This window comes from Pteropus vampyrus, unplaced genomic scaffold, assembly GCF_000151845.1.
Source record: "Pteropus vampyrus isolate Shadow unplaced genomic scaffold, Pvam_2.0 Scaffold215, whole genome shotgun sequence".
In the NCBI taxonomy this organism is placed as follows: Eukaryota; Metazoa; Chordata; class Mammalia; order Chiroptera; family Pteropodidae; genus Pteropus; species Pteropus vampyrus.
In genome coordinates, this window is record NW_011888996.1 from 93148 (window position 1) to 165236 (window position 72089).

General features: G+C 38.6%; 2 protein-coding genes and 1 pseudogene across 2 annotated transcripts; 1 reads left to right on the plus strand and 2 right to left on the minus strand.

Moving 5' to 3' along the window:
* Window positions 1-24822: 24822 nt before the first annotated feature.
* Window positions 24823-28076, minus strand: LOC105300617 (heterogeneous nuclear ribonucleoprotein A1-like). Its single transcript, XM_023538217.1, is given in 3 exon segments — window positions 24823-25087; window positions 25089-25584; window positions 27830-28076. Coding segments are annotated over 3 exon segments (810 nt in total). The 3' UTR covers window positions 24823-25020.
* Window positions 27588-49000, plus strand: PLEKHF2 (pleckstrin homology and FYVE domain containing 2). Its single transcript, XM_011372886.2, has 2 exons — window positions 27588-27930; window positions 45535-49000. The coding sequence occupies exon 2, from the start codon at window positions 45549-45551 to the stop codon at window positions 46296-46298; it is 750 nt and encodes a 249-aa protein (XP_011371188.1). The 5' UTR covers window positions 27588-27930; window positions 45535-45548; the 3' UTR covers window positions 46299-49000.
* An 18056-nt stretch (window positions 49001-67056) lies between these two features.
* LOC111747229 lies at window positions 67057-67175 on the minus strand (annotated as a pseudogene).
* Window positions 67176-72089: the final 4914 nt, after the last annotated feature.

The window sequence follows — 72089 nt, forward strand, 5'->3', positions numbered from 1 at the left end:
CACCCTTTGCTTCTCACTGGGTAGCTTTCCTTATCCCTGATACAGACAACTGGGAAGTGTGGGGTTGGGGCACAGACAGGTGTCACTTAGGTTAGTGGCCTTAGTGGGTTTGCATTCTGGCCCTGCCACTAGCTGCAGGACCTTGAACAATTGACTTCATCTATACTTCCGTTTCCTCATCAGCAAAATCAGGATGATAAAATGTCTATCTTTTGGTGTTGTTGGGACATGGAAATGAGATATTATATGCAATTGTCTTTAAAACAATTCTTAACACACAATAAGTGTTCATTAGTTGTTAGCTAGTGCTATTCTTGCCACACATCTTCTAATCAGAGTCCATGCATTGATCTTCCCTTACTTAATTAGCCTAAGTTGTTTTCTATTGTTTTTCATCTCTCAAGTCCTTTAGACCTTACAGAAATACCTCTTTTTCCTCTTCCTCCTCTACTTCGTCTAGTTACCCTGCCCTTACTTTTCCTCATCTTCCTGTGAATCCTTTCCTGTTTGTGCCTGACAGGTGGCAACAGACAGTCTAGGGAGAAGAAAAAAAACATCCAATCAGACAGTCTAGGGAGAAGAAAAAAAACATGTGGACACCAAATGTCTGAGGATGACTCACTATTGTAGAGGCCTCCCTCCCTCCTGCATGCAAGCATCTATGTTTAATTTGCACAATATGCCTCAGGGGGGTGAATGAGGAGAAAGTCAGGTGCTTTGACAAACACAGAGACTTAGGGTAGAGCAAGATCAGAAGATTGTCATCAGAGAAAGAAGGACATCAGGGTTGAGTGGGACATGGGCCATCCTAATGGGAAAAGGGATGAAGGTCAGTACCCACTCATCCCTGTGCCCAGTGGCCTCATTCTCTTAACTAAATGACAATTTCAAGGTGAGTAACCCTTGAGCCTGGGAGCGGAGTGCTAGGGCAGGCACAGGCCATAGAGAGATCAGTCCAACAAGACTATCCCGGCCTCTGGCCCCAGGCAGGAAAATCCCCAGGGGCTGACTGCTCTTCAGTCTCTCCTACTTTCCTTCCAAATTCTGTGTGATTTGGAAGGACCATCTCTACCTTACAGTTAATATGAGGGTTTCTTGCTTGTCTACAAAAAGCCCATTTAGTCTTTTAAATTTAGAATGGATATTCTATTTATTATAATAACTCCTAAAATCTAGCTCCTCAAGTTAAGTTTAGCTTACAAATATAAATCATTTGTGTAAGTGTAGCAGATTTTAGCTATCACCTTTAAGGGGTCTTTGATACTTGGCCCCAATTTACAAATATTTTAATTCTAATATTCTAATAATGAGTTAAATAAGGATGTAAGTGCTCATATTCAGAAGAGTGTGAAAATTTGGGAGCTATGGGCAGTGGGTACAGGAACTTGGGATGGGAGAGAGTCGGAGAGTGGAGAATACTGGGGAGGGACACTGCAGCCAGGACTTAGAAGAAATGACTGGACCTTGCCGGATGTCAGGAAGAGAAACTCTGTTTTTCAGCCATCAGCATTACCACTTCTCAATGCCTGGGGCTAGTCACTGACTAGTGACTCCACATGCGCAGATCTGAGTTACCTGTGAATTTATGAACAATCCAAGTGACCAAAATGAATAGGGATGAAAAGGAGTCCTTAGTTAACAGACCAAGAAACAATAGCTGATAAAAGAGAGAATTAATATTTCTGAGCATACTTTGCTCATTAGGCCTCCTAATGCTGTGAGGTCATCATTATTCTTCTCATTTTATGGATTTGGAAACTGTACCTCAAAACCATGTTTCTAGTAAGTAGTGGAGACTGGATTCATTTTGTATCTTAAATACTTATATCTGTCTTGTTAAAAACTATTTATAAACATCTTGCAAAAGTGTTGCAACTATCTAATCCAAATTGGATCATATTGTGACAAATTGGATCTTGTGACCTTTTGCCTTTATCATCTCTCAGCCCCTAGTCCACAATGACTTTTTCCAAAACTGCCAAATCAGACTCATTATCTGAGTCTCCATGGAGCAAAAACAGGCAAGTCTAATACTGAGAATTTCTTAGGAGGAAAACTACAGGAAGCAGCTGGTTCTGCTATAACTATAGTTATTACAGTCGCTGAAACAAGCAGAGATTTGCAAACTTGGAGATGGAGGAGGCCTCCAGTGGCTCAGCTGGGACCCTGGCAACTCATATTAGCAATGCTGTTGGAATCCCACTTAATGAGGCCTAACAGGGAGGGAAGGACATGTAAGCTCTGCAGGTCCCAGAGCCGTTGGGTCCATGAACAAACTCATTTGTCAATTTTTGTCTCCAGCTGGGTATGTTGCCCCTTTTAAAAGCACATTACGAACTTGGAGAGAATGTCTCTTCTTTTCAAGCATCCATGGGGAATTGCCAAAATATATGATGCACTAGGCCTCAAATTTCAAATGGAGACTTGTGCAAGCCACATTTCTTGACTACAGATGAAACAAAATTAAGAATGAATAACAAAAGATTAAAATAAGACATCTCAATTTGAAAAATTGAAAGTATTTTTCTTATTGGTAAGGACATAATTGGTAAAAAAAAAAAAAAAAAAAAAAAAAAAAAAGAAAGAAAGAAAAAAAAAAAAATGGAAGTAACCTGTAAAACAATATCGTAGAATCCATTTTCTGCTTATATTGTTGACTCCTGATTGAAAATTAAGCTTTTAGAAGTTGGCATGCTCCTGAAAAAACTAACTTCTAAAATTCGAGTACCAAGTACCAACTGGAGATCTTATGATCTAATAGTGTTAAAGTACTTTGGAAATTCCTCCTAAGTGGTGACTCATGCGCTACTAGTTAGGGAATCTCTGGGCCAATTCTCAGGTGTTTGAGGGAGAGTTCTATAATGGGTTCTGAATCCCTTTGTCTGTGATTGCTATGCAACATTAAAAAGGTGAGAGGAGGCTCCTTGTTTGTAAAGGGTTTCCAGTGAGAGCAGCTCACCCTTAATGGTGATATTCTGATTTGCAGTCTCTTCTTCATCGCAAAAGTAAATTTTCTTATCAAATTAAAAAGATTAATGTCTATTGCTACATCTTGAGTGCTCAGAATTGAGGAGAAATGTATAGAGTGCTGGACAGTGCGACAGTGAACTGACTGCCACCATGGCGGCAGGTGGGAAACCTCATTTACTCTCTACCACAACTTCTTAGCCCACTGAGGTAGGAGATGGCAGAAAATGCAGAGAAAATTAGCTGGGCAATGGCCTATGGGGAAGCTAAAAAACCTTATAGGTACGGTTACCACAACTTCTGTATTAAATATTGATGTTACAACTATGAGCGTGAAGCTGGACTCTCTTGGAATATTTGGAGTATATGGTTCCCTCATTCCACGAAGTCTTAATAAGAAATTAAACTGTGTCCCAGGGAGAAGAAAGTCTGGTAGCTGTGCTTGGGGAATCTTGAGGAAGTTGAAAAGTAGACTAATGATTTTAGAAATCTAAGAAAACGAATTTGAAGAGAGGTGTTTAAAATTATTTTTTATTAAAAATGTTTATTGTACAAAATTTGGAATATATAAAATAATATAAAGAAAATAAATCATCTGTAATCTCACCACTCTGAAGTAATATCCTGGTATTTTGTTGTGTTTCCTTCTAATCTTTTAAAATTGAATATATAATTTTTAAAAATTATAGTAAAATACACATAACATAATTTTTTCTTTTTAATCATTTTTAAGTGTACTGTTCAGTGGCATTAAACACATTCACATTGCTGTGCAGACATCATCACCATCCATCTCTAGAATTCTTTACATCTTTCAAAACTTGTACTCTGTACCCATTAAACATTAATTCCTCATTTTCCCCTCTCAGCCCCTGGCAATCATCATTCTACTTACTGTCATACAATTTTAATTGAATATATCATTTTTATTTAAAATTAAAATTATACTGTATATAGAGATTTGTGCCCTGCTTTTTAAAATTAATATTATATCCCTCACATCATTATTCTCACCAGTGTCATTTTGCAATGTAGTCTACCATATGGATATTCTTTTTTTTCTCTTTTTCTTTTAAAATTGTCCATATGTAGACTAGTACAAAAAGTTTTTGTAAGAGAAATTCTGTAGAGTGTTTTAAGTGACTCCATAAAATTAACAGCTGTTGAAACATGTTTGACAAAACAAAATAAATTCTGTCACTTAGTCACATGGCTTCTTAGTTTTCTATTTTGATAGAGAAGCTACACTTGTTAGAATAAAAACAAAAGAAAAATGCTTAACTACTCTATAACTTAGTCAATTTTCTGTGACCATCTTAATATGATAAATCTGTGTGCCATCACTGTATATTTTCTCTAGTATGATTGTTTAAATAGTAAAATAGTGGGTTGTAAAACACAAAGGGATTTATAGGTATGAATAACACTATATTTCCTAGGAGAGTTATAAGATTTTTAGCTTTACTTCCACTATTTCTTGTTTGGAACAACTTTAGACTAAATGCAGAAATACCTGGGTGGTTGCTCTTAACCCAAAACACCAAGAGGAAAACTTTCCACTTGCGACGTGAGAACAGGAACACAGGAAAGTCTTCCTTTGGAGGCTAAAACGACAAGGCAGAGGCCTGGTTTGAGCTCCGCCCACTCCCTCACCCCCTGGCTCAGCTGTTAAGGTGTTAACATTCGTTCTACAGTGGTATCGGGATCTCTCTTTGGCGGGCACCCAGCTGCTTGGTCCTCAGGACCTGGTCCGCCCTTTCCAGGAACTGGAGCACCTCTCCAGAGGGAAAGAGCCAAGCTTACAGCTGTGAAGAAGGTGGAATAGAATCCCTAAATCCTAAACATCTAGTTCCTGCTAGGGCCTCATTCCTTAGCAAGCCCTTTCCTAGGACCCTGCACTATGAAAAGAACAAAGCGTCTTTGTCCTTTAGACCTTAGAAAAAATACATGCAGGCTTAGTCTGCTAGGTTCCAAGCATGTTAAAGCAGGCCAGTGCTAATAATGTCTTGCCTTCCCAGAAATGGTAGGTTTCAGCCAGCACTGTCCTCTAACATAGAGACCTCAAAGTAATGTAGTAGGATTGAGGCTTCTCTTCATGTGTCAATGCCACAACATTGCCAGTGTTGTGGGGGCATTACCCCAATCCAAGGAGATCTTTTTTCTTTGAAAGTTGGCTTCCCTCTCAGGGTCTGTTCTTATGGGCTACCACCAGCCACCATCAGTTTTCCTGGGCTTCTGGCTAGCGGACAAAAATGGTTGTGCCCATTATGCCAGCCTGCACCTGTTCTCCACTCTCTTGCTTCCCCTGCCTGGCCCAAACTTTTACAATTCATGCAAGGGGCTGGCTGTGACAACTTCCTAGTCATTTCCCAATCCCAAATAGAGAGGAGAGTTCTTCTAACAATGGTTTCTGGACACCAGCCTCTTGAATGTTCCACTTTTTCCATCTCTTCACTCCAGGTTACAGAGCACAAGCTTTCTCACTGGGGCTTGCTGGAGGCACAAACCCTCTCTTGCTGTTCAGTTCTACTCATTCCTAACAACCCCACTTCTGTCACATCTCCAAAACATTTCATATAATAGAGCATCTCCAAGTGCCTATAAAATAATCTACGAGCAGAACTGTGGCCTCTAATGCTTTTTCTGATGCCTTGAGGAGAGCATCTACAAATGTGCTTTCCCAAGCCCTTTTCCTTGAGCTGAAGTGTGCTGAGCCTCTTCTGTGTTGGTCTAGGCTGCAAATAACTGTTCCTAACTCATATGTGAGGCTTTGGAGTGAATTTGGAGTCTCTCTGGTCTAGAAACTGATTTCAATAACCAAGGAAGCCAAACTCTAAAGGCTCAATCCCAGGACAGTCCCTACCTTTCTTGGCTCCTAATCAGTTCCTGCCTTCTCTCGCTCTGTGTAAAGGATAAATAAGCAATTACAAAACATCCCAAGATGAGGATATCCGTAAGAATTAGGTTTAGAAATGATTTCCTCCTCAGGATGCCGTCTGCATACAAAAAATAAACAGAACAATAGCAAATAGAAGGACAAAGCAAATGATTGAACTTGAAAGCAAGTTTTGCTCCACAAAAACTGTGATGGAACTGTGGTTGGATTTTTTCCACTTAAAGAAGAGGAAAAAAAAAATTAATAGTGAAAAGGAAATGATCTGATTTGATAAAATGTTTGGTCTAGAGGACTACCCCATGTAAACTGATGCAAAGTTGCCTCTGACTTCCTGAATGAATATATTATGCCTTTGAATATACTGTTTCTGATTTTCTATAGGTTTTAGTTTCACTTGCTACGTTTTTTTGGTATATGTTAAAGCAATTTATCCTGTAGGTTAGAACTAGCCAGTTTTCGATTGAATATCTTTAGAGGTTACATTAATTCAGAGGTGTTGTGAAATAATTAGCTAAATAATGCAGCTTTCAATGGAATATATGCCCGGAAACCTTTGAATTAAAAGATTCTGGCTCAAAATATCTATTATTTCCATAGATGAATACATTGTTTTCTATTTTTGTAGGCATTTCCTGTTTAACTTTCACAAACTCTATGATATTGGTGTGACTATTGTTTTGTTGATTCTTGTACTGGGACAAGCCAAAGCTCAGAAAATCAAGTTCTTTTTCTACTTCTCCTCCACCCTACCCCCTCCCCTTGCCCCAAGGTCACTATGAAAAGCAGGAATAAAATCAATGTTGGCTGCCTCCCAGCTTAATGTTCCATACCTTGGGTGAAGCCGGATCTTGGAGCACTTTTTATTTACCTACTCATTTAAGCAATCTAATTCTGAGTCAGGTAAATATGCTTGAGCCAAATTAAAACCAAATGTTTAATATGCTTATTTTCAGAATGATTTTATTTACAGTAACTGTTTTCCAGTTTTGCATGCAATACATTATGTTCTTAGCAGGGCAAAGAAGTCTATTTAAACACCCCTATCTGGTGACTTAGTCTATTTTCTTTGCATCTGATGATAACATCTGGCAGTACCCAAAGTTCCAATCCCGAGTGATTCACATGATGCACAATGTCACCCTTGTCTGATTTTCTTTTAACTAGGATTGTCTAATAGGAACTGTCTAACAGGATTTGGGCTGAGGAATTTCAACAAACCTAATAGTAGAATCTTAGATTTGGGAGGAAATTTAATAGGTCATTTAGTTGAACTTCCTACCCAATGCAGTAATCTCTTCCATAGTTTACTTAACAGTGACCAATACCCTTTGCTCCCCAACACCACTAGGGACAGGACCCTCACAATAAACAAGGCAGCTCGGTTCACTTTGAACACTGAATTGCTGGGAAGTTCTTCTTCATGCTGTCGTGATGAACTGAGATTTTGTCTCTCTATAATTTTCATCCGTTAGTACTAATTTGGTCATCAGATGATAAATTATATTATCATCATACAATTCGAATTGACCATAACATTCAAATTCTTTCACATGATGAAAATGTAAATACTTCTCATACTGCCTCCTAAGAAGATGACTTTTTTATGGGTAAACATTTCTTGTTCCTTTAATTGTTTCTTCTCCTTTTGAGGTTTATGTAATCGAGATTCTGCCAGAGGCAAAAATCTAACTCAAAATGGCTTAAGTAAAGAAAAAAATAGTATTGGCTTATGTAACTGAAAAGTCCAGAGGAAGAGGTGGCTTTTGGACCAGCCAGTGCCATCAGGGCCTGGTCTCACTTGCCATCTGTGTCATTCAGAGTCTCATCGGAAGAGAGCGGTTACATATCATTTGAATAGGGAAGGTTTAATCTAAAGAATTATTAACTATAACGAGATTAGAGTAAATGAGGGATTTGCTAGCAAGAAATAGAGTTCTAAAAAATTCAGGAATAGCAGATACGAGGAACAATACTACCCCTAGGGCTGAGATAGAGCACCTAAGAAAGAGCCAGGTACTCCCATACCCCCACCCCAAGTTGAGATCCAGACCTTGTTGGAGAGGGCACAGCTGTGTCTCACTGATTGACAGACAAGTCACTGTCAAGGCATTTCAGTGAAACTTGCTCGAAACCTACCCCCTGGAACTTCCTGGAAATTCATCCTCTAGGATGCTGGAGAAAGCTGTAAACGAGAAAGTGTACCTGAAGGAGGTGCCAGGATAAGCTGCTGGCCACTAGATGCTGCTAGCACTGAAGGAACCAGATATTAGAGAAGCCTTTGATGCTGCAAAAGACAGACACTGGAGCAGGGACCTGCATTCCCAGTGAACACACTGGAACCAGAAAACAAAACCCTTTTTTGTGCCATGTTTCTCCAGTGCCCCCTACTGACAAAGTGTAGCATCATGACAGTTAGTAAAGAAAAAATATTTAAGGGCTCGCTGCATTTTTGTGGAGCAGACAATAAAGGGTAAGTTTGGAGCTAAGAGGTAATCAGTTTGATAACTGACACACCACCTTTACATTCTGTTTCTCTCTTTAGGCTCCATATACATTCTCCTTAGGGTGACAAAATGACTGTCAGTAGATCCAGGTTTTTATCCCTTCCTTTTGATGACTTCACTGGGAAGAGAATACTTCTCTCCCCCAATATTGTACCAGATTAAGTCTAATTGACTCTAGTTTGTCAAGCCTGTGTCACGTGTTTATTTCTGAACCAATCACAGGAGCCAGGTGGCTCTGTTGCTCTGGTTGGAAAGCCCTGAGGTTTCCTACCCTTGGAGTAAAGGCAACTCAAAAGTAACTCTTATAAGAAGGCAAAAATAACACTGGTGGTAGTTAGGAGCAGAGAATGTGGGACCAGAGAAATCTAATTCAATTGCCTCTTTTCGTTCACTTGTAAAGTGAAAACAATAACACCTATGTCTACAGCATAGACATAGAGGAGTGGAACAAATCTTGTGTTCTTTAGTAGGTAGATGAATCTTAAAGAGAAGGAGAGGAGTGAGGTGATCCAGACATGCACGATCCCTTTTTCTAAACTCCCCCCAAAATAAGCTATTCTTTCCCTGGGCAAGAATAAGTGAGGGTGGGGCAAGAGGACATAAATGTGATTCTAACAGATTCACATTTCATAGCTTTTTTGTTCTCTTAACCAATTGGGTTTACCCATTAAGACCTTAGTCAACCAAATGTTAACTTCCCCCTTGGAGGAGGAGGCCAGGTGTCCATCAGAGCTGACTCTTGCCTTCATAAGGCTCCCTCAGTTCCAACCACAGCTCCTTTGGGTTATTTCCTGGGCACTTGTACTATTTTAAGTTTGAATTATTGCCAACATTTAAAGAATAGGTGATATCACACACATATATATAACAATCCCATTTTCAAGTTCTTTGGGGAAAAAAAAAAATCAAGCAACTTGCCACCCTCATTCTCACATGGAAGTGATCAGTTGGAGTTGAGTAGTGGCTGCCAGCTTCAGATAGAGTGTGGTTTCTCCTATTTGCTGTGGTCCCCACTACACCCAGTTATTACAACTGGCCACCTCATTTACTTATCTGCCTGGCCAATGAAGGCATTTACATTTGTACCCTCCTGTACTAGATCCACTGTGATTACTGCCTTCCCAGTTATTCTGGGTGGCCTAGTTCAACCAGGTGGACACCTATCTGTACTCTTTTAGGTGGGGCTGGTCAACACTTACCAAATAGAGCCTAGAAAGGGCCAGGGAAAGGCTGGTCTATTCCTATGACTCTTAAAACAATAAAATGACAATAGGCATCTTACTTTTGCATTTAAGCATTGCTGCAGTGGTCCATCATAATCACCATGCCAAAAATAATTTAGAATGTCCACATTCACATTCATGAACATCAGATCACAATAAAATACACACAATACAATGCTCATAGTATTTATGCAAAAAGGTGAGAAAGGGGAATTTGCTGGTAACTACTGTTGGAAGATAATTCTTTATGGATCTTTTGTGTTTCCACATGGCTTGCCAGCAAAGATACTGACTTCCCTTTATTCTGGGCTATCTTTCTTAGCCTCATCTAAGGAAGTTTATATAGTGAACAACCTTGAAAGATAGAGATAGTGTCTTCTTGCAGAGCAAAAGCCAGGTATGCTTACAGTCCACTATAATAAAGATAATGTCTGCCCTGGAGCAAAAAGGCATTATTACTGCCTGTTATAGATGATCATTTCCTAAGCTTAGGCTGCTCATCCTGTACCTCACCCCATTGTGTGCACAACTGCCATTGGACTGTCTTCACATCACCCTGTCAAATGTTTCTTTATTTTGTGACCTTGGTCCCCTCATGGCAAAGTAAGATGGGCAGCACTTATCATGTGGCCTGGCTGGAAAGAGGGCTTGTTGGCAAGCCCTCCCACCCAAACGATCTTAAAAACATCTGCTGATTTCACATTTATTAGGATGGCTATTATTTAAAAAAAAAAAAAAGTTAGTGTGGGTATGAAGAAATTGGAACCCTATGCATTGCTGGTGAGAATGTAAAATGGTGCAGCCACTGTAGAGGAAACACACTATATTGTTTTCTATAGAGAAGAAAATCCAGCATCACTAAGGCAATTCTCCTGAGAGGTGGAGTGGGGTTGGGGTGGGGGGATGGGAAATGTCTGAGAGAGGATGCAGTGAGATGAACCCAGAAAGGGCATTAAATGATACCAGAGACTGTCCCCCAGATTGTATCAAAATAAAGAACCCAGAAGAATTGAATGAGCTTCAGACCAACATGGAACATTTAGCAGCTCTCCTCTGTCTGTCTCTAAGCTTATGCATAAATATTCATATTTGTATATGTGTTTGGAGTCTGTAAATTGGAAGAGCATAAAAGTGCATGACATAGAGAAGGGCTGAGCGAAGTTGGTGCTGTGAGAAAGGGAGAAAACCTTGGGGAGAGCCAGGTGAGCAGCTGCTGATGCCCTGGGGGCACAGTAAACGAGACATTCCTCATTTCAGATCCTCTAGGATAGTGTTTCTAATAATGTGTCATGTGAGATTCTGGGTGCTCCATGTAAGAAAGGATTTGCTCTTCCAGTAAAGCTGATTTAGGTCACTATCCGCTCCCTCGTGCTTTTGCTGATAAAAAAATGAGCCTCCAATTGATGAAGTGAAAGTGATTTAGCTAAGGTTATCTCTGCCTCTTTTGATGGAATATTTTGCTACACTTCCGAACAATTTGAAGTTGTGTATCAGTGTGTCCATATAGGGATTCTTCTCCTTCTCTGTCTTCTTTAAATTACCTTTATTCGATTCTGTGGAAATACATTCTTATTACTTCAGGTTGAGAGTCCTAATGACCCATCATATGTCGCCCATGGATCTGTGGCAGTTATTCCAATAATAGTGCCCTTGGTCCAAAAATAGCCAATAATGGTGACCAGGTGACCTTCGGGCGAGCGGTATATGCCTCAGAGATGGTTAAAGAAGCAAAAACTTCAGTTTGGGGTCATAGAACAAAATGGAAGAATGTATTTAATTCTATACCTGTGGTCTCATTAGCATCTTGCATCGCCAACAAACCATGCGCCAGATAGCACATGTTGTCTGCCTCCTACCCAGCAACCACCAAGATACCTTTGCAAAGCTCTACACCAACAGACACAGTTTCATTGTGCTGTGAGGGTTGGTTCACGAGTGCCACTTGCTTAAGAAGCCAGATGGGCTATCTAAGATGTACAGTGTTGGACACATTCGGTAAAAATGATAGTAGTTTACACATACTAAGTGTTCGCTGCATCCCAGGCACTATTCAAAGTGCTTCTTATATATTTACTCATTTAATCTTCAACCCAATAAGGTAGGTATTATTATTATCCTAACTAAGCAGATATATAAACAAAGATAGAAAGGTTATGTCATTTATCAAAAGCAGCAGTCAATAAATGGCAGAGATGGAGTTTGAGTCCAGGAAATCAGAGGCAAGCATCTGTGTTTTTATTTATTTATTTTATTATTTTTTTTTTACACCTACAGCACCCAGTCTTCCTAGGTGGTCTCCCATCCAAGTACTAACTAGGCCCAACCCTGCTTAGCTTCAGAGATCAGATGTCTAAGAAATCTAAGAATGTGGACTACATGGATTCCTGGAAAGCCTCTAGTCACAACACTAAGTAGAAAGAGTGCACAGAATTGTTCATATTGATTATGTGTTATTTTAAGGGATAATAAATTAATAAAGATTTGAAGAGTTTTAAGTTTTTTATGAAGTTTATGAAATTTATTCAAACATGCCTGTGCTTCCGGCAACAGCTTCCTGTCTTTGATCTTGCAAAGAGTTGCTCAGAACTGCCTAGAATGCCCTCCAATGACTCCTTTTGGTTTGCCTCTTCCTGCTCCTGTCTTTACTTGGTCTCTGATCCCATTCCTCTGGGCCTCTGCTCTCTTTATCTACCCCACCGCTACCTTGTTTAGATGACCTGTTAGAATAAAATTCCCAAGTTCGCTGGCAGCCTTGGCCAGTCTGAGACTCTTGCCCTCTCCCTTCAGAACTAGGAGGGAGAAACTCTGACTTCCTGCCCAGGTCACTCAGGGTCACACAAACCAGGCCAGCCCAGCAGGCTTCAGCTCCCAGTAGGGGATCAGAGAGATGGTATGATAATTCCTTTCCAGAAACACTTGGCTGAAAAAGTTACAAGTTATTTACTAATCAGTATAAGAATAACTGCATTCAGTCAGAAATTTTTCACAGCAACACAAATCTTAGAGCTGACACTGAATGTTGGGACCCAGAAAGGGTATTGTCCAATGACACTTTGATGTGGAGAAACAAACAAACAAACATGTTCTACAGGAGACTGAAGATAACATGGTTCTGATGTATAATTTTCCATTATATCAAACTATACAGTACAGGGTGGTGGGGGAGGGCAGAATAGTATAAGGATTTATTGAGAAAGACCAAACCAGACTATGGGAAAAAAAATATTATATAACAGTTATCCTACACATGGTCAGAGAGTCCATAAGTTTAAAAATATTACATGGGGGCCTCTATGTTAACTTTTAAATCCTCTGCCCATGGCTAACCCTTTTGTTCCTACTATCCAGTATACTTCTTCCTCTGCTTTGTAATACTGATTCCACTGGTTTCACTCCCTGGCTCTCCACAGAGTCCCACTGCTCTTAGAACAAAACCCAAGTTTCTAACTATGGTCAACAGAATAATGACCCCCCAAAGATGTCCACATCTTAATCTCTGGAATCTGATTACATTCTCTTACTCAGCAAGAGACTTTGCAGATATGCTTAAATTAAGGATCTTGAGATGAGAAGATTATCCTGGGTTATCTGGGTGGGCCCAACGTAATCATAAGGATCCTTATGAAAGGAAGGCAAGAAGGCCAGAGTCAAAGAAGGAGACGTGATGACTTAAGCAGAGATGGGAGTGAGATGGTGGCCTCTAGAAGTTGAAAAAGAGATTCTCCTCTTGAGCCAGAGCAGAAGCCCAGGGACTTCATGGAGTCAGGGATTCCAGCCAGGACCCAAAAGGTGAAAACCTGGGAAGATTTCTTGAGTCCTGAGGCTTCCACATACTTGCCATTCTTTCCTTGCCCACTTCACTGAGCTGATCTGCAGTGAAGCCTTGGCATGGAAAGGATATATGTGCTTATGTAAGGAGGAGCAGAGACCAGGTAAGGCAAACAAATTTGTATCTCCAGTCCTGGTGAGGAGAAGTGAAGCCACAGAGAAAACTGGTAGTTTTGTCTTGAAAGAGAAGGGCCCTCAGCAGCTTGAGGCCTGCAGAAGAGAGGAAAGGGGAACCAGGGAGATCTACCTCAGCCTCAGCCAGATGCGCGGCCCCTGGGGCTTAACCGCCGAACACCCGTGCTCCCCAGACAGGCAGGGGCAGGACAAAGTAAGGGGCGGCCTCAATTAAAGAAAGGGCAGCTGGTGCCCGGAATGTACCAGCGGTGACCTCTTCACCTTTTCCTCCCATGATAGCCATGTTTGCTGAAATTCAATGGCATTTCTGGTGCTACATGAAGCTAGCAGGTGTACTTTACAGGAACTTTTACATAAATCTGGTCCCAAGTGAATCATTATTCTATTACATTAGTCGTTGGCAGATGTCACATATATACAAAGCTGAGCTATTTCAGGGCTTGTACTTACGAGTCATTTACCAACTTTCTGTATATATTTTCTACCACTACTCTATAATCACATTCCTTCATCCAGTGTATGCAGGTGACAGTTATGTTCTTACTTTCCTTAACATTCTTTTTTTTTATTGTGAGATCAAAATAGCATTATCAACAAAAAAAGCAGATGTGGTTTTCATTAACATTTTATAGAGATTTATAAAACTAATTTTGACTCTAGTGCTTCAACTTTAATCTGAAATTACAAATTAGCTAATATAAATGCTCTTCTGAGATTTGCAAGAAGCAAAGGCATATATCAAGATAGACTTGCATTTGAAGGGCTTATCAAATTACGTGCCCATCTTGCCAAATTGCCAACTCTTCAAAAAAATTTTATTTTTAATAGATCTACTTCATCCATCATTGCTACTGAAGTCTAAAAAGTTTGTCCTGAACATCTCAGTTTTTGTCAACATCAAGAGGGCTGACAGAGAGAAGAAAAAATGTATAATGACCCAAGAAAAAATGGATTGGTGTGACTAAGAAGACCAAGTCTTTCATTTACTACACTATTTCTGGAAGGGCTCACTTGGCAACTTTTAAATGTTGTTATGTCACTTTTCTTGGAGGCTTCTCTAGCTGTTTAAATGTGGTGAGAGGATGAGAGATTTATAATACAAAGGGAGAGGGAAGAGTCTGGTTCCCCTGATTGAAAATTTTTCTGTTTCCCCCTTTCAAGTTACCTTGAAACCTTTTCCAGTTGACTAAGCCACAGTGGTTGGAGCTGTGTTGCACATATTCAGAGGCACATACACTTCCCCATTTATATGACCACAGCAGGAAGTTAGAAGCATAACTTTGACTCAACAAGAGTTTTTCTATTCACATGGTTTCCATACAAGAGCTCTCAGGCCTCTGATGAGGGTCTTCATACTTCTCAGTGGTACCCAACCTGATTGCTCAGCAGATAGTTTTGAGAGAAGCTTGGAACACAGAGAGCTGCTCACAGTTATTTATCCAGGCAGATGCCCTAAAATTACAGATATCTATGAGTTAACAGTTAAGGAACAGCACTTCTCAACAGCTGCAATGTGCTCAATTTTTAAGAGGTTTCCTATATGCTATAGATGGTGATTTTGTTCTTCAGCCCTGACAACCCTGGCCCAGATCATGCCTTTTGTGGTGATTATTCTCAATATATTTTGGGCCCAGTTTAAGCATATTTTGAATGAAAACACATGTATTTTGGAGAATCAAAAGTGGCTGTATCAGAATTTTGGTATTATGAATTAGGAGTCTTTTGGTTGAAATCAACAGAAAACCTAACTTACACTGACTTAAACAATAAAGAGAATTCATCATCTCACCTAAAAAGGCCAGAGATTATTCAGGCTATAGATAAGGCTTGATGGAGTCAAGGTCTCATTTTTCATTTCCTCTCTCTGTTCTGGCTTCTACTGTCTGAGATGAATCTGAAAGCAGACTTCCTCCATGGTCCCGAAACAGGGGCCAGCAGTCCTGGGGTTTTATGATTCCAATATTTCACAATGAAAAAGTGAAAGTAACATAAGGCTATAGTACACATCATCAGTGCTCATCAGCATATCATTTTTTTCTCCTTCCTCAATACACACATAAAACTACACTTCCTAGCTCATCTCTTCTGGGCCGATGTAGTGAAAAGTCCTATGTGAACTTTCAGCTCTCCCTTCCCCTTCAGGGTGATAGTGGGAGCCAGATATTGAGATGGTGGAGCCACAAGAGTAAAGCAGCCTAGATCCCTGAGTCACTGCATGAATGTTGGCTGCCTTGGAGATGTTCTGGTTATTGATTTCTGTGTATAGAATCACTCCAAAACTTGTGGCTTACTATTATCTCTAAGTTCTGTGTGGGCTGACTGGGTTCAGTGGAACAGTTCTCACTAGGGTATCTCATATTGTTGCAGTTGTTTGTCAGCTGGAGCTGCAGTCATCCAACAACACACCTGAGCTAGATGTCCAAAATGTCTCATGCTTCTGGCTAGAATTGATACTGATTTTTGACTGAGTGCTCTGGAGCTGTCAACCAGAGCAGCTAGGCTGCTTGGGCTTCTCACTACATGGGCTCTGAGAGGAAGTGTTGTAAGAGTATGTGTTTCAAGAGGCCCAGAAGGAATTGAAAGACTTTTTATGGCCTCGGTGTCCTGAACCATCTTTGCTGCCAAATTCTATTGCTCAAGGCAACTCACCAAGACCTGTCCAGTTTCAAAGGGAGGGGAATTAGACTCCCACTCTTGATGCAGGGAGTAGCATATGGTACAGGGAAGGAAAGTATTGATAGTAGCTATCTTTTATCATCTACTATACTTGACCTACAGTGGACTTCGGGTAAACAAAAACAAATTTTATGTTTTAAGCTATTGGAATTTTGGAGGGAGGTTGTTCCTTTAGCATAAGCCTAGACTAAGCTGATTAATAGAATGGAAATTATAGAAAATATGGAAAAGACCGAAAAGAAAATAACTATGATTAACCTTTTATATATTCCCTTCTTGTCTTTTGTACATGTTTTTATATAGTTATCATGCCATGCAGACAAGTTTATGTTTTTCCCCACTTAGCATTATAACATGAACATATTTCTTTCTTATCAAGAAGTCATAGTAAAAATTTTAAATTATCGAATACTATTTCATTGTGACAAAATACTCAATTGCTCTCATATATCTGTGCATAAAGCACTGTTTCTTTATTGGATTATATTCACTCATCTTTAGTACCTTGCTTGGAAAGGTTTTATTCTAGTAAATCTCTTGAGAGCATCCCTAACTGTACTCTCATTCCCCACCTCTCTGTAGACAATGCCCAAATTTAGCTTTTTGGTGCTGATCTCTCCCCTTACTCTGGATTTGACTTCAGTACTTGGTATCCCTAACAGGTATTTCAAACTAAATATGTCAAATGATTCTCAATTCTCTTCCCATTTTCTCAAACCAGCTCCTTTCTCAGGTATCTTTATCTTATTAAATGGGGCTGCAACCATCCCAACTGGTCAAGCCTGAATCGAGGAGTCTCTCTCCATTCACCTTCTTGCAGTCAGCTTAGCAAGTCCTACTGTTACCCGCGCTTAGGTGCCTGTGTTGTGAGAGTCTGAGGCTAGGTCCTTGGGTCCCCCACAAAAAATTGGCTTGCAGGTCCACACTCAGAGAAGACAGAGCAAACGAAAAGTAGCAAACAGTAGCGATTTTATTAAGTAAAGCAAGCAAAGTATACTTGGGAGAAAGTCCAAGGGGGCAGCCAGATAAAAATCCAGTGTGCTGAAAAATTGAGGGTCCGGGTTATTATGGGCCATAGGATTTCTTTGTTCTCCTTGGGTTCCCTACCTCGAATGGTACGAATTCACTGCTCCTCCATCTGACCCGCCTACGCCAAGCTGGGGCCTGGGCAATGTGTGCCAGCAGATGGGCAGTCCTAAGCCTAACGGTGGGGATTTTGAGGGAAGGCACATGCTCAGTTAACTAATTTTATTAACTAACTTACCGGTCGAGTGCGCCCAGAGTAATGATCATATGATGGTCATCTGTAGTTAGCGCAGGAAGTTGGGGTAGGGACCGTATAAGCAAGAACAGTCAGTGCCAGGCGCTGCTGGTTATCGTACCTGCCTATCTAGTTTGGCTATGAGTTCAACTTCGATATCCTGTTGTGTACATTCTTCTGCTGAGCTGGTCTCTGGGTTTCCTTAACCCTTCATGGTCCCTCTCTCTCTGGCTTATATCTACCTATTTACCGTATCACTACCTGTTCTATCACCAAAATATACCTCACTTGTCTATTTCGCTTCCCAAAGCTGCCACCCTAGACCCATTTATGGTCATCTTCCCCTGAGCTTCTGTAATGGCCTGCTGAGAGTTCTTCCTGCTTCCATCTTTACTTTCCATTCTGAGTTAAATCTGTTAAAACTAAATCAAATATTATCACTCTCCTGCTTATAATCCTTCAGTTCAGGCACTTCTGGTTCAGGCCAAAACACTTCTGGCCTCTGCCTACCTCACATGGCTCTTTATAGCTGCTCCTCCCTCAGCCACATTGATCTCTATAGTCTGACTTCACTATAAACTCTTTCTACCTCGGAGCTTTCACACGTGTTTCTTCCTTGGCCTAGAATGCTTTTCTCCAGCTCTACCAAGAGTCACCTCTCTCATTTTTCAATTCAGTTGTCATCTCCTTAGAGAAGCAGTATGAATCATCCTATCTAAAATACCCAGTCATTTTCCATTCATTACTCTTCAATGGCTCCAGGACTTTTACAGGAGTGTAGTTTAGTGGCAATAATCTGGTTGAGAGTGTGCGATGGTATGAGGGGCTGGTGGTGACTTTAGGCTAGGACACTTGTCTTGAAGATGCATTTGCATAGCAATTTACATGAGATGGAGAGACTGCCAATTGTTCTTCTCCAAGAGTAGTAGTGGTGGTGGGATTGATGAATATTATTGGGCTAAAGTACCTCCCATTCTAACAGTCCTAAGTGATGTCGTGGTACTTACCATGCCTGTTTCCTTTATTGCACTCATCACTGTCTGCAATTGTCTCATTTATTATCTGTCTTTTCTCCTCTTGCTAGAATGTAGGCTCCATGAAGACATGATCCTTGTCTGTCTTCCTACATATCCCATGCTGTCCCCAACTCTAAGAACAATACCTAGCTCATAGCACTCAGTAGATATTTTCTAAACAAATGAGTAAATTGATATATAAATAAATAAGACTAATTCATACTATCTTTTCTTTCCTCCTTAACCTTATCCCCAAGTGAAAGATTTCCATGGATTATTTTAGTCTTCAAATCCATGATGTATATATTCATATTTCTATACATATACATCATACTCCATTTCTGGGAAAGTAGAATATGTATCAAGAGTCTTCTTGAAAGGAAAGCAGTGGCTAAGAGAAAATTAGATAAAGATATGCTGAGATGATATGGAAAAAATAACAGGAAAACAGTTCAGTACTTGGAGAAAGCAGGAAGATAGTGCTGCATGGCAGGAAGAGGCCATTCACAACTTTGTATCACCATCAAAAAGCTATTTAGTGTTTTCCAGATCAACATTTCTTTCCAACCCTTAGGAGTTTTGACCCCAACTTTAGAAGCAGTCCTCTGCTTTAAGTTCTATGGTCTCTGGCTGTGAGCCCATGTCTTTTGCTTCTGTTCAACATTTCTAGGCTGCTTTGGCTGCTTTGCCACTCAGTTTCATTTCCAAATTTGGGTTTCCTAATATCTGAGTCATAATGCAATAAATAGTGATTGTATGTGCTGAGGCCCCGTTGAGGAAGAGCAGGGTAACTTCCTTGTCAGTTTGGACCTCTTCTCCAAGTTACTCTCGGCTCACCCACCTTGCTCCTCTTCTAGAACCAGGCACCTTGTTCTATCTGTCCGGGTGCCCACCAGGCATAGTGGCTGAGCTAAAGCTAAGAAGTGAAGAAACACTGGGTAGGTTTGGATAGAATCTGGGCGAGAGATGGGTATCAGGGGCAGCTCCATACAGAGTCAGAGGGAAACCAGGTGAGTAGTGCGATTGGCTGGTTGCAGCTGAATGACAGCTTGTTTACTTAGGGTTCTTCCTGCCTGTGAACATTCTCTAATGAGCAGAGTCAGTAGAGAGGCACAAATATGGAGGAACGACCTTTGTAGGAATAGGCCAGGGAACTGTGAATCAGACCTGGCAAGGTTCAATTTACTATTTCCTGCTTTTGTACGTAAGTGACAAAAATTTGTATTTTATTAATAATTTCAGTAGAAACATTTACTATTATCACCATATCTACTGTTTTTTGAGCACCTACAATTTGCCAGGCACCTACTACTTGCACTATGCTTTACTTATATTATCCCTAATCTTTATAGTCCTAGGGAATAGGAATTATTTTTCCAATTTTGCAAATTTTACTAGTAAGAAAATTGAAGCACAGAATAGTTAAGTCGCTTATGCAAGATTATATAGCTAATAAATTGCAGAATCAGAATTTGAACCCAGGTCTATCTGGTTTTAAACTATAAAAACATTCTTTTTTTAATTTGAAAATAACTTTTAAATTAAATCATGCTTAAATTTCTTCTTATAAAAGTATAAATGACCTATTTTTAAGAGCATTTTAGAAAAATATATTGCTTTTTAAAATACATTCTGTTGATAATATTTGGATTTAAAGTTTCTGTTAAATTTTATTTAATTTAGCATCAACTTTTAAAAATTTAATTCAATGTTCTAACTTTGCAGGTCGTTTTTACTTATTTCGAGCTAGTTTTGTAGAGGTTAACTACTTGTCGAGGTTAATGTTTTGTCATTTACAGGAGTTAATGTTGTGGAATAAGGCATTTGTTGTATAATTTTCCTCTACTGGCAGGGGAGGTTCTGTGTAAATAATTTAGGAATTTTCTACAAAATAAAGCAGCCATTGTGTCCTTTTGTGTATTAGTATTTGAATATGATTTCTACTTCAATGAAAAACTTACCCATGATTGTGCCTTAAAACAATAAGGAAAAAATAAAACAATATATTCTTATTTAGAAGATTGGTAAAACACAGAGAAGAAAAAGAAAAAAGAATCATAGATAACCCAAAGATAAAAAAAAATTAATACAGTGTATTTTATATATCTTTTTTATACAAAAGTTTACATATTTTACATGTAATTCACTAATCTACCTGGAATTTATTTTAATATAGGGTGTTAGACTTTATGTTTCTGATATGACAGAGATGAGCATGAAACTAGTTTCTTAGTTTTCAATATGACAAATAAATTATTTTCCTGTTGGAAATACATAAACTTAGTTTGGAGTGAGGTAAATCTTCATCAATTTATATCTATTGTTGGGAAAATTGACAGGATTTCTTGTGTATACTAGGTTTATATGTTAAAACTCCCAAGATCAAGATCAAATTTCTGCCAAGAAAATTTAATTTTTTAAAATACAGATAAGCTTCTCTGTTCAAATTTAAGTGTCATTTTCTGATTCTTACGTAAGATAACTTGACAGATGGTTAAAAGAGCAGTAGTCCGAGAAATATGATTTACAATATATCTTTCAAGAAATTAATTAAAATGCCTGCCAAAAAGCTTTTAAATAACTCCTCAAGCTTAAATTTCAACCTCTCCAAGATACATATGCAATAATTTTTTCATTTTGTTATTTTAAATAGACTTTATTTTTTAGAGCAGTTTTAGGTTCACAGCAAAATTGAGTGGAAAGTACAGAGAGCTCCCATATACTCCTGCCCTCACATATGCACAGCCTCCCCCCACCCCAATCAACACCCTGCACCAGAGTGGTACATTTGCTACAACTGATGAACTTACATTGACTTGTCAATATTATTTAAAGTCCATTGCTTACGTTAGGGTTAACTCATGGTGTTGTATAGTCTATGAGTTTTAACAAATGTAAAATGACATGTATCCACCATTATATAGTATCATACAGAATAATTCCATTGTCCTAAATATCCTCTGTGTTCTGCCTGTTCATTCCCCACTCCCCTCCAATGCTTGGCAACTACTGATCATTTTACCATTTTGCAATATTTTTAAGAAAATCTTCTACATCATTTAATGGAGAAACTTTTCTAAATGATCTTCTAAGAGCTGACTATAAGGCCCTCTGATAAAACAGCATTGAACTGTATTTCCATGGGTCCTGGGCCTTCCTGCTTCAAAGTAAGAAGTGTTACGATGTGATTTGGGGATGTGGTTATAACTTTGATTATTATGTTTACATAATGAATTTTTATAAGGTATATAGTATCTGTTCCCACTTCCTGCAGCCCAGGATTTGCATCAAATGTGATTGTGCCAGACTGGTTTATGGGACACAGTGGCCAGCGAAGCCACAAATGTCTGTATTTAAATGTTTAGAAAGACATCTTGTGTATGATAGCTTGTTTTCTCATAGCCAGGGAGCATCTTGTCTTTTGTAAGAAGAGTAAAATCATTTTTTTGTTTAGAAAAAAAAAAGCATAAAATGTATTGGTTTTTAATCATGTAGCTGTCAGTCCGGACCTATTTTGAGGCTAGATATCTAAGACACCTAACCTAGTTTGTCTTGTATTATTCAGTATAGTTTATTTAGTGATATGTATATATATATACATAAACTTTTTGGGGGAAAGTAATTTCAAACTTACAGTTTTCAAGAATAGAAATAGTACCAAAAACACCCATATACTCTTTACCCAGATTCATCTACTAACATTTTACATCATTTGCTTTATCATTTATGTAGGTAGTTTCCCTCCTTTATATATAATATTTAATTATATGTTATACGTGAAATTTTTTCTGAATCATTTGAGTGTAAATTATATACATGCATGGTTCTTTACCCTAAATACTTTAGATTTATTTATTATCTATACCTGGAATTTATTTTAGTGTAGGGTGTTAATTCCAAGAATAGGGATATTCTTTTATATAACCAGAACAGTAAATTTAATTTCGGCACATCGTTTTTTATCTAATTTTCTGTTCATATTCCAATTTTGTCAATTCACTCGATAATGTTCTTTGTAGCATTGTCCCCTTCCAGTACAAGATCCAGTCTAGGGTCAGGTATTGCATTTAGTTGTCATGTCTCTTTCGCCTCTTTTAACCCAAAACATTTCCACTACCCTTTTAAAGAATATACTCCTCATTCCCCTTTTAGAAATAGAATTTTTTTTTTTCAGGGTTGTCTGACACCCAGAAGTCTAGGGAAAACAGCCCCCTGTGATCTGAGTAGCCTGTTTGAAGTTATACTGGAGAATAATGATTTCTCCTTTTCTTCTGCCTTTTGAATCTCACATATGTGTCTCCACTGGAAGAATTTGACCTGGAATTATTCAGGAAAAAGTCCTTTGGAAAACAGAGTTCTAGGCTTTCTCCCCATAGTACAGAGGAAAATGTAGAAAGGGGTGGCAATAATGCTGAGTGCACCACTGACAAGCTGGCACACACTTTTGTCCTGTTCAGACCTTGGGATAGAAAGGAGAACAAGACAGTAAGCTGCCTGCCCTCATGGAGTAAGTTTTCGGAGAGATCTGTAAGTACCATGGGGGAAATACATAGGGCTGTGACATAGAATAACAAGACCACTCTCTAGGACACAGACACCTAAAAGATGACAAGGAGCCACAGCTCTGTGAAGGGCAGGGAGGAGTGACTTTGTGGCCAGGGCAGTAGGACCCGTGGCAAAAAAAAGAGCTTGGTATACTTTAAAAATGACTGATGGTCCACATGACTGGAATTTGGTGGAACTTGGCATCATTTCAAGGTGGAGAGGATGACAGAAGCTGGACTATGATGAGCCTTGTAAGACCTGATGATTAGCTGGTATTTTGTTTCTAAGTGAAATTGAAATGTTCCTACACTATATGGCAAGTTAAGAAAAGGCATCTACTCCTCAAAGCATTTCACTAAAATCTACCAGAGGATATTTGTAATAAACACAAAATTTCCAGTGCTCCAATGTGAAAAGCACGCTTCCACAGTGTTGTCCTACTGCAACCTGTATAATTGTGTGTGGTAGTGTCTGTGGAGAGCCACAGAAGGGTTTCTGTAGAGGAGTGATATGATCCTATGTGGTCCTGTGTAGAAGGACAGAGTTTTGGAGGTAGACCCTACAATACTTTGGAGGCAAAGGGATTGGATGAAGGAGATGGGAAAGAGAATGAGATGGCAATGACTCATCAGGTTTGTGGTTGGCAGTGCTATTTCACTGCAATGGACATGATTGGGGAAAGACTAGGGTCTATGGGTGGAGGTGGGGGTGGGGCAAAGAAATTAAGGAATAATTAAAATCCAGGTATTTGCCATCTTTCCTTGAATACTCTGTTTTCGACTAAAAGTTAACCAAATTCTTGTCTTTTCCAAAATCAGTATCCTTGACAAACTTATTATTAGAGCCAAGGACAATAGCAAGATCTTTGCTTTTAAGGCTTTTAGAATGGGTGAATTTAAAATCAGATTGTATTAACATTTTCAAGTTCCCCTATGATTTAGGCACTCTGCCAAAGACTTTACACATCTTATTTCCTCTGCTCAGTCGTCCATGAGGTAGTTCCTATTTTTATCTTCACTTTACAGAGGAGATGTGAGGCTCAGAGAGAGATCTCATCACTCGATTTGAACGTGTTATACAGCTGCAGGTCTGCACCAGAAGTTACTCTTACTGCCTGAATCTCCCCTGCCAACTTCTTTTCCAGCTTTGTCAGTGCTGTTCAATATAATTTTCTGCAATGATGGAAATATTTTATATCTGTATTGTCCAGTAGTCAGGTGGCAATTACACACTTGAAATGTGGTCAGCGTGACCGAGGAACCAAATTTTTTTTAAAGACATTTATTCGGCATCATGATCAGACTATTGCATTTAGCAATCAATTGCATGGTGCAAAAAACAATCTACATTAAAACCCTCTGCTTTATACTTTCCACAGAACAGAAACTAAATAACCTGTTCTACACTTAGTCACAAATACAGTCCTCAAGTTTTTTGCCCATACACATGAGTATTGTCTAAAACATGTCTTCTTTGTAGCAGCTAGGCTCTGCCACCTCTGTGCTTGACTGAGTTCGCAAATGTGTTACAACCCATAGCTTCTCTGTCACTTCTCTGTTTCTCCTCTCGTGCTAAAGTTTGTTTCCTGGCAGTAAATAAAACCTTCTGCCACTGCCATAGCTACTGCTGCTGCTGCTGGAACTGCCACAGTCACCTTGAGTTCGTGGTTTGGCCAGGTGTTGGCCTCCACCACCACAGGGCAGAGCTTCTGCTTCCAGTTTCCTCCTTTCGTGGGTCCACAATTTGAAGATGGGTTGTTGTTCTTGCCAAAATCGTTGTAGTTTCCGCTACCTCCAAAATTGCTTCCTTCATTACCAAATCCATTATAGCCATCCCCACTGCCACCACATCCTCCACCACCACAGCTGCCACTAAAGTCACCTTGACCACTGAAGTTTCCTCTACAACCAAATTTGTCATTCCCACTAAAACCACCTCCGCAACCACCACCGAAGTTTCTAGAGACACTTCAACCTCTTTGGCTGGGCGAAGCACTAGCCATCTTTTGCTTAGATAGTGCTTTCCTTCCTTCAGACGTGGCTGTTCACAGTGTGGTATTTCTGAATGACAGCCTTGTTTTCAGAGTCATTATCAAAGGTTACAAAAGCAAAGCCTCTCTTCTTGCCACTGCTGCCTTGGTCAGTCATGATTTCAATCACTTCAGTTTTGCCATACTGTTCCAAATAATCTCTTAGGCGATGTTGTTCAGTGTCTTCTTTAATACCACCAACAAAAATCTTTGTCACAGTTAAGTGAGCACCAGGTCTTTGGAAATCTCTTGAGACCGACCTCTGTGGTTCCACAACTCTTCCATCCACCTTGTGTGCCCTTGCCTTCATGGCTGCATCCTCCTCTTCCACAGTGGTATATGTGACAAACCCAAAGCTTCTGGAGCACTTTGGATCTCTCACCACCACACAGTCTATGAGTGTTCCCCACTGCTCAAAATGGCTCCTTAGATTCTCATCGGTTGTTTCAAAGCTCAAACCTGTGATGCAAGACTTCTGCAGCTGTTCTGGATCTTTGGGAGACTCTCACGTGACCACTGGGGGAGTAGGGACTTTAACAATGCTTTACTCAGAGGTGGAAAGATCTAATGAACATATCTAGGAACTGAATTTTTAATTTAAGTGGCTACTATATTTGTCAGTAAAGCTCTGAATTCATGGTCTCCAAATAGGGGTCCATACAGCCCAGGGAGGGTACGAACATGCAGAGCGCGGAAAGAGCACATACACACACATACACACACACAAACGTTTTAAATCATTATTTCTGATTTTAAGTATGTTTTGTAATGTACCTAATATATTAGATATATTATAATAGATATGTGTCTATATATGCCCACTATATATATATAATAGTGCACATATAAATTATATTATATATAATTAACATAGATTATATATAATAATTTTTATTTAACATCTATAGCACTTACAATGTGCCAGGCACTTTGCTTTACAAATATTAATTCACCTAATCTTCATAATGACATCATTGGGTAGATTCTACTATTATCTTAATTTTACAAATGTAGAAACTAAGGCAATATTTGGATGTGGCTAAGGACACAGGTAGTTGTCCTTAGTAGTGGGAAAGCCAAGATTTGAGTACATTTCAGCTTTTAAGTCCAGGTACTTTAGGGTAAACTAGGTAAATATATTGGAATCAGAGAGAGGGCAAACATTTTTACTAATGGGTGTGATCAAGTGTTTGGTGACTAATGGTCTACACTAGACCTTAACCAATGAGACATAGCAATTCCTAATCTCAAAATTTAAAGGGATTTTGGAGATTATCAAGTCCATCCTTTTTTCTAGTAATAGATGTTGCTCTGCATGTAGACAAGTATAAGGATGAATGAAGGTGAGGTAGGGTGAAGATTGAGTCAAGAGTCCTGGAGGCATGTTTTTATCTAAAGAGACAACTATAGCTAACACATGTAAAGGTTTGTGTGATGGTGATCCTTTGTTTTTCCATTTAAAAAAAGTTCATCCTTTTCAATTTTGTTCTAATTACTTAAAAAAATTTTTTTTTGCTTGTTTCTGAGACATTGAAGTAGGGGAGGCTGGGAGGCCAAAGACCTGGAAAGAGTAGAATCCCAGACCAAGAACAGGTGGAAAGAAAGCAGGCGAGAACCCAGATGGGCTCTTTTGTTCTCTCGGTGGGTGCAGCTTGGTTGTTGGCGACTCTAATTCAAGAGTACTCAAAGGTAAACTGTCTCTGAAATAATAGATCAATGAGGAAGATAAATTTACCCAAATCTAATTTCCACCTACACACTTTTTTGTTTGAAGTGAGTAGTTCGTTCCCCTACCCCCAATTCCTGTCTATCCTAGAAATGTCCAGTATCTCTCCACGTACCCACCAGCGCGCTTAGCAAACAGTTGCTACGGTATAAATGAAAAAAAAAAAAAAAAAAGGCAGGTTTAACCTTACATAGTATCATTACAATTTCCAGGTATGTGAAGTACATATATGAGGTATTGCATCGTCAGAGAAGTTTTGGAAATAGCAAAGTTCTAAGGGAAGAAATAAAGCCACGCACTTAAGAGAAAGGGCAGAGTACGCGGGCAGAGTACGCGTTGTAGCCACCGCTCTCCTGGTTTCAATACCTAGGAGTTTTAGGGAAAGCAAATGGAATACATGCCGTGTAGGATCGCCTTCTAAGTGGGTATAGCAAACGAATGTCCGCCCAGACGACTTTGGGCATCTTAAATCCGAAGCTTTTCTTTCCTAGATGAAGAAAGTTCTTGAGCCCCCTGGCAAGGGCCATTCGGTGGTGGGAGAGAGGGAACCTCGCCTCCTTCTATTCACTCAGTCTCCTTCAGAACTTCGTACTGGGAACAAACCTTTTTAAAGGCTTGTGTGAGCCACCCGGCCAGGTAAGACGCCCCACAGTCACCCTAACCACTCCCAGGCCCGCGAAGAAACCAATCCCAGGCCTAGCTGCCTAGGTAGGTGTGGCCTCCGCTGTGGCCCCGCCCCTTAGGGCGCGTCACGCGGGGCCGGGCTGGGCGGCGGGGCGAGGGAACCCGCAGGAGAGAGCGGGGAGCGAGCGGTGTGGGTGTGCTCGTGCCCGCGTGCTCGCGCTTGGCGTGGGGGCGGCCGCGCGCCCGTGCGCGCGCAGGGGAGAGGCCAGCCCAGCCGGCCGCGGTGGGTTCGACTGGAGGGGCGGAGGAGTCGCCTGCGAGCGGCTGCCCCGGCCGCCCGCCCGCCCGCCCGCCGCGTCCGCATCGCGCCAGCTGCGCGGGGCGGTTGGCCGCACACACCCTGGGAGGTCGGAGGAGCAGGCAGAGTCCGCGCTGGGCGCCCGGGACGAGGAGAAGTTGGACCTTCGCCGCCGCCGCCGCCGCCGCCCGTGCCTGGCGGGGTAGGTGAAGCCGGAGTTGGTTGTCCGCCGGCCCCTGGCGGGCCGGGAGAGGAGAAGCGAAACTTTCCGGCGCTTCCTCCGCGGTTCCCGGGCCGTTCGCGGCGCAGGGAGGTGTCGTCGTCGCGGGCGGCGGCGGCCGACGCCATGTTGGGGTCTGTAAGAAACGGGGCGCTCCCGGGCCTCTCGCCTCTGGCTGGGGCCGGCCCGCGGGCGCCCGGAGCGAGGCGCGCAGCCCGCAGGACGCCGCAGCCGCCGCTGGCGGGCTCGGGGCCCGCCCGGAGGGTCCGCGCAAGTGCGGGGCTGGTCCGCGGGGCGGGGATCGGGCGGACGCGCGGAGGGAGCCCGAGGTCGGATTAGCAGTCGGGCTTCAGGACTCGGGTCCCAGTCGTGGTCTGGGCGTCTTAGGGCCCCAACATCTTTCTGTCCAAAAGTTTGCAGACTGGCCTCAGGGACGTTGTAACTTGAACAGCATATTTTTATGTGACTTGGGGCAAAAAATGGCACCGCAGAATCTGCTCTGATAGAAGCGATGGAATTTAACATTATTTGGAGTCTTAAAGTTCTATGGTCTTTTGCCGAATTTATTTTTTCTTTTAAAAATTTTATTGAAAGCCGACAGCTTGCTGCTTATGTTGCTTGTGTGCTCTTGGTACATGATAGCAATAACTTGTGTGTGCCCTTGAAGTGAGTAGAACTAAGGTTAGGGATAAGTAAGCCCTTCTCTCATTCAGACTCACCCAGTATGTAAGGTGGTAAATGCCTTCTTGTGTTTCAGTTCGTGACTGAAGAGGCTCATTAAAGAAAAATTTAGACAGGAACGTTGACTGAGAGACTTGAAGGCAGGAATGTTTTGTTCTCTTACGAACAAGGTGAAGTGATCCTGACATTGCGAAGTTTTTTCTCTGTCTTTGGCTCCTTAAAGATGCATGCCTACCATTTTTTGAGCATTTACCTTTTTCTGTACCCTGGTATGAGGTCCTCAGGTTAATTCAGAATTAACGAAGGCTTCTGTTTTTAATCTCTTCTGGTCCTGACAGCACTGGAGGTGATTAGTATTAAGTTACTTATTTGGAAAGCACATGTAATCGCCTCAGAAAATAAAACTGTGTACTGACCAAGGCATCAAAAAAGATTCAGCTTGATTTACTCCAGTAAATGAATGTGAATTGCTATTTTTTAAATAAAGACAGCTTAGCTTTAAAATTCTGTTAACTGACAAGACTCTTAAGCACAAATAAAATAAATCCTAAAACTTGTCTTGAAGAATTTATCTAACATATAGGTAAAAATGTAGCTTATGCTCAAATTTGATTGCTAATTTCCTTCTTTAAAAAAATTCCTTTTTGTTTTGCTTTACTGTCAAGTAAATACTATTATTTATACATATTTGTTTTTCTGGATGAAGAATTATCTAGAAATGAGATGACTTAACTATCTTCACAAATCTAGCAGCCAAACTGGTATTTAACTCAGGTCTTACTACTCTGAAACCTTCGGATTTTTCCTGTGGCATAACTGTGTAGGATGCATAACTCATTTCTCTGACCACCATGTTTCCTGTGTCTTCACTGCTCTTTCTGATTTTAATTTAGTTCCTCAGTATAAATACTTACTTCCTAGAGAGCTGATTTACAAGAGTTCTTGTAATGAAATTTTTCCTCTTAAAAATACTTAATTAAGCCTGTATACTCTTTGGAGCCTTTTCTGCCTGGTTCACCTTAACCCCACCCCTTAAATGAATTATTCTCCCCAAGAATAATTCATTTATCCCATGGCATCCCCATAAATATTACATTGACCTGTCATGGCACGTCCTTGACAGCAGGCTTTTTGGACCTGATTTGCCTCTCCATGCTCAGTGAGCCCAGAACATAGCAGATGCTCAGGAAAGGTTTGAATGCATGAGTACACATACGTTCCTTATTAATATACTTTATGAACTTCTTATTAAATTGCAGTTTTCTTGGGCATAGTAGTTAATTCTCCAATTCTGGTTTTTTGGTTTTTTTTTTGGTAACTCAAATTTTGGCCTGGGGATACAGAACTTGAATATTTATGAAATTTCCAAGTAGATGATGGACTGAGTATAATCAAAGAAGCTATGGGTCAACAAAATGATAACATATCATAATTTTAAAGTGTAATTTGTACTGGATGAAAATAGAGTTAATGCCTGAACATTTTGTCATGTTTATACATTTAAGCTCTTTGATAGAGCAAATCTCATTTTTCTATCCATTATTGTTTTATCAGAATTGTCTTAGAATTTTGTTTTAGAATGCCTTGCTTAATGGAAAGTGTATAAAATTGCTTTTCTGTTGATGTTTATCTATGAGAACTAGCTTTCTACACCAGCTGCGTGCTTAATAGTGTGCATGTTGGCTTAACTGAATAAAAGGTACTTCATAGATATGCTTTCAGCGCGCTGTTTTATAAGTTGCAAGACCTCTGTAGGTGAAGATGTTCTGTAAGGAAATTACTATAGAATTTGGAGTTAATTCTGTACCCCCACCCATAACTTTCTCTCCAGTGAAACCATAAGCCACAAACTGGTGTGCTCAATTTGGGAAGTCCTGAGAGGAGAATAGAAGACATTCAAGTAGTTGTTGTGAGTGCTAGAGAAAGCAGGTTGCATGTCAGGTGGACTGGAACAAAAGAAAAAACCCTGAATCCTAGCTCTGTTCCTTATTAGCTAGCTTATTGACTCTTGAACAAGTCTCTTCACTTCTTTAAGCTTCACTGGACTTATTTGTGAAATGGCACAGAAATATTTGTCTTCCAGTGTTGTGAGGATTTACTAAGATGTTTGTGGAAATGCCTGGTGTATGATATTCAGCAAGTTTTATTAATGTATTAATAGAATGGCAGTGAATTATATAGAATCATAGAATTTAAAAATGTTTAAAGGAAGGCAACCTATAGAAATACTTAGTTCAGTTCTCAAGCTTGGCTGCACATTAGACTTCCCTAAGGAGCTTCTTAATACTGATGCCTGAACCCCACCCTAGAACAAATAAATCAGAATTACCGGGTTTGGGTAATAATAGGTAGTTTTGCCTTTTTTTTTTTTGCACCTGATTTGAATGTGCAAATGATTTTTTTTTGCACATGATTTGAATGTGCAGTTAGGATTGAGAACCATTGACTTAATTTAATCTCCCATCTTCTTATTCTCTTCATTTGCGGTTAAATAAAATGCAAAGAAATTGTCAGCCAGATTCCTATCAGTCAGGCTAGAAAGGATATATTTGCAGTGGAGGAAATGAAGTGCATACAGGTTAATTTCAGATGAATACAGGTGAAATACAGATTTATTTCAGCCCAGAAAAACCACGTTTGGAACTACAGTTCGCTAACTCCAGTGACCTAACCTCCATTTTGCATCAGCATCCTACATGACCATGTTATTTATTTAAACTTTTCATTCAGCACTACCTCAGGTCTTATGCTATGTGACCTGAAATGGTGATTCAAGGGCTTGTCTTTCAATATATTTGTATTTTCCATCATACTTGTTGAACAAGCTTTTCGTCCTCGTTGTCACCTCTAGCTCCTCCCAGATTCTTAGTTTTTTTCCCTTCTTTCCATTACCGAACTCTGTAGTTCATATTCTAACTGAACTCACCGGCACCGTGTAGTCCTCTTCTTGATCTTTGCTGTTTATAACTGGTCAGTTCTCAACTTTGTAAATGTCACCATTTACTTTTTCTACTTGGTTCCTGCCTAGCATCCCTGAAAAAGTCACGGCTGTGGTGACTGTTAAATATTTGTTTCTAGCTACCTGTGTACTAGTTGCTTTCTAATCCTTTTCTCATCCCAAAGTTGACTGATTTTCTCTATTGCTTTTTCACTCTAATTCAGGTTACTAACATCAATCTTGAAATGCTTGACTTTTAGCAAGTGACCTTATTTTTAAAATGATTAATTTTTTGATGTGAATTTTCTGTTTTCTGCTTTGCATCAACTTTTTCATCTTTTTTTTCCTTTTCATAAGTGGAACTATCCTTAATTCTTTATACTTGTTTCAATTAAATAATAGAGGAAAATCCAAATGATTGTTGTATTCATATTTTTATTGTACCTGTAACTTTGTGTATTACATTTATATTTTTCTACATATTCTTCTTTGCATTTTGTTACTTATTTTAATAACTTTTTAAAAATGTCTATGAGAGAATATGAGTTTATTATAAAATAATTAGGCAGTATCAAAATATTTTACTCTAGTCTTAGGCATAACCAGTACTAAATTTTGGGGGTGTACCTTTCCAGACTTAAAAAAAAAAAGGTTTATACTATATGTGCTATTTAGAAACCTTTAATATATTGATTTATTTAACAGTTTTCCACATTAAATATTTCTGTGTTCTCTCAAAAGCTGTCTAAAAATCCATTATATGGATATGCCATAATTTACTTAACCCATCTTCTGTTATTGAACATTTAAGTTGTTTCTGGCTTTTTAGCATTGTAGAAAAAGCTACAGTGAACTTTTTTATGTGAACAACTTTGTACAGTGGTCTTATTTTTTGCATGTACTCTTGGAAATAGAATTGCTGTGTAAACTTTCTAAAGTGCTTATATTACCAAAATGGCACTTAGAAAAGTTGTTCCAGTGTATAGTCTAAATATGAGTACCCATTTTCCTGACATCGTAGGTGAATAATACATCATTTTATTTAAATTTTTTATTTCTTTGATTAGCATGGAGAGCCAACATTTTTTCTGTTAACTAATTAACTTATTTGTTCTTTTGGAATTGCCATTTGTATCTTACTCATTTTTCTTTTGGGATATTTTCATTTTTTCTTATTGATTTACAGGAACCCTTTAAATATTAAAAATGTTGACCCTTTGTTATATGTTGCAAATGTTTCTCTTTAATGCTCTTTCCTCCCCTCAGTGTTGAAGTTTAACATTTTTATGTGATAAAATGTTTTATGATATTTGGCTTTTTCATGTTGTGTTCAACCATTCCTCTGGATGGTTAGAAATTTAGGTTCTGTTTTTCCACTCTTAGAGTTTAATGTCAGAGGGAAAACTTTTCACACACACCCACCCACCCACCCACCCACCCACACCACTAGTTTATTTCTCAGGATAAATTTCTGTAGCTAAAAATTGCAGGGTCAAAGGGCAAATGCTTTCTGAAATATTATGCATTACTGTTAACTTTCGATTTTTCTATGTATTTCACTGCTTATTGTGACCTTTTGGCACAATAAAGTTATTTAGTCTCTGAGACTTTGAAACATGTGAAAGTATGTTGAAAAAGTGCTGTGTGCTCTCGTCTGCCTTTCTCTCTTGCTCCTTCAACTTTATAAACTAGGTGTTCCCCAGACTTAGTCCCCTGCCCTTTCTTCTTCCACAGCCTCAGCCTGCATCTCTGTGTCAGTGACTATTAACTCTCTTTCTGTCTTAGAGCTTTCTCTTCATCCTGGCATTTCTGTTTGACAAAGAGATGTTTGTCTTGTGGATGCCATGAAAGTACTTCAAGATAAACATGTCCCAAACTATTTCTTCTCCCTCCTGAAACAAAACTAGCATCTGATGGATGGCTTATGCTTAAACCTTTGAAGACATCTTACACTCACTTTTCATCCACAGATTTGGTTGGTTCCTACATCCTATCTGCTATACCTCAGTCATCTCTTATTTCCATCTTCCCTTTATTTCTGTTGTCAATTATTATGGCTCAGGCTTTCATTACCTTTCACTTAGAGACTGTTATAATACCCTTCCCTCTGTTTTTTTCCTTCAGTTTTGCTTCTTTAGTAATCTCCAGTCCATTCTGTGTACTGCTTCTGTGTATTGATTAATATTTCCCTATTTAAAAATTTATCTTCCCTTTGCCTATATAATAAAGTATAAACTCTTCAGTCTGATGATTACTTTCCTTTGCAGTTTGGCTTTTCCCCATATTACCAGATTTCTCTTCTACTGCTGTATTTGTCCTGGCCCTGCCTCCTCCAGTTCAATTATTTCCTCTCTGGTGAATATATTTATATTATATACTATTATCTACTTTCTCTCTCCCAAAGAATCTGACCTACTACTATTGTTATAAGGCCCAGCTTGAATTTCTAGCCATTTAACAGTTGTTCCTAGATATCCCCCTTGGTCAAAATTACCTCCCAACTAAACCTTTTGGCTCTAAGCTTCATCACTCTTTTTATTAAAAAAAAAAAAAGAAAAAAGTTTTTATTTTGTTGCTCCTTTGCTCCTTTACGCTTTGAGTCTGCACGTTTGAGTTAATCATAGTCCTCAGTCCATAGCACAGTATGTAGGTGCCAGACCCTTTTCTTGTTTTCTTGTTTTCCCTTCCTTATCAATCAGTTACTTCCATAATCATATTAACTACAGAAGCACTCAGGAATTATATACACTTATGTGTATAAATTTGGGAATATGGCTGTCTTTCTCCACAAAGATTATTAGTTTTGAGTGTTTCTATTTTTTAATACTACTTTGTAAAGAATAAGCAGCCAATAAATGTTTGCTACTTTAAAGTCATAGAAAATTATTACTGGTTTTACTAGCTCCCATATTGCTTAGACTAAAAACCTAGGGATTTAATTTCAGCTTTACTCTTCCACATCTAGTTAGTCACGGAAATTCTGAATCTGACCTATTCTTTCTTTTTCTGTTGTAAACTTCAGACTCATTAATTTTTCCCCCTACTTTTGCAGTAATTTTTCATCTGAGTTCTGCTTTTGGTCTCACCCTTCTCAGTTTACCTTTATTGTTTTATAGTTACCTTAGGAAAATTCTGATCAAATCAGGCCACTCCTTCCAAAAGTTTTAGAAAGAACTCTCAGAACCAAGAAGATTTCTTGTTTTTTTTTTTCTCTCGTTTTTCTACTAAATAATTTCCTCTAGCCTCTACTGCAACTGTACATGTGACTTTTTTTTAACACATTTTTACTTGCAGAGCTTTGTGCCTTTACTTACCATTTTTTGCTTTTTAAAGTTTTTATTGTTCACAACCTTTTTCAAGTATTCAGATGCTTCATTCTCCAAGCCATCCCTTCACTCTTTCCTTTTTAGCTTCCTTACCACTTTGTTAATATTTTTATTATAGTACTTTCTCATTGTGCTATGTATTAAAATCTTGTGGTACATGTCTTAATTCCCAGTGTCTGTTTTATTCTTTTTTCTCTCTTAACAGAAAACATAAAGCTTTGAATCTAGTGAGCAGATTGTAACTGCTTGGAAAAATACTGAAGAAAATTTGTTAGGGATGTGATGGGATAACCAGTTCTACAGCAGTATTTCAATTGGGCTTTGCCAACTTTATTTTTCAAATATTATACAGTGGTTTTTTAAATAGCTGTCAGCACTGTACAGCCGCCCCTGTACAAATACTTTTTGAAATGATGCAGTTTTTTTTATCTGAATTTTGTTGGTAATGAGCATATGCACACATCATCATTTTTTATTTGCTAATTTAACAGCTGTGCCTTTTGGTTAGAGAAAAAAGCATTTTTATATATTATCATGAGATAAAGATTTTTTTAAAAAACAGGATCTGCCATGCTCAATACTTAGAATTCATAATTAGATACTATAGTTAAATGGGTCAGAACATTTGCTTGTAAATTTAAAATCTCTGGGTCTAGTGAAGCAATTGTGTCTGGGGGGGTGTGGTTCCTGTTTTCTGTGAAAATTAGTATAGACATCAAAAATAAAGTCTTTGATTTTTGTCACATTCCAGTGGAGAAGCTGCTTCTACTTTAACTGCTGCTGGTCATATTCAGCTCAGTGTGCATTGATAGGATGTATATGCAGGCATTTTTGTAGGTGTTACTGGGAATAAAACGTTGTAGGAAATAATATTCTTGTTTTCAGGAGTCTTTAGATCTGTTGAGAATAAACAGGTACACAGATATCTATTAAACAGAATGTAAATGCCATAAAGTGGCACACATAAAGTGTTAATGAGGATTTAAAGATGAAACTATCTGGCTATGAGGCTACTGAACTGACTGCATCTTGAAGGACAGGTTAGATTTCAGAATAGCAAGGGAGAGAGGACATACTGAGCCCAGAGAGGTAAGGGCGGAAGCCTAGAGCATATTCTGGGAACTAGCTAGTACTCTGGTTGACTGTAACAAAGAGAACATATAGAAGGTGATAAAAATGGAAAGAGAGACTGGGGGAGGCTGGGGCTTGACTGTGAAGGATATTGAATACTGGGTTAAGGATTTTGGATTTAATTTGGCTAGGAAACCTTTGGTTTTTGAATAGAGTGTTACCTTGTAGTTAAAAATACTAGTCTTGTGTAGTTTTAAGTGCTAAGGACTAGAGAGAGGACTTGTTTAAAACTTGAGGTCCATATTCTTCCCCTCTCTCCTACCTCTCTAAAGAAAGACCTTTTGTAACTTCTAGTGTGACTGTTCTAGTTTTCTAGATTAATTTTCTAAAATCCTCAACTATGGCTTAGTTCTTATATACCATGGTGAGTTTCTCTGTCAAGCCTAATCTTTTTGGAACTACCTGTATTGACACTGTAAATTAGTCATAGCTTTATTCTTTACTTCCTTTAGTATTTTAAGAATCATTTTGAGTGTATTTTATACTTACTACCATCTGCTTTAAATTTTTTTCTCTTTATTTTGTCAAGTGGCTTTCCCAAATACATAAGTCTACATGAATGAACTATTTCTAAAATAGTTATTTCTGAATGTAGCAAAATAAAATGGAAAGAACATGCATTTTTACAAAAACTAGCTGTGAGACCATGGAAAAATTGCTTAACTAATCCATGACTCAGTTTACTTTTTTTTTGTAAAATGGATCACTTAACAAAATAGAAATTATTAAAATAATAAAATGCGGACATGCTTAGTGTGTATAGGTGTTGAGTAAATGTTTTTTCTTTTTTCTCTTTCTTGGCTAAGACTTTAGAATAATGCATTTGAGTCTACTTTTCAGTGATAGGAATATTTGGTGCTTAGGAGAGATTTTTAAAAAAAGACTGGTGTCTCAAAATGTGATTCAAACTTTTGAAGTTTCAGTTATTCTCAATCCAGCTTTATATGAGTTTAAAATTAAAATATAAATAAATGTTTGATTTCCCTAAGAAATGAACCCATTCCCTTTATCACTTTTAATTTCTGCAATATATATTGTATAGCTGGTTTGCCACAGTGGCAGAAATCCTAGTGAAAGAGGAGGAAAAACTTTGTCCCTTCTTGTTGATGGAATAAGTAGAATTTACTAAAATTCCAAGTTTAATTTGCTAAACTTTCAAGTATTATTATTCTAAAATTTTATTGAAAGTCTTACTTAGAATTTTTTGATTATCATTGTGCTTACTAAACTATAGAATTTTTGAAATTAAGAACTCTCTTGTCCTTTGCATGTAGTAGGCACTCAGAATAATTTGATTTAAATGCATTAGGAGAGGGTGTGGTTTGCTCTAATGCTTACACATTTGCCTAGGGATCTTGTACCTCTGGTAGTTTGTTGCTGTTTGTTTTTACCTCTTCTTTCCCCACTTCCTTGTGTCTCTCCCTCTCTTCCATTTTCTGTAAAGTCTCAATTCAGCAGTAACACAGATTTTAAAATCTTGATTCGTATTAAGACAATCAAAAGTTTGAATAAAAACTGATTTGTAGGCAAGTAAGGCTTGCTGCTGCTGCTTCTCTTCCTCCTCTTCTGTCATTTATGTGAAATCTCTTATTCAGTTCCTGAGCTAAGATGAGAATCCAGGTGTTTTGGTTCATAGTTCATTGGTTTTTCCTGTATAATGCACAGTTGACTACTGAAGCTCACTGATATCAGATGTCATGGGTACATGTAAGAAATTAGTTAGATTATTTTTTTGTTTTAAACTCACCTTCAAGGATGAGGTAAGGAGTATTGATTTTCAGTAAGAACTGGACCATGGTATTTTGTGACAGTTGGGCTTTCTTCTCAATTGTAAATAGTATTCTTTCTCATTTTTAAGAGCTTTTGCCTCTTCTAGTATTACATGTTTAACAGGTGGTAGACACTCCACTGAAGAACATATTTCTTTAGAAACAAGATGTTAGCAAAAGACTAGGGCAGAACTTGGACAATCCAAATGCAGTTCTTGTTTACAGTTGTGAAGGAGATAACTTGAAATTTTGGATTATTTAAATTTTTTTTTTAAGTGGTATTTAAAGCTGACTTTATGGAAGTTAAAGTTTTGTTTTGTTTTTTTTTGTTGTTTTTGTTTTTTGGAGGGGTATTCTTTTGTTGTGGTTCTTAATTTTAAACTATAAATTAAGACTTCCAGACACTATTTACTGGAAAAGAAGAAAAAGGAAGTCAGTTGGAAAACTGTTAGAAATTATAGAGTTCTGTGAAGTGGCTGGATAGGATGAGGGGAACCAGAAATGTCAATAGTTTTCTTATCAATAGTAGTAACAAATTAAAAAATATATAATGTGGAAAAGAGATTAGATTCAATGTAGCAGCAAAAAGTTTAAAATACCTGGGAACATACTTAAGAAATGTAACAGTCTTGTGAGAATAAACCTGCAAAATTACTGGGCCACCAAAGATTTGAAACCTTAGGAGGAAGAGACATTATCGGTCTCGCTAGGAACACTCAAAACTATAAAGATGTTAATTTAATCCAAATTAATTTATGGGTGTAATGTAAGTTCCATCAAAATTTCAGTGGATTTTGTTTGTTCTTTTGTTTATTGTAATCAGAAAGTGGTTCTAAACCTTAACTGCACATTAGACTTACCTGGGGAGCTTTAAAAAGTTCCAGTGCCCATACTCCACATATCCCAGACTAATAAAATCAGAATATATAGGGAAGGGATCTAGGTATCAGTATTTCTTAACCCTTTGTATTTATCAGAGTTTATTGGTCTTGATTTTGGTTTTTGAGTTTCCATTTTAAGCAGTTCTAATGATTCGTAGTCATTGATATTTTGTAACTTTTATTCTTAGAGATCTTCAAAACAAAAAGGAAATTTAGTTATTTTTAAAAAAACTAATAAAATTACTCTAGTTTGCAGTTACCATGAGTTCATTGGACATGTGTATATCTGATATTATGAGATCTTAGAGATCTTGCTTTTCCTACATCTTGAAGCATTTTGCTATTTCATCATCTAGGAATTACTTAACAAAAAAGAAAATGGAAGAGTGATGTAATTGCCTAGATGATGATGCAGTAATAAAATAAATCATCACTATTGCATCATCTTCCAATTTTATTATTGCATTGCTCAAAGCATTGCATCATTTTTCAAGAAGATACACAAACAGTTTGGAGATGTCCTTCTTAGTATTTTTGTTTGTTTTAAGCTTTCATTTAACATATTTGAGAATTTAGATTTCTTCATTTTTCACTTTCCACCTTTTATGGGAAAGAAACGTTGACAAAGGTAGACATTTCAGAACTATTAGACAAGTCAGAAAATGCATGCAAAGAAACAGCAACACTTAAACTAATGATGGTGAATCATTGTAAGTGAAATCTCAGACTGTGAGTCTTCAGATGATGATTTTCTAGATGAGTTTTTTTCAAACTCAGAATTAATGAGTAAACGATATTCCTAAACACAGAAAATGGAAATAAAATTGGCCCTTGAACAATAAGGGTTTAAACTGCACAGGTCCACTTATATGCAGATTTTTTTTTTCAACAAATACCTGTACTGTTGCGATCTGAGTTTGGGAGTCCTTGGCTGTGGAGAGCCAACTGTATGCATTGATATACAACGTTTTATATAGGGGACTTGGACATTCATGGATTTTGGTATCTATGGGGGAAAGGGGGAACTGGAATCAGCTCCGCCCTCCCCCCCACCCCAACACTGAGCTACAACTTAAGCTTTTCGCAAGTTTTTCACTAGTTAAAAGTTATATGTGGGTGTTTGTGCAAGGAAGTTGGTTCCCCAACCCACATGGTGTTCAAAGGTCAATTGTATTACAGATTCATGCATGATAATTTATGAGCAGTTAGTTGCATTCAAAAGATGGTGCTATTTTGGATATATGTACCTTCATATTTAAATTACTCTTAAAGCTATTTTTTATTATCTCTTTATTCTTATTTCTGTAAATTAGTCATAAAATGGCTTAAATATTAAAAATAAGTAAAAAGAGTATTTTGGACCCAGATAGTAAATTGGGATGTCTGTGTTTTCTGATATACTGAAAATTAACGCTTTTCTGTGGTTCCAGTGTTCAGCTAAGGTTGAGAACCACTGTTCTTAGTAGACTCATTTGGAAAAATAAAGAGAAGATTAGGTAAAATGTTTTTGAAAGGTTAAATAAGTAATGGGAGATAGTCCAGAAGTTCTACCAGATGCATGGTACCAACAAGAATTATAGAACAAATTAATATATTAGATCAAACATTCCCAAAGCAGATGTTAGAATATATAACAATTTAATATGTTAAAGAGTGTTATATATTAGTAGATTTGATTATTGATATCATTTATAAGAGCTACCACTTGTTGACTACTTGTTGAACATTTTGTATGCATTACTTCATTTAATTCTTTCCTGGACATAGCCACTATTATTATTCCCATTTACAAATGAGGAAACCTGTGGTCACTGTTAGTACTTGGTGAATCTGGAGCAGTTAATTAGCTCTTTTGGAATGCAGATATTTGCAAAGACAAAAAGGAATTTTTACCTTGCCAGAGTAAATTTTAGATGGATACAAGAGTTAAATGTAAAATTTATATTATAAAACATAGATAATAATAGGTGTATCTGATATCTGGATAAGGGAAGCTTTGGAGTAATAGAAGAAAATCACAAAGGAAAAGATCTATAAGTTTAATTATGTAAGAAATAAAACTGCCTCTGTCAAACACCATAAACAAAATTATAGATTAATATACGAGGAAAAGCAAAGAAATAAATGGGTCAATAGCATTTATATGTAAAACAATCATACAGATTAATAACCCCTAAATAATGAACTTAAAAATATAAGTGACTATTAAACATTAAAAAGTGGTTGTTGGCCTGCCTCAATAGGTAGCTACGAAATAAAACATTCAATTAAATTTAAAGTACTATTCTTTCCTGCCTTAGGACTTTTCTCCATAGTGTTAGTATCTTTTCATGGCTGACCTCATCCTTTAAGACTCAGAATATAGAACCACCTCAGTGAGGCCTTTCTAAACTACAGCAGGTGCTCTAATAACATGCCTTAGGAACTAAACCCTTGTTTATATCAATTAGCCTATGGTAAAATTGGTTTCAGTATATACATAGTTTCTCTTAAAGTGGAAACCTAAGACAACAGCAACAGCGTTAGGGGAGGACTTACTGTACTCAGTAAATGAGTTTTTTCCTGTTTCTTGACAGTCCACTGATTTCTTCTTTGCATTTAACCTTTCAGAATCACCTATTTGTTTACTTACTGTCTTTCTCCTCTAGACTCTCTAAACTCTGAGAGGACATGAATAATATCTGGCATCTAGGAAATGTTCAATAAATAATCGTTAATTGAATAAACAATGAATAAAAAGTGAATGAAATGAATAAAATGAATCACCATTTAAAAAATCCTGTTTGCTGAAGTTTTTAAAGAAAAATACTCTGAGACAAAATGGGATGGGTACAGTGATTGTGCTGCTCGGCAAATTGGTGTTACCTTTCAGAATGGAAATTTTGTAAAAGATAGTAAAAGCCTTAAACAGTCATGCCTTTTGACCCAGTAATTTTACTACTTGGAATCTGCCCTAAAGAAGTCATCTCTGCCAGAGGGTGGGGAAGCTTTCTTCCTAGTTCTTTGCATATTCACTGGTATTCGTTTCCTCAGAAAAGAAGACAACATTTTGTAGTTGTCTTCTGCTTCCTCTTCAGTGTGGCTCAGTGAGTAAGATGTGCAAAGGATTTAATCCTTGGCTAGCCTTGGTAATCTTGTATTCTAACACTCTCACAGAGTCTTTGAGAGTTCTTACTGCTTGGGGCACCTCAGTGTTCTGGTAGTAAATTTGGATTTGGGCTTTGAGGGAAGGCAGAGGCCCCACTTAAAGAATAGTGCCTTAATCCAGTTTACCAAAGAACCTTGCCTTGGGGTATCAAGTAATCAGCTAAAAGTGGTACTTTGATTTCCCTTTTGATAACCTCCCCTCCCCGCATTCACCCTGTCTCTCATTCTCTCCCCCAATAACCTTGCATCCTTGCAGTATGGGATGTATTTCTTCTGTGGGTCACTGTCAGACTATGAAAGCTATTTGTTTTAGCCTAATACCAATTAATAATGCCCCAAACTTATTTTATGTCGCTTTGTTCTTAAATGGGGGAAAGATTTATGAACAGAGAATCAGGCCTAATATATTGTAAAATTTGAACAATGAAACATCATCAGGAGACTTGCTAAGTAAATCATGATGACCTGTCCTTTCAGATTATTTGCTCAAGATCCTCTTATCTCTCTTCACTATTTTTAAGGTTTGCAGTGAAAGTCCAGAGGTTAGCATTAGCTTTCTTAGTTCTTGTAGAGCCTTAGTGAATAATTAGTGTGTGGTAGTATACTGGTAGTAGCAAAAAGGAGTCAGATTTGAGCCCCAGTTCTGTGACAGCCCTGGGCGGCGTACTTAACTTCTTTGTCTCTGTTTACTCATCTGTAAAATTGAGTTAATAGTGCATAATTATCCTAAGTGACTAGGAAATATGGTAATACATACAAAGTGCTCAGCTCCTTACTTGGGCTCCCAGTGACTAGAGTTAATTCCAGGCTGTTTTGCCTCTTACATTACTGAATCTGTCTTTGTGCCTTAGTTTCTCCTTCAGCTCACATTTCAGTTAACATTATTTGACACTTCTGTGGGAGATAATAAAAACTTCTTTAGTTATATCCCAAGAATTTGAGACAGTTAAAATCAGAAAATGTGAAAAGCACTGAACAAATTAGTGGTGCTATTAATTCCAGTAGTAGCAATAATAGGACACCTGTTTGCATTGTCAGTATATGAGCTGATTAATAACTCTATGTCCAAATGAGTAGAAACAGCAGTTTATTTGGATGGGAATTGATACTTTCAGTTCTATATAAGTGCCAACCATCCTCTTTTCTGCCTTTAGACCTTTTCAGTTATTCTTTTTGCCTGGAATATTCTCCCTGTCTCCACCCTTAATATCTGCATATCTAGTTCTTCCTTATCTGCTAAAGTAGTAACTTTAGAAAGGCTGTCCCTGATCATCCAATCTGAGTAACTTCTGGTTGATTTTTTTAAAGTCATTTTAAAATATCATAACATTAATTACTGTTTGGTTCTTGATTTTGTTTTCTGTTTCCTCCCTCCCCAACTATGATGTAGGTCTTGAAGAGAAAGGACCTTGCCTATGTTGGTTTTTTGCTTTTGTTTTTTTTTCTCTGCACCTAGATTAGTGCCTAACAAAATGAACACTTGTTGAATGTTTGAATATAATGCAAAGTATGAAAAATTGTCCTTAATTGTATTTCCCAGAGATAACCATTGTTAATATTATGGTATATAGTTTCCTAATTTTATTTTCTTTATGTGTGCTTACATATTTACAAGTGTCTGTGATTATGCATTTATACCATATTTCATTGAACCTAAAGGTGAATATTGTTTTACTATAGTTTATGTCTGAAATTGGGATGCCATATAATCAAGGGTATGCCATGATTTAATTGGCAGCATGTTTCTTTCTTTGTGGCACATAAAATGAGGATGTCTTAAAATGTATAGCATCTTGGATTTGATGAAATACGGTATATATTTAAAATAAAAATAAGATCATTATGTTCAGTTCTTTACCCACCCAAGTATCTTGAGAATTCCCCATATCACTGTATTAGGTCTCATTCTTAACGATACATAGTGAGGACATATCATAAAATGTTCAACCACTTCCTCTTGATGAACATTTGGAGCTTTTCCAATTTTTTTCTGTTTTACACACTGCTGTGTTGACTGTCCTTGTACTTATCTTTATGGACTTGAGTGAAACTTTTTGTAGAATACTTAGGTCACAGGGTACACATATTTTCTATAGTGTATTAGGATGCGTGTTTCCCTATACCTTGAGTAGTACTGCATCTTTGGAAATTACAAAAAAAATCTGATATATTAAAAAATACCCTAATATTTTAATATTATTTCTTTAATTATGAATGACTTCGATCTTTTTTTCATGTTTCTTCTTTGTTGCACTCGTGCATAGGGTAGTAGACCTTTAATTGGCTGGCAGATCTGCGTTAATTACGAAGAGAAGGCATCACAGTTTGGATCCGTGCATTATCATATTAATTCTTAGGAACAACTTTCAGGGCAGAACCCACCATTGTGGAGGGCAAGAGGACTTTATAAGATTGGGGATGAGACAGAATTCAAGAATAATCAGAATTGTTGTTTCTTTTATAATGGAGGCCAAGAAGGGTTACAGTATCATCAGTTTGTGTGCTGACTACTGGAACTTAAGACTATGTTGTTAGTCTTTAAACTTTAAACGCTCCTCCTTAATATGACTTAGTTGTAGTACAGTAGTATTAGATTAGTAGGTCTGAAGTAGGGCACAATTCTGGGACTCGAATCAAGTCAGTATTACATCTAGAAATTACATCTATGATCATTTAAAATTAGATTAATATGGGTTTTTTGCACATTGCCAAAATATACTTGTCAACATATTTGAGCACCTTGGCATCAGTTTCAAATATAGATATCAGATGGTCTCTGCCTTTTAGGTTCCACTGTAGCCTGTGGAGGGGACAGATTTCAATCCTTTGGTAGGACTGAAACTAGAAGGTACATAAAACATGAAGAGCACAGAGAAAGGTGTGTAGTCTAATAGAATTTAAGGAAATAGATATGGTAAGCTGAACTGAGTATTGAAGAAAGGGTATTAGCTAGCGGATAGTAAGTAGTAAAGGATACAACAGCATGAGAGAAGACATGCATGGGTGAAATGAACTGCAAGTAGTAGGGTATTCTTAGAACATAAAGTCTGAGGTGAAGATTCACTATAATGAGTCTGGGGAGATAAGCAAGGACCAGGTAATGATGCCATGCTAAATATTCTGCATTTGCTAGGTTAGGGAAGTCATACTAAGAAATGGTATGATTAAGTTTGCATTTGAGATATCATGGCCCGAAGATCGATTTAGGGGCAAGACCAAAGACAAGGAGACTTGTTGGGAAACAGTTCTGGTAATCCCTTTGAAAGAATGAAGGCCTTTGCTCAATGGTAATAGCTTACTGGAAAAATCATAGTCATTTCTCTTAGTTTATATAATATTTGGCCCTCTCGTTCATAATCGTACTGAGATTAAATTTCATGGAACTGGATTTATTATTTTGCAGAAATGATTTATGTTCATTGTCCAGTTGTTATTCCTTTATGTCTGTAAGAAGTTTATACTTCTATAAATACCCGCCTAACTGGTATGGTGCTATATGGAGATGATTAATAGTGTATTTTATGATTATAAATATTGGGAGATGTTAGCTCTTTTGGTATACTTAGTGGTTACCTTAGAGGAAAACAATTTTGGAGCATTTTGCTTTCTGGGTGAAAATAATGATTTGTTAGATTAAATTTAGGTTATTTAATTTCTTATATGGATTTATAATTTTTATGTGCTAATTTGTTTTGTTTTGTTTTTTTTTAAAGGCTATTAGCAAAAGATGGTGGACCGCTTAGCAAACAGCGAAGCAAATACTAGACGTATAAATATAGTAGAAAACTGTTTTGGAGCAGCTGGTCAACCTTTAACTATACCTGGACGGGTACTTATTGGAGAAGGAGTATTGACTAAGTTATGCAGAAAAAAGCCCAAAGCAAGGCAGTTTTTCTTATTTAATGATATTCTTGTATATGGCAATATTGTCATCCAGAAGAAAAAATATAACAAACAACATATTATTCCCCTGGAAAATGTCACTATTGATTCCATCAAAGATGAAGGAGACTTGAGGAATGGATGGCTTATCAAGACACCAACTAAATCATTTGCAGTTTATGCTGCCACTGCCACTGAGAAATCGGAATGGATGAATCACATAAATAAATGTGTTACTGATTTACTCTCCAAAAGTGGGAAGACACCCAGTAATGAACATGCTGCTGTCTGGGTTCCTGACTCGGAGGCAACTGTCTGTATGCGTTGTCAGAAAGCAAAATTTACGCCTGTTAATCGTCGTCACCATTGTCGAAAATGTGGTTTTGTTGTCTGTGGGCCCTGCTCTGAAAAGAGATTCCTTCTTCCCAGCCAGTCTTCTAAGCCTGTACGGATTTGTGACTTCTGCTATGACTTGCTTTCTACTGGGGACTTGGCCACATGCCAGCCTACTAGGTCAGACTCTTACAGTCAGTCATTGAAGTCTCCTTTAAATGATGTATCTGATGATGATGATGATGATGATAGCAGTGACTAAGGACACGTTTTGAAATATAAAATTGGATGTGACTAAGAAATCAGCTTTGGGGGAAATGTAAAATTCTGAGCTCTCTCTGTTTTGCTCTAGCCATGAATTTGCCTGAGAAACTTTTAACCTATGTGCCTCAATACATTCTATAGGAAATAGCTCCTGTTGCCATCCTCCCAACCCTACTGCTTCCACCACTCGCCCCACGACTTTCCATTCTTCTGCAGGGATAGCCTCTTACAAATATAGCAGATAAATTTTTGGTTTCTTATTGTTTCATTCTAGATTATTTTCTTGGAAGGTTGGGAAGAGATGCTTATTTAACAGATCATGTACTACATTGTTGTTAACTGTTCTGTTATATGGAAAAACTAAAAGCAAAGAATGATGGACAAAGGAGTATAATGTGGTTAGTTAATAACATTATTAGCTTTTTTCTAACCATTCTGTTTAATGGTTAAGACACCAGTAACAAAAATACATGATTTGGAAATACTTTGGCTTTTTCACATACCAAGTGGTGCCTTATCTTAATAGCATTGTTATATGAAATAAGCCCCTACCTTCTCACCTTTTAGTTTGTTTTAAAAATACACTGGTGCTCTTCGAGGTGATAAAATGAGTGTTTATGAATGGGTATAATTGGAAAATAACTTGTCATTTGACAGCTACAAATAACTAAATTTAGAAGTTCTTCTCTACGAATAAATATTTTTTCACAAAATAGTTGTGATTTTATTTTTATGTTTTATAGGTACCAAATTATAATTGTCAGATATAAATTTTCAGTTAATAGGAGGTCATTCTTAAGAATTTGGTTTGGAATTTATCAAATACAGAATTGTCAAATTGTATTAGTTTGTTTTTAGTAAAAGACTTTGTAGGTATAAATTCATCTGCTTTAACATTATTTCTAGAATGAAAAAATTATAAAATTCTTGAAAATAATCTGTTAAAAAAAATCCTATGATAGAGCACAGATCTACTTAGGCTGAAGATTTGGAAAAAATAATATGTAAGAATGGTCAAGACAGACCAAATTTGACTAGACTTTATATCTGTGGAAATGTCTATTTCGGTGAAACTATCTTGGATTTACAAATATAGTGTTATATTTTATAAAGTTTTGTAAAGTCCCAAACAATATTTCTATTTTTGTAAAACATTGTATGTTTAATCTGTTTCTGAAATCATTTTGCAACGTGTGGAAATAGAATAGCAATTGATCTTTCTAAATTGTGACCTTAGTACTGAGTCAGTCTAGATTGCCTTTGAGAAGTGGTAATTTTTCACTCTGCTTTTGAGGCATCCATTAGGTTGAAAGTGTATTTATCATATAAAACTTGATGCATTTTGCACTACTTTCTCCATTTGTATGCTGCAAATAAACTACAGTCTTTCAAATATGAAAAATCAGTCTAAAGATTGTTTTAAATTCTAAATTCTTTTGTTTTTAAACCGTTAAATCTGGTTATATTGCATATGTTAGTAGAGGTTCGATTTAGTAACTTGTGATGGAGGATTCTTTGGTTTGGTTAAGGCACTATACTGTTAATTGTGAAAGCGTCTGGGATACATAGATCTCCCTGCAGGAAATGTGAAGGAAAAGCACAACAGGTTTTTTTTTTTTTTTTAATATCAGATGGACTTTTATTTCCAAGCAATATATCATATAATCAACATGAAACCTGAAACGTGCTAATGGAAACTTGCTGGTACATTAGGAACCTAGCAAATTCAGGAACCAAGGGGAAATGTTCTGCAATAACATTTGCATTGTCAACCTCTATTGACTTTTTTACAATAAAAAATACTTTACAATTTACCTCTTTTTGTATGTATTGTGACTTGAAGATTTTTTTCCCTCTTGCTAAGGTAATGGAGATATTATGCATTTTTTCCCTCATTCAATATGCCAAGCATTATTCTAGGCCCTTGGGGTAGAGCAGTGAGTAAAAATTCCATTCCTTTCATGGAGTTTACATGCAAATAGAGCCCAAGATGTGTTTTCTTCCATAACTTTTTCTGTAATTTTTCAGGCTTTTGTAAATCTTAATTATATGTAAACACGAAATGATTTTGGTCGATATTTCATGCTACTTCTCTTGAATGATATTTACTTGGACTGTACTAGATTCCCAGTATATTAACAAAATTGGTAACGATTGGTATAAAGGAAGCAAGATACCAAGGACAAGTATTAAGTTGATTACACCTTACACATGAATTCATGCCTTTGGGTTAAGTGCATAAAATGGTCATAATTAATGTAAATCATTTGTTTATCATGTTTATGCTGAAATTCTTATAAATAAGTAGAATTAAATTGTATACTTTATGGTTTTTTGAAAGGTCCCAGTACTTGAGCTGCAGTCTCCTTTCTCTTGGATATGGTAGTTTTGTTCTCAAATACATGTTGTAGCTTTAAACAATGTAGTAACAGTTATCTACATGTTCGCATGTATTAGATTGCTATACATTTTACAAGATAAAATTTAAGTCTAGGATGAAAATACATGAAATTTTGTTTATTGATAATTTTAAAATATTTCTTTAAAAGCTAAATTATTTTAGATTCATTCAACATTAAGTGTTATGTCAGGTTTTATAGTATCAGTGTTAGGTGTTATAAACTTTTTAAAGGTACATTTCTACAGGGGTTATTATCAGTGTCATTCCCTTACATATCAAAATAAATTTCTTAAAAATTACTTTGTCCTTGAAATTTTTTTTTTACAACCATATACTTCATATACCAAATTTTAGCAATAAAAAACAATTTTAAACCATTTAACCAACAGTATTTCTCTTTTTGTCCACTCTAAATAGCTGATAAACAGAAATTGGTAATAGTAGAATTGCTTGGCTTGATAATTCTCTCAATTTAATTTATGAAGAATAGAAAGGTAGAGAAGGTAATATTGCTAACACCATCTTGTCTTCACCATCCAAGCCATTATTGTATTTAATCATTCACACTAGTGAAAATGATTGCTGTAAAGCTTTGATGGTATTATCTAAGTTTATCAGGAAAAAGAAAAGTACTTTAATCAGATTTTGTGTCTTCATGCTCCTGTCAACTTAATGTTTAGAGGTAGTATATGCTTTGCTATTATTTTTTAAATTAATTTTTAATTTTCAATTACATTCAGCATATAATATTATATTAGTTTCAGGTGTACAACTTAGTGATTAGACATTTATATAACTTACAAAATGATCACCCTGATAAATCTAGTGCCCAGCTGACACTATGCATAGTTATTACAATATTGTCGACTATATTCCTTATGCTGTACTTCATATCCCAATGACTATTTTGTAACTACTAATTTGTATTTATTAGTCCCTTTCCCTTTTGTGCCCTCCTCCCAGGACCCTCTTCCCATCTGGCAACTGTCAAAATGTTCTTTGTATCTTTGTTATTTTGTTCCTTAGATTCCACATGTAAATGAAATCGTATGGCATTTGTCATTCTCTGACACTCCATTCAGCACAATACCCTCCAGGTCCATTCATGTTGTTGCAGATGGCAAGATTTTTTTTTTTTTACAGCTGAGTAATATTACATTGTATCTATGTACCACCTCTTTATCCATTCATCCATTGATGGACATCCAGGTTGCCTCCATTATTTATTTTTCAATAGTTTTATTAAGGTAATTTATGTACCATACAATTCACCCATATAAAGTGTACAATTCAGTGGTTTTTAGTATACACACTAAAACCATCACTACCTTTTCCAGAACATTGTCATCATTTTGAATACTTGTGTTTTTTTGAAAATCATTTTACTTTTAAATTTGTATAATAAAGCATATTTCGGGGTATAATGACTCCTAATTTCATAGGCTTCTATCTTTTAAAAGCATTTCTTGATGTTTTATCTAAATCCCTGCATAGAAGCTGAAACGTGCTAATAAATTCAACTTTTTTCCTTGTTACTTTGCACGAATAATAGAGTAGAAAGCATGCTTAATGTATAAACATGAGCAAATGACAAAATTTTTACCGAGTTCCTGAAATTCACACTGCATGCTAGGAAACCCTCAATGATAATGTCATTAAGCTTAGTGATACTTGGACATTTTTACGTCTTGTGGTTTAGAAATAGCTTCTGTGATTTAGAATAGTAGTAGCTTTTAAGGTCTTAAAAGCAGAAAGAATCGATGACAAAATGTTAAAAGTAGCTTGCTCTTGGACAGTTGCTAAGATGCCAAATTATTTTAATTCTAACCAAAAAGCAAGTTGTAGAGTCTGAGATGAATATTATAAATTAATATAATTCCTTATTTTTTTTAGGCGCCTCCCTTCTATGTAATGCCTATTATCTGGGCTCATAGTATATATCTGCAAATAATTAGATTTCCCTTTACATTAAAAGTTGTGCTGTGTGTTTTAGGGGCAAGATTTAGCTAGACTGTTGAAATTGATCTTTCTGGTATGGGCCCAGTAGACCTCGCTGCCGAGGGTGGAAACTAGAACTCCCTTTAAACCATATTGGTCATTTATTTCATCCTTCGGCATGCTAATCTGTTCATAAGAACAATAATAATAGTTCCATTAATAGCAATAATAAAAATAATTACAACATTTGCTATTACTCTACTTGACAGGCCCTGTTCTAAGTATATTTATTAAGTCAATTCTCACAATCCTGTGGGGTAGATATAAATGTTATTAACCTTATAGGGATAAGGAGGTGGGTCACCCATGTAGTAAGTGGCAGGCCCAGGATGTGAACCCAGGCAGTCTGGTTAAGAATACAGGCTCCTGTGTCTAACCTAAAGAGGCTTTAACAAAGTCAGAGAAGTCTTATGTGTGTCTGAAGTTTCTGCCCTCATTAAGCTCATGTTCTAGTATATCATAATACAATGCCAGACAGTATATAATGCCAGACCGAAGATTTTTGCAAATGGGCAACACTGGAAAATTCCCGCTCTTATAGTAAGCCTCAGCTCGCATGTCCTCATCTGTCTTCCTCATTTTGTTGATTTTCTGGGGCTTCTCTAACACTTCATGTATGTTTGCAGCCACCTTGTTTGTCATAGTGTATTCATCCTACTAAATGAGACTTCTGGCAGGAAAAGTTCCCATATTATTTTGATTTTTATTCAATCAAACACATTTTTTTCTTTTATTCATTTATCCAGTCGGTGGAAGGAATTTAGCTGCTCTCCCATAATTCTCCAATATTCTCACCAAATCACTCCAACACATAATCTCAGTAGAGACAGTGTGCTTGCTCTGCAAACCAGTTTTAAAACATCCCTTTCAACCCTAGCCTTTCACCCATCAACTCCTTTCATATGGAAATGATATAGCTGCCACTATGTTCTGTAACTTTGTCAACTGCACTGTCCAATGCCTAGCTCCTTCACGTGAATGAGCAATTATCTCATTGAGCAAGTACTTTCTACGAGGCACTCTGGGATTATAGCAGTGATCACAGCAGTCTGAAGTTTCTGCCCTCATGAAGCCAGCCCATGTTCTAGTATATCATAATACAGTGCCAGACAGTATATAAGTGCTGTGATGAAAATGAAGGTGTGTGTTGATGGGGACTGTTAGGGGTGGGGATGGGGTGGGAAATGACAGTGGTAAAGAAAGCTCATCAGTTTCTATTCCTAGTGTGTACATAGTGGGTACTTCATAAATGCTGGAATGAATAACATTAAGCTCAAGATCGACATTTAGTCTATTGTCTTAAACTAGAATCAACTATCAGATTATAATTCCATTCTGAAGGACAAGCATTTGTTTCACTGTACTTAAGAATAAAGTTAGCCTCTAGTCCTAGATGAAGCTAGGCCCTGCTAGAAAATATTTGTCTTGGAGTCAAGAACTGGCTCACTTTCTGAACTCAAAAAGAATGAGAGTTTTCAGGCTTAAGTTTACATGCATCTTTTAATTAATGGGATTGTTAATATTTCCCTTTGAGGACTACTGAAGATTTATCTTGCTTTGGGATGACAAAGAGAAAAAGACTTAATGAAGGAATAAATTAGGCATGCCAGCAATGGTGAAATTGGGGTGCTAGCAAAATGTAGCTCAGCCGGGGCTTATTTCTCATTTAAAGTCATTCTGCGTCCTAGCCTGTCATCAGATGAGTGGCTTTGAAGTCTGCTACCCAGCTGCCTAGTTTGGCTTCAGAGGACAGCCACTAATTAGGACGTTGTATATTTTAAAAATGTATCTCTTTCCAAGTCTTTGTGAGTTCTTAGAACAATGAATTTTGAAAGATTGGGATTTGCTTCCTGGCTATGGCGGTTTGGAGAAAACCCAGCTTAAATGTGATCACTTGAGAAGCTTTCCCAGCACACTCTCCTCTCCTCCACTCGCTTTCTCCACACTCCGCCTTACACAGAACCACGTTCATCCACTAGTCTAAATCTAGTCTGCTCCTGTTGTCTTAGAGTTGCTTGATCTGTGTCTGTTTCTTAGGCTGGTTTGGGACCCGTTAGGGGCAGGAGGCTGCTTTGTTTATTTTTTTGATCCTCAGCACCTCACACAATGCCTGACATGTGGTAGGTGCTCAATAATTGCTTGTCGAATTGAATGTGATAAAAGTGCCCACTTGAGCATTCTCTCTTAGGAGAAAGATAAATGTCTCCTGAGTCTGCACGAGTACATTATTCCCTTTAAGCAAATGCTGAAAGCTTAAATGAATCGCTGATGGTTTAATTTATCCAGTACAAGTGTGCCAAGGAATGCCAGAATGCCTGTTCCTGCTTAACAGGAGGGTGGCTTGCCTTGCCTTGTGTTCCAAGTGCTGGAAGGACAAGCCTGCGGCAGAGATTTCCTTTGAAAAGGCGTCTGTGCCACTTCACCACTCTGTGCTCTGCTTTTGCTGAGCAAGGGCCTTTTCTTGACTTTCCTGTATCTGTAAAAGAAGACTCAGCAGGTTTTTTCTTTTCAGAGTGAACTTTGGAAGTGACAGAATCTGCCTTAGCCAAGGTGAAGAATATCTCTTCTCATCCTCACCTCTTTCCTACGCTTTTACTTTAGTTACTCGAACCCTTTCTCCAACCAGTCTAAGAATACTAAGCTTTTGGCAGACTTCTAATTGGTGTCTACTGCCTTCAGGAGGAAAAGCTTTTCTACAAACTTTTCTTTGGGAACAATTTGAATTTATTAACCTAAATTTAAAGGACTCATTACTATGTTTCCTACAAGTGAGAAACCAAAAGCTGCCTCTTTTGAAGGCTGTGCCTGGTCTTTAGGTCAGCCGAGGCCAGGATTGTGATCAACTGGCAACTTCAAAAAAATATGAACATTATGGAAATACATATGAGAGAAACACAATTTTTTCCCCAGTGACTACTAGAGTTTTCTTCAGTATTCCATTGTAGGCTCAACAGCTGAGGAAAAATTCAAGATCTTAGAAATTTTTCACTGACCACTTTGGCGATCAGAGTTTTAAATATAGGATCTTTGAAGCTTGGTATCATTATTATTTCTAACAGCAAAAAAGAAAGATGAGAACTGACTTTCTAATAGGATTCTCTTACAAGAAACTTTATTAAAAAAATCTAGATGTAGTGCATTTCAGTAAAGGAAAATTTATAATATTAAAATAATATATGGCACAGGCATGGAATAATCTATCTGAGGGATGTCATCCATAAAGTTGACTCTAGGAAAAATCTCTGGTGTTTCAGCTATTGATTATAATGTTTCATATTGTGTACGTGTCATAACCAAAATTCTCTGTTAGCATTGTTAAGAAGCCCATCTTTGAACTAGATGGGTATAGAAATGCCCATATTGGAGAAGAAATGTGGGTGAGAAGAAGATGGGCTTTAATTTCTATCAGAACCAGGATTATTATGCTCCAGGCCAAGTACTGATTAGTAGCATGATCTTGTGGGTCTTATGGGTTGTATAATCTCTCTCAGTCTCAGTTTCTTAGTTTGAAAGTTGGGGTCAAAATACTTACCTTGGGGAGGAAAAAAAAATGGCATATACGATAGGCTCTGTTCATCCCTCTGACGATCAAATCAAAGTTGTGATGGAAATAAGCAAGCAGCAAGGAAAAATCACCTGGGATCTTGTTGAATAAGCCATACAACTAGGGAGAAATCCAAATCACCCTGCAGTGGCAGAAGGTAGGACGGGACAAGGACGCAGGGCTGCCCGGTATCCAGTGGCTGAGTGAGACGAAGGCTGCGGCAGAGGCAGTGGCAGAAGCCTCTTAAACGGGCTGCATCCACGAGCAGATTTTCCTAGTGATGGACCTGCTTGTTCTGAGTACCAGTGCTGATTAGGCTGCGCACAGCGGGCACCAGGGACTTACAGGGAGACATTGTGGGAGTGAGGGCATAGGTGAGACTAGCTCTGTACAACAGTGCTGGCAGTATCCATTATTCCCTGTTGAGCTCTCCCCTCTCCCAGTGCGCAGACTCAGTGCCGCCATAGCCGTGACATCATCAAACGAGATAAGAGAGGTCACTCTGCCCAGAGGATTCCCTGTAACTTCACCTCCCCCAACTCGAGGCCCCACTCAAGCCACATCCAGATTTATCCTCAGCAAGTCAGGTGCTCCTTACTGAGCAGCGCTAGACTCACACTGGAGGCAGCTGGCCTCAGTTTCTGGTCTTTTGAGGCAACTATAAACACAGCATCTGTGGATTGCTTGCTGAATCTTAACAGGTGGCTCCGGAGGGGCACAGGCTGGGGCTAAATTTGGCCTGCAGCTGAACCCTTCTTAGGACTGTGCCACTGGACACCCACTTCACAATCCACACTAATAAGACCAGGAGACTTGGGAGCTTTGCTTAGTACATAGAAACAGATACAGAAAAGCGGCCAAAATGGAAAGACAAGGAAGCAGAAACCATATGAGAGAACAGAACAGAGATGCAGAAATAATGGAGTCAAGTAATCTAACAACAGATGCAGAGTTCAAAACACTGGTTCTAAAGATTCTCAATGAACTTTTGGGAAGTGTAGATAAAGTCAGTGAGAGCTTCAACAAAGAGATAAAAAAATAAAAATGGAAATGGAAATTATAAAAGGGAACCCATCTGAAATGAACACATCTGAGATGAGAAGTATATTAAATGGAATAAACAAAAGAATAGACAAAGTGAATAAAGAAAAGGATCAAATGCCCTGTCTAGAGGATGGGAAAGCCAAGGACACTCAATAACAATGGGAAGAAAAAAGATGCCGAGACTATAAAAATATTTTAAAGAACATATGGGACACTATTAAGGGTCCAAATATCTGTCTGATCCGTGTACCTGAAGAAAATCAAGATGTTGAACAGCTGTTTGAAGAAATAATGATGGAAAATGTCCCTAACCTGGTGAAGGAAATGGACATAAAACCCCAGGAAGCTCAGAGAATTCCAAAAACCAGGAATCCAAAAAGGCTCACACCAAAACACATCATAATTAAAATGCCAAAGGTTAAATACAAAGAAAGAATATTTACAAGCAGCAAGAGAAAAACAGATAGTTACTTATAAGGAAGCACCCATAAGACTGGCAGCTGATTTCTCAAAAGAAACTATGCAGGACAAAAGGGCTTGGCAAAAAAATATTCAAAGTGATGAAAACCTAGGATCTACAACCAAGAATACTTTATCCAGCGAAGCTATCATTTAGAGTTGAAGGACAGATAAAGAGCTTCCTAGACAAAAATAAGCTAAAGGAATTTCTCACCACCCAGCCAATATTACAGGAGATGTTGGAGGGACTTCTTTAAGAAGAAAAAACATGTATCACAAACAGAAATAAAGAATGTTAGCAACTGCATTCCTATCAGTAAGTACCTTAAATGGAAAAGAATTAAGTTCTTCAACCAAAAGATAGAGTGGCTGAAAGGATAAGAAAACAAGACCCCTACATATGCTGCCTATAAGAAGCTCACTTCAGATTAAAAGACACAGACTAAAAGGAAGATGGAAAAAGATATTGCTTTGATGGACCTAAAAGATATTTAAGTCAGACAGAGAAAGATAAACACTATATGATTTCACTTATATGCAAAATCTAAGGAATAAAAAGAACAAACTAATCAGAAACAGACTCACAACGATAGTGGACAATTTGGTGATGGACAGAGGGGAGGGGGATTTGGAGGGCTGGGAGCATGGGGTGAGGGGTTAAAGAAGTACAAATTAGTAGCTGATGGATGGTCACAGGGATGGGGAGCATGGCATAAGGAATGCAGTTATCATTAATACAGTTGGCTAGGTGGAGAGTCAGGGGAGGAAGGAAGCAATTGGGGGATCATTTTACAAACTATATAGATGTCTAACAAATGTACTGTATACTTGAAACTAACTAAAATAAGTAAATTTAAAAAATACAGTACAATTCCCACATATACGAAGTATCTAAAATAGTCAAAATCATAGAAGCAGAGAGCGGAATAGTGGTTGCCAAGGACTAGGGAGAGAGGAAATTGGAAGTTGCTAATCAACTAACATGTCTCAGTTAAGCAAGATGAAAACATTTTAGAGATCTATTGTACAACAATGTGCTTATAGTTAACACTATTGTATTGTAAAGTTAAAAATCTATTGAGGGTAATCTGTATTATGTGTTCTTACCACAATAAAATTAAAATATTCCCATAATCCCAATTTTTTAAAATAAGAATTATTTTGTAACACACTTTCTGGACAAATAAAAGGAAAAAAGTCTTAATAATGGTAAAAACAAAACAAAACAAAAAATACTTACCTTGCAGAATTTTGAGTAGTTTTAGTGAGAGTCCACAAAGTTTTTACAGCCATGCTTGACACACAATACTGTTCAAAATATTGTAGCTACCATGATTTTGGAACTTCCCATTGTAAAAGCACTTTAAACATTGCATCAAGAGCAAATTTCATTTTGTTCTTTGGCAGTATTTTATACCTATAGCTGTGTCAAAATAATTCTCTAGTTCGAAAAATTAAATACGGAGATTATATAGTCTCCTTGTGAAAAGAATTGCAAAGCAGATGGGTTGGCATCTGACATAGAAAAAGAGATTAAATACCAGAAATATCCAAGCAGAGCACATGAGATTATCAAGGGAGAGTAGGAAGATTCCAATAGAGGCACTCAAGAAAATTGACATTGAAGGGAAAGGCAAAAGATGTCCTAGCAAGGAGATTCGGGGAGGGAAATTAGAGTGTTCCTGAAGCTGAGGGAAGAGGGTGTTTTATGGATGAGAGAATGAGCAGTCATTCTCTCAGGGGCGTAAATAAGGGGGTTGTGGATAACTTGGCTCAGAGCTCCTTTATGGAGTACTTGGGTCCAAAGTTTGATTGCAGAAGAGGCCATGGAGAGCACAAATGTGAACAATACTTGCATCAGGTATGGCTAGGAAGGAAGGGTACTTGCCAGAGTGCAGCTTGTAGGTGAGAATTAGATTTTTGTTATAACAAAGAAGCCAATCGAACCTGTTTAAAGGCTGACAGAAAAGAGCCAGTAGAGGGAGGAGTTGAGATAAAGGATAACTGATGGATCTTTGAGCTAAGGAGGCAGGGACACATTTCCATTGTGCTGGAGGAAGGATGCAAGCCAGGGTGTAGATGCAGATGAGTTTGTAGGTGGCCTGGCCAGCTCCCTTCCGATGACTTCTCTTTGCTTATGAAGTTGGGGTGAGCTATTCTTTGAAAGGGGCAGAAGGTGAGGAAAAATGGTGAAGTAGGAGGTTTGAGGAATGAAGAAAATTTGAATTGGCTGCCATGGAGACTGGCAGAGAATCTAGAAGAATTGCTGGATGGCCTTGGAGGTCCAGTTACAGTTAGAGACCATGAACTTGTAGTGGCCCAACCTCGAGGTTAAGAGACATTTCTAAAGGTTCCTTGTGAAGCCTGAGTTCAGAAGTGGGGTTAAGGGAAAAGAACAGTGGGGCAGGAACTATCCAGATTTGGGAATTTTGCCATGTGATTGTAAAATGGATGGAAAGACAATGCACTTGGCAATGAAGTTGAGGATATTTGTAAGGCAGTGATTGATGTGATGTGTCATGGGATCTGAGTTTGATAGGGAAGGAAATAAAAACAGGAGGGGGTTGATAGAGAAGAAAAAAGCAGAGGAATAAAGATACTGAAGGTCTTGAGGAAATAAAATACAGATGTGATGACAGTAATTGGAATGAAAAGTGGAATCTTGGGATATCCACAGAATAGGCTGTTGGATTTAATTTTTTATAAGTAGAGCAATTCTGGGTAATGACAGAGTCCAGGAGGTGGCCAAGGGAAGGATGGCTTAAGTGACATTGAAGGAACACTCTTTTGAGATCAAAGAACTAAGATTTTGAAGCTACCCTGGATGCCTGCAGGGCTTGAATTGGAAAAGAAGATTGAGCAAGGTGTCAAAGGCTCCCTGAATGAGGAGGTGGAATGAGTAGCAGAAGACATTTGACATTGACAAAGTGCAGTACAGAAGCTAGTTAGCATCAGACTGAATGAGTAAAGGAATTGTCATTTGGAACCGACATTAGGGTTCTTCTCCCAACTCCTGGGTACGGTCTGTGGATAAGGGTTAGTGAGTGGCATCTCCTTAGGAGGGCTACAGGGAGGAAGCGATGTCCTTGCAAGGATGGCTAGGATTCATTTAACCAGAGGAGACAGAGGAAAGGACCTACTAGTGATGTGACTGTGAATGAGAGAGGTTTAACCATGGAACAAAGTTCTAGAGGGCTCAGGTAAAGGCTATGGAGAGAAGGGAGCAGTAGGAGTTTGGTAAATGGCAAGAAGGCTCAGAGCTCTTAGGGGTTTGAGTGTAGGCAAAGAGCTGACCAGAGGGATTCACATTTTGGCCATTGGCCAGATATAATAGGAATATGGTACTTGGAGGGATTGGCTGGCTGCTAGTGTTCTAAAGAGTGAGTCTAGAAGGGAGAGGGCTCAGGTCTTTCTGGAAGGAGGCAGCTTTCCTTGCACTTTTCCCACAGAGGGGCATTGTAAGAGACACAGAGAAGAAGTTTCACAACACCAGGGACCAACGACTAAATAGTTCAGGGTGGCTGGGACACAGTGTTTGTGGAAATGACTGTCAGGTGGGGCCAGACCATGAGGGGCCTGGTAGCACCTGCTCAAGTGTTTATAAGCAGGAATGTGCCACAACATTTATGTGATGCCAGTGAGGAGAGTGGGCTGAATGAGATGACAGAGAGAGAGGGACAGGGAGAGGGACAAGGAGAGGGAGAGGGAGGGAGAGGGAAAGGGAGGGAGAGGGAGAGGAAGGGAGAGGGAGAGGGTTAGTAGAGAATGTTGAGGTTCTGACTCTGCTTGCACTGACCATTCCCCAAAAGAAATGGCTAAATACTAACAGAGACTAAAGAACAGATCTTTTTGTACATTTTGCTCTTTTTAGGACTTGATATGAACAAATAGATGTTTATTATCCTTCCTTTTTATAAGTGATTATCAACTGTAATAAATCTCTTATAATTCAATCTAGAAACCAAATATAAGCACATCATTGATTTTGCAAGCCACCTCACTACCTGACAATCTTTAGATGAAACATGGTTAGTCTTGATTTATAATCATTCTTTGACTTCTTTAATTTAGAATCCCAGGGATAAGTAATTCAGAAATGTGAGGACAGACTAGAGACATAAAAGGTAACCGAAATTAAAATCTGAGTGGGGCCTAAGGTAGACTTGGAGCTCTGCAGTGCAACAAGGATTGATGAATTTACACGGTGGTTATTGGATGTGACATTCTCAGAGTTGTTGACACTTTGGTTGTGTAAACATTCTGAATTTACTCTGGGTTTCTCTGTGTCTGCTCAACAATTAAATATTAGCTCATCACTCTTTTATTCTTTTTGCTCTTTTATAATAATTACAAAAGGAGTGTATATAGATTAGGAATTTCAGTCATATTAGAGGTAAAGGACAGATAGTTTTGCTGACCTCCTTGTCATTAGTTTGTCCTAAGATGTTCTCAGGGAGTCTAGTCCAGTAATGGAGATTGTTTTTCTTAGTGCATGTGTGATACAAATTCCTTAGCCTGATTGTCGCATACGGAGTAGAGGCTGAGTGCCTGTGTGTATTTGTGCAAGTGGGAGTGTTCTTATGTGTGAATGTGAGTGGTCAGTCTAGGGTAGAACATCCAAGGTTCATACACTGGTCAGAATTTGAGATTTAGAATTCTTTTTAACTCTAGCTTTTGCCTACTGTGAGGTAAACAGGCTTGTAGCTAGATGGGCTATCAGTCGTCTGACCCACTCTACCTGTCTAGATGAGGAAACTGAGACCCAGGCTGGTGACTGGCTTGAGGTCATGCTGAGGCAGTGAGACAGAGGCCGGCTGAGGACCTAAACGTCCTCCTTTTCTAGTTACTCGGTGGCATGTACTAATGGGGATGATTGCGGCACTGGTGTAATTTTGATAAACAATGCTGAAATGAAGACGTGTCCTTTAAAATGAGTGTTTAAATAAAGAGAACAGGGAGCAGGAGGACTCGTTGTTGATGTTGGGTGTGGCTTCTCCCAATGGCTCATCTCACATTTCTGGATGGTTCTAGTGTTTGGGCGCAGTTGGGTATTTAGTAGACAGACAGCTGCCCCTTGAGGCCATCAGCACACAGGAGTTACCTTCTCTAGTAGCACACGGGACAAAAATCCAGCCAGGTTAATGTTCCTTCTGAAAATCCTTAAGGAAGAGACCACATACGGTCTTTCAGTAAGACAGACACAGCTTGTGTTTCCTCTAGCATTGGGACAGGTGACTTGTTTTTTCATTAAGCACCACATGAAGCCACTGGCTTACATGCAGGTCATGATGTACCCCAAACACCTATAGTTAAGCACTGAGCAATGAGATGCTCACCCCATGAGAGGCCCATGAGACTGAGGGGACAGTTGGGAAAATAGCTTGAGTTCAGAGGGAGGGAGGGCAGGCAGTAGCATCTACATGAAAGAAAAACTAAAAACTCGGTAAAAGTTTTTAATTTAATCATATAACTGAATTTAAGTAATTCAAAAGCATGTTTGCACATTTGATGCCACCATAAATGATGCCACCATCATTTTGTTGAAACCAATTAATTCCAATATGAAAGTTATATAAATGAAGTCGTCCCACCCATTAACATACTTCTCTCTTCTCTTATGTCCTCCCTTTCCTCTATTTTCTTCCTTCCTCCAAACTTAGCTCTGTTCTCCCCACAGCTTGCAGAATTCTTTCAGCCCTCCTGCCAATTAGCCATGTCTTGCTTAGAAAATAATACTCACTTCTTATGTCCCTCCATTTACTCTCTTATCTCTTCCCCACTCCGAGCTTGTCAACTATTATCTGCTAGAGTAAGCGTTTTAGGAAAGAAAATATATACATGTTTATTTTGTTTCTTTTTAGGCAAAAAATATTGATGACTTCCCCTCTCCTTTACTTTCTCCTCTCTTCCCTTGATGCTAATCTCCCAACTGGTCATTTATTGCTATGTGACATGACACAATTTTCTTAACCTTCTGAAGCCTGTTTCCTCTTCTGTGAAATAGGGATAATAATAGAACTTTCCTGATAGAGTTGTTTTAAAGAAGCCCATGTGATAATGAAAGTGCTTAGTTCAGGGTACAGCAAATGATTAATTAATGGTAACTACTAAGGTTTTCAGTTTCTAAAATAACATTTATATTTTAAATTATACATTTTTATTGTTAGTTTTCATTTTATTTTATCCCCACAGTTATATGAATACAGCAATGGTTGAGCTATGAAAACTATTTTGAATAGGGAGCTCTCCTCATAGCTTCTTATTTTTTCAGTCTTAAATGGACTTTATTTTTTAGTGTTTTACATTCGCAGAAAACAGAGTGGAAAGTAGAGTGGTATATTCCCCCCCGCCCCCCACCTCCAGCAAACACCCGCTTCTCCCATCAACATTTGGCCCTAGAGTGGAACATTTGTTACCATCGGTGAGCCTACATTGGCTTTTTATTTTTTTAACGACAATACTTGCTAATATAAATTGTTCCTTAGAGTGGTCGTCCCTGTGTTCTGGAAGCCTCCCTAAGGATTGCCTTTATCCAGCGTGTTAGAATAAGGTAGCGGGTCAACGGGGCCCAGCTGCGCATTACCCTTTCATTATCCATTCAAGATGCAGGAGCTTCTTAGACTTGGATGGACTGGGAAGCATAGTACAGCCAGTGTGTCCTGTCTGACTGTCTTTTTTCTTGTCTCTTCTACTTCATGAAGTTCTTTAAGGGCCTCGAAATGCAGAAACACAGTCCGACCCTGACAATGGGGTGGGAGACAAAGCCTGCTTCAGAGATGCTAGTGTTTACACTGAAGAGACTGGGCAGAATCAGCCAACAAATAACACCAGAGGCAGTTCAGACCGAGTTCCGTGTGGGAGGGGTGAGTGAGTGGTGCGGTCCCCCAGCATGAGCTCTGAACAGAGAGGGTGGGGGGGCAGCGGGTAGCGCCTCAACCTCCTCCAGTTACTGTTTCCTCAACCCGGCCGCCCCAACGCTCTCCTCTGGAAAGCCCTCAGGACAAGCTTGGGGAACCAAGCAGGAAGACTTGGCTAAGCATTAACTTTCAAATGAAACTCTGCCCTAATTAATGAGGGGGCGCGGTGATCGCGGTCCAGTGTCTGGCTGGCTAGAATATTCGATACCGATTACTTCTTGGTAAGGTCACCAAACTTTTACAGAACTGGTAATAGAATTTCTTCGCAAACAATTAGATGTCTTAAAAATTAATAGAAGTGGAATTTGAACCTGGGATGTGAAAATGATTCAAGAATAAAGTCCTAGAGAGCCTCCTGATAATCTATTGATTTACTGAAAGATGGAAAAAAAAACATAATATAAACAAAGGATAGAAGAAATCTTTATTTTTTCTAAACTTTTTCATCTTAATGTCTATTGTCGAGTATTATATTTGTCAAGAAATGCAGTATAACCTCATTCTAAAAAAATGACCAGAAATTAGTAAGCAGTTCTCTTGAAGAGTGAATTAAATGGTTCGTAGAGACATTTAAAAAACAGACTGGCAAGTGCAATGTTCCTGAAGGACTGCTTTTGGTCTGTGTTCAGCTGGCAGAATAAAACCTTGGCGGAGCACACCTTACCCACTCTCTTTCACTTAGGCAAATTGGACACCTGATTTATAGAACTGGGGAAAAACACCACTCTTGGCTTAGGTTATGGAGCCTAATCAACTGGCTCATTTAACCATGAATGTGAAAGGTTTGACTGAAAAGCTGACTTAAATATGGGCTACTGAACTCTCCTTGGGGCAACAAGAACACATAAGCTGTTCAGCCCTTATTTTCATGGTAAACTTACTTTTAATGAACCTCATGCCACATTACACAGAGACCAACTTGGCTTTAAGGGACAGGAAGCTCCCTGTGCAGGCACCCTGCATGGGGGCAGGGGCATCCAACATGACCACAACTCAGTCCCATCTTGGCAAAATCTTTCCTTTTTTCCAACTATCAGCACTTGCCATTTCCCTCATCAGCGTTCTCCTTCGATAATCTCTCTGCTCTTAATTATTGCAGTAAATATCTGCAAACGTTAAACATTAACACTTAAAGCTGTACCCCAATCCAGCCCTTCCTGCCTCTGGCTTATTATTTCTTCCTTAGCACTTACTACCATTCAACACTCTATTTTCTTTACATAGTTTGATTATTTTTTCTATCTCCTGCTGAAAAGTAAGCTTTATGAAGCCAGGGCTTTTTGTACCTGAAACAGTGCCTGGCACATGTTTAGGTGCTAAATAAATACTTCTGAAATGAATGAATAATGGCGGGCCCTGTGGCTCAAATCTGCTTCAACCCTCTTCATGCAGTGTTACTCTGAGTTGCTAAATATGAGACTAGGGTGGCAGAGGTAAGGGCGAGGGGATATGATTGTCATCAGGGCCAGCATCATGAGTGTGCTCAGAAAGGCCCTGTGCTTGATTTAATGCTCTGCTGTCTGTCTCAAAAAATTTCAAATGAGTAATAACCTTCTGGGTTTTTTGAGAATATTATCAATTTATTATTTTATTTTTTAAATAATTTTTTATTTTTTAATTACAATTGACACACAATATTATATTAGTTTCAGGTGTACAACATAGTGCTTAGACATTTATATAACTTACAAAGTGATCACCCTGATAAATCTAGTACCCATCTGACATTATACATTGTTATTAAAATAGTATTGACTATATCCTTATGCTATATTTTACATCCCAATGACTATATTGTAACTTCCAATTTGTACTTCTTAATCCCTTCCCCCTTTCCACCCATCCTCTCAACCCTCCTCTCATATGGCAACCATGAAAATGTTCTTTGTATCTATGAGTTTGTTTCTGTTTTGTTTGTTTGTTTGTTTGTTTGGTTCTTTATATTCTACATATAGTGAAATCATATGGCATTTGTCTTTCTCTATCTGACTTACTCCATTCAGCGCAATACCTTCTAATTCCATGCATGTTGTTGCAGATGGCAAGATTTCATTCTTTTTTATGGCTAAGTAATATTCCACTGTATATACATACCGTCTCTTTTTTTTATCCATTCAGCCATTGATGGACACCCAGATTGCTTCCATATCTTGGCTATTGTAAATAATGCTGCAATGAACATATGGATGTACATTTCCCTTTGAAATAGTGTTTTGGATTTCTTTGGATAAATAATCAGGAGTGAGATTTCTGGATCCTTCTTTGTCTCTTGTTGTAGCCTTTATTTTAAAGTCTATTTTGTCTGGTATAAGTATTGCTACCCAAGTTTTTTTTTTTTTCATTTCAATTTTCATAAAATGTTTTTCCATCCCTTTCCTAACAGTCTATATGTGTTTTTCAATTTGAAGTGAGTCTCTTCTAGACAGTATATGTAAGGCTCTTGTTTTCTTATCCATTTAGCCACCCTGTGTCTTTCAATTGTAGCATTTAATCCATTTACATTTAAAGTAATTGCTGCTAGATATGTAGTTATTGCCATTTTATTATTTCTTTCTTTCTTCTTCTTCTTCTACTTCTTCTTCTTCTTCTTCTTCTTCTTCTTCTTCTTCTTCTTCTTCTTCTTCTTCTTCTTCTTCTTCTTCTTCTTCTTCTTCTTCTTCTAGAAGTTTTCTATTTCCATTTTTAGGTTTTCTATATCTTTGATGAAGTTCATTGAGCATCCTTATAACCAGGGTTTGGAACTCTGCATTTGGGAGATTGCTTATCTCCATTTTGTTTAGTTTTTTTTTTTTTTTCTGTACTTTTTCTGTTCTTTCACTTGGAACATTTTTTTTTTGTTTCCTTATTTTGGCTGTCTCCCTGTATTTGTTTCTATATATTAGGTAGAGCTGCTGTGTCTCCTGGTCTTGGTAGAGTGGCCTTATGTAGTAAATGTCCAATGGGGCTCAGTGGTGCAGTCTCCCTGGTCCCCTGAGCTGGGTGCTCCAGGTGTGTTCCTTTTGTGGTTTGTACGTGCCCTCCTGGTATAGTTGAGACTTGATTGCTATTAGCATATCAGGGGGAGGGATTGACCCTCAGGCTGATTGGTTATGAGGACTGCTTGTGACTCTAGTGGAGGAGCTGTTGTGCAGGGGCTGACCCTATGGAACAAGATTCATTTTAGTGGGGCTCCGGTGTCTGCCCAGTCTGCCCTTTCGGTGTATCATTTGTGGAGATGGTTGGGGGTTACTCTGGTATGGTTTGAAGACAGCCACCAGGTGTGTTGGTTCTGGAGCCTGTGCCCTGCCTAGGGTCACTTGGTATGAGCTACAAAATGATCTGCAGGTGGTTGCCACTTTGCTGGGCTTGGAGGTGTCTGGGAGAAGCTAAGCTGCAAAGTGAGGCCAGCTGCAGCTATTGCCAGGTTTGGGGCTGCTTAGCAAAAAGTATGAGGCAATCTGAGCCCAGATGCTGCTTATTTATGGTTTTTGAATCTTTAAGAGATTTTAGAAAAAATCTGCAGCATGAGTCAAGATAGGCCATTTGTATGGAAAAGCCACAGCAAGTGGCTTGGGTAGGCCCGTAAATTGGGTGGGGTGGGGTCTCAGGGAATCACCAGGGAAGGGCAAGCAGTGTTTAGCCAGGTTGATGGAGACTCAGTTATGGCACCACCCGTGTGTGTGGGCTGGGTGGTGGGAGGATTCAACAAAGAAACAACATTTTTTGCCAACACTTCTGTCTGGGAGGAAGTTGTCCCTCCAGGCTTTGCCTTGAAGCCAGATAATTCAATTTTTCTCTATATGTCCTTCGTGCCTGTTGAGCTGCTGCCCCAGCATTGGAGCTCAGAATGAGTGAGTTGATCACTGAGTAAGTCCATGTGCGGACCCTTTAAGAACATCTGGCACTCCAGCAGACTTCCACCTCATTCAGCCACAGTCTCCACTAGTTTTCACCTCCAGATTTTGTGGGAACTTCCCTTCCCAGCACTGGAACCTGGGCAGAGGAGCCCGGTTTGGGGCTGGGACCCCTTGCTCCTCAGGATGTCCTCTGCAGCTGAGATATCCCTCCCAATTTTTAACCACCACATGTTGGTATGGACCAGCCTCTTCTGCATCTCCACTCCTCCTACCTAGTCTCCACATGGCTTCTTCTGGATATCCTTAGTTATAGAATTTATGTTCAGCTAGACTTCAGGTGTTTCTCAATAATTCTTGTTCTGTAGTTTAGTTGTAATTTTGATGTAGTTGTGAAAGGAAATGAGCAAAGCCTTTACCTACTCTGCCATCTTGACCGGACTCAAAATTCTTTTCTTTTCTTTCTTTTTTTTTAGGTGAGGCAACCATTGGTTGACCTCACAGATTGCAAGGACCTTGTCAGCTTACAATCCCTTATTTATTTTTATTTTTATTTTTTGTGCCTACAGCACCTGGTCTTCCTAGGTGGTCTCCCATTCAAGTACTAACCGGGCCTGACCCTGCTTAGCTTCCGAGATCAGATGGGATCAGGCTTCTTCAGGTTGGCATGCCCGTAGTGGACTCAAAATTCTTAATAATTATTTTGAACTTCTACTTTGTAAGTGAAGTCCAGTGGAACTGCGGAGAATGCATGTGAGAGAGGGAGCCATGCAAAGTGAGTGTCCAGCACCATTCCTCACTACCCCATTTAAATGTAATGTTTGTGGTGCCCCAGGAGACCAGAATTCCAGTGGACCTGTGATGCATGGGAGCTCAGTGAGACTCAAAGCAGGTAAAGGTAAGCATGTTATGCTTGGAGACTCAGGGGCCCTAAGAGCCTGTGAGGCCATACTTTTTGTTTGAATCAGAACTTGGTTTGAACACAGCAAGAAGGCAAGAACATGAACGAATAAGAAACTTGATTATATTCTTTCTTATTCCTGTTACTCTGTATTAGCTGACCATGTGTACTGAAAAGGATGATTTTGAAGGAAAGGGGAAGTTAGAGCAATCCACTGTTTTTTCCTTTTGGTCCTTCCCTAATTGTTAGTAAGCTGAAGGTAGAGGGCTGGTACTTCGCTTTGTATTAAGAAATGAAATAAAATGAGTTAGGTTTTGTGCAGCATTTCCACAGTTCTGCTATGAATGAACTACATATGCATGTGCCAACTCTGAGATAGAAATTTTATAAAATTCTCTTATATGTATACTTAAAACTTGTATTGTACAATATAAAGATGAACAGTAAAATTCACGCTAAAACTTTAAAATTTACTTTTTCTTTACTGAGAATAATATTAAATGGAAAAATAAAAAACACTCATGGAAGAAAGAGAAAAGCTTTATATTTTAGTGGCTTTTAGGGTACTTTTTTCCTATTTTCTGAACAAGGGGCCCTACGATTGGGCCTTGAGAATTACGTAGCCAGCTGTGGTTGTCATGGCTATGGTTGAATAATTCAATCCAGCCTGTCAAAGTCTAAGGCTATGTTTCTAAAATTATTAAAATTTTTAGTAAGCCCAACTTGTTAACAGATTGCATTCCACCTTATTTTATAAGTCAGCTACTTGAAACTTGGCACACATTTTCTTACAGGATCACTATTTTGAATAGTGGTCAAGGTTTCAAGCTAGCCCATACAAACTTACTGAAACTATAATATAGTGATTGTCTTCAATATATTTAAACATTGGATTAATGTAGTTGAAGACAATAGTGTTTGTCAAGTACAGACATCCCTCAAAATATGCAGGGGATCGGTTCCAGGATCCCCATAGATACCGAAATCTGAGGATGTTGGTCTTTTATATAAAATGATATAATATTTGCATACAACTTATTTACATGTGGGCTACTGCAGGGTATGACCACACATCACTTCATTTATGTGGATTCAATGTAATGCTCAGTATGTGGCAAATTCAAATTTTGCTTTTTGGAACTGTGTGGATTTTTCTCCCAAATATTTTTGACCCACAGTTGGTTGAATCCAGGGATGTAAAATCCATGGATATGGAGATCAAACTCTATTGCACTGCAGGATTGCACTTAACAGTTGGGTGGGGCTGTGGGAATTCTGGTTGGTTCTGGCCCATAAACTGTGAGCACTGGTATGTGCCACCCAAAGCCAAAGCATTTAGTAGACAGTGTGAGACCTTCAAAGGTGCTCTTTTCCCACTGTAATAGTGCCTGGCAATATTCCAGGGGAGTTTGTTCCATCAGCCTAGGGTCTGTCCAGTGAGGGGATAACACAGAGCACAAATCTGTGGACTGCAATGGCATCACCTGACCCATTCTGATCAATAGTCATCAATTACAGGTCTTTGATTGTAAGCAGTAGGAACCAATACTAGCTAACTAAAATAAAAAAGGACCTGTTGGATCCTGGGGCAGCTCACAGATTTGTAGGGACATCCAGTTTTTTTGGCAGCAAGGCACCTCTAGGACTCTTGGTTATTCATGGGCTGATGCTGTAACTACACTCAAGGGGTTGGTTTGTCTGCTTTCATCAAAGTCAAAGGAGACATGAAAAGAAGTTTGCAGCAAAGAAAGTAGAGGTTTATTTGAGGAAATGGCACCAAGTCCAGAGACACAGGTGAGCTAGTGCTCTTAAGACCTGGCTCCCTGATGGCATATAGGTTACAAATTTTATAGGGCAAAATCACAAGACAGGGGTTCGGGATCATGTTGGGAGCTGATTGGTTGGAGGTGATGTAAGTAATGAATCATTTCTTCAGATCTTGACAGTTCTGAGGTCCTTTCTGGAGTCCCTCTGTCTCATGGGAAAGCAGCCAAGGGATCATTTCACCTTAGGGCTCTGGAACTGAAACATAACTTAGGTCAAGATGTTATCTTTAGCCTGCCAGAGGTCCCCCATGTGTGACCATTAGTCAGGTCTGGGCTACTGTCTTCTGCTGCCTCGGAGATTGCTGATTATCTGGGGAAAAGGTCAGGTCTCTGGGGGGCGGAGGGACGGGGGGAGAGAGAGAGAGAGAGAGAGAGAGAGAGAGAGGATTTCTAGAGCTAGGATTTAAAACTAAATTTAATCAAAGTCATAAGGACCCTCGGCTTCAATACCAGCATAACTCAGGTCCAACTGTTTTGTGTTACTCCCCCCAAGAGTCAGATTTCTGAAATAGAGGGCTGGATTGGCTTAGTTTGGGTCATCTGCACCATCCCCCACCCTTAGCCAGGAGGCTGGGACCTTGATGGACAGTCTCAGTAGGACTGCCCCCAAAGAAACATAGAGATGTTTGTTTCCAAAAGCAACATATGCCCACTGTAACACTGCACAGCTACTATTGGAGCAGCCTCAAGGGGCAAATGGAGAGGAAATTGAATAGAGAGAAAAGTAACATGAAACCAACCATACCCCAGGAACACAATTTCATATGTTCGAGTCTGTGGTTCAGGGATGCTGATACATATTTTGTGTTTGAACATTATAGTTGCTGCTGTGGGTGCCTCAGTTTGCTGCAGCCTCTCCTTCCTAGCCTTTAGGCTAGTAGCTCTCAACCCCTAGGGAGGCGGGGTTGAGGTTCTGTAAAAATAACCAAATCCCAGGCCTTACCCCTGAGATTCTGATTTAATTGTTTGGTGAGCCCGGATTTCGGAATTTATTAACAGCTCCCATGTTCAGTTAACAGGTAGCCAGAGTCAAGTGAGTCTGCTTTGGACCCTTACTCTGTGAGTGTTAAGGGGTGGGAGTGCTGTGTGTGGGGTGTTCCTCTCAGGGATGTTTACTGCTGAAAACAAGTTCAGAATGCTTGTTCTTTTTCTAGAAGCTTGAGATATCTTTTCTGCAGTGGCTTTGTCCTCCTTTATTTACCCAAATGCAATTTTAGACTTGTTGCTGGAGCAAATATACTTATCTACTCAGCACTCGAAGGAGGAGGTAAAAAATGGGAAAGAGTTTGGGCTGGAACTCATTCATCCTTCTGTTATTTCTTCCTCTGCTGTGACTGCTCAGTGATCTCTCTAAGGTCTCTGCTTGGAGAGAAAAAGGGACAGATAAAAATACTTCAGATGTAGATCCTCATACCACAAGCAAGTGACGAGGTTGCATCGCTGCCCCCAGTTGCAAAGCCTTGCCGGAGGGACATGTGTTCTTTCTGTGGCTTGAGTCAACTTCCCTTTGCAAAGCAGTCACATCAGTAATCTGGAGTGTGAGACACCCCGGGAGTGGGGGCTCGTTTTATTTTTTAGTTGCAATTATAATGAGATCTGTCACTGTTGAATAGCTTCATCTCTTCTACCCTCACTTAATGCATTTCATGTTGGTATCATTGTCCCCCATCACCTGCCAGAGCACTGAGGAAGAGATGCTCACTCCAGTTTGGCAAGTTATTCTAGAATGTGTAGTCCAGGATTCCTTGCAAATTGTAGGTGGAGCCATTCATAGATACATCCACCTGGCAGAGGTGGAGAGGAGAAAGTGGTAACCCCAGGCAGCCGAGCCCCTTCCATGTGACTCAGGCTGCCACCCAGCACCAGCCAGCTGGAAAGGACAGGAAGTAAATCATCATCCTTTGGGGTGAAGCCAGGGCATGGCTACCCTGCTGCAGCCTTCTGCTGGGGTCACACCCCAGGGGCTTACTGGCCATAGCAGGAGCCCTTGCTGTTCTTGTGATATACTCAGGTACATCCCAGCATTCCCAGCTTTTCCTTTTTTGCTCATTTGGCTTACTGGGGATATTCTTAAATATATTCACAACCCCTGAGCAAGTTGTGGAGTCTCACTTGGTCTGCTCTTTTTTTTTTTTTTTTTTTTTACAAAGGTGATACCTTCTGGTGTTAAAATTCTGAGTTCCTATACATTTCCTTAGAATCATGCAAATTCATTGTGTATGGATATTTGATATCATATGACTTTCTAAAGGAAACTTTTCACAGTAAAACGTTTGAAACCTATCTAAAAATCTCAGAATTGGCAGTGCAGTTTTTAATAGGGAAATGGAATGATGTATAAATAGAATTTGATTAGAAATAACATGGCTCCTGACTCCCATACTGACTGTGGATCTTGGGCTCCCTGACCTTGTGTTAAATTACCCATGACCTGCGAGGTTAGGCAGGCTAGCAGTTAGGGACATGGGCTTTGGGGTCAGACTCGCCTGGGGTTAAGACTTGGTTCTTGAGGTAGTATTCTTTTAATTTTCTTCAACCATTTATTAATGTAAAAACCATTCTTGGTTCCTGGGAATACAAAAGCAGGCATTCAGCCTTGGTTTGCCGGTTCCTGGGCTGTGTCTTTTAATCCTGTCAAAAGAAACTTGCCAGCCAGGCTGAAGACAAGCTCTGTCATGAGTGTCTTGGCCTCTGTATATATGAAAACTTGGCCTGACACATCTGCTTATCAGATGTGCATTTCACTGAGTTAATTGCTTAGATGGCACCTCACATGACTGAATTTTAACTTAAACTTAGATTCTTAATTGCTTCTTAATGTCATAAGGAAAATCACATGACATGGCATTGAAATAAAAGTTTAGGA

Coding starts and splice junctions, on each gene's coding strand:
- PLEKHF2 (XM_011372886.2), top strand. CDS start 45,549: ATGGTGGACCGCTTAGCAAACAGCGAAGCAAATACTAGACGTATAAAT.